The sequence below is a fragment of the Enhydra lutris genome, unplaced genomic scaffold (assembly GCF_002288905.1).
Source record: "Enhydra lutris kenyoni isolate GAN:26980312 unplaced genomic scaffold, ASM228890v2 scaffoldscaffold78, whole genome shotgun sequence".
NCBI lineage: Eukaryota > Metazoa > Chordata > Mammalia > Carnivora > Mustelidae > Enhydra > Enhydra lutris.
In genome coordinates this window covers 4,754,912-4,825,589 of record NW_019154162.1, presented here as the reverse complement: position 1 = coordinate 4,825,589, position 70,678 = coordinate 4,754,912, and the positions used below count along the sequence as shown (strand labels likewise).

Genomic DNA, 70,678 nt, shown 5'->3' with positions numbered 1-70,678 from the left:
TTTCTAAGGACTCTTGGGTAAATACCTAGGAATGGAATTCCCTGGTTATAGGATACGTGCATATTTAACTTTACAAGGAATTCTCATCCTATTTTACATGCCCACCAACAAGGTATGAGAGTTCCAGAGGCTTCACACCTGATATTATCAGTTGTCTTAATTTTAATTAATTTTAATTAGTTTAATTAAATAGCTAATCTAATAAGTATATATTGGTTTTCACTGATACTTATTAATGTTGAGTATCTCTCTACATGTTCACTTGCCATATATACACCTTCTTTTGTGAATTGTCTACAAGTATTTTGTTCATTTTTTTTAAAGATCTGTTTAATTATTTGAGAGACAGAGAAAGCAATCACGGGCAAGCAGGGGCAGGGGGCAGGTTGGATGGAGAGAGTAGAGGGAGAGGGAGAGAATTCTCAAGAAGACTGCCTGCTGAGCACAGAACCCAATAAGGGGCTTGATCTGAAGACTCCAATATCACAACGTGAGCTAAAACCAAGAATCAGACACTCAACCAGCTGAACCACCCAAGTGCCCCTATTTTGCTCATTTTTGGTTGGGTTGCCTATTAATGATTTTTAGGAATTCTTTGCATATTGTGAATATGAATCCTTTATCAGAAACCTACATTATTAATACATTCTCCTCATTTGTGGCTTCCTGCTTGTTTTGTCTTAATGGTATCTTTTGTTGAGCATAAATGTTGCTTTTGATGATGTCTCATTATGGTTTGTGTTTTTTAGGCTAGTTTGGTCAGTATCTTTGTTTTCCCCCAAATTGCAAATATCCTCCTATATCTTCTTCTAAAAAACTTATGGTTCTAGGTTTACATCTAGGTGAATGATCCTCTTGAATTACTTTCTGTGTGGTATTATTAAGTTTATTTTTGGTATAAATATCCAGTTTGTTTAGCCCCCATTTATTTAAAAATCTTCCCTTTCCCCTTTGAATTAATTTGGTTCCTTGATCAAAAATCAATTGAAAGGAAGAGACATCTGCACTCCCATGTTCATTGCGGCATTATTTACCATAGCTGAGACATGGAAACAGTCTAAATATCCATTGACAGATGAATGAATAACAAAAAGGTTATACACACACATAAATATACATATATATACAAATATATAACACACACACAATGGAATATTATTAAAACTTTAAGAGAGAAAGCCTACCATTTGTGAAAATATGGATGAACCTGGAGGACATTATAAGTGAAATAAGCCAGATTCATAAGTACAAAACTTCACAATCTCATTTATACATGCTATACTTACATTTTTTTTAAAAAGTGAAACTTATAGCAACAGCAAGTGGAAAAGTGGTTACCGAGAGCTGAGGCATAAGAGAATGGGGGAGATTTTTTCAAATCAATTGACCACATTGTGCAAGTTCATTTTGCAACTCTGTTCTGTCCCACACATCCATTTGTCCATGTTCATGTCAGTGCTTTTCCATCTTGATTACTGTAGATTTATTGCAGTCTTAAAGTCAGGTAGTACACCTCCTCCATTTTGCTCTTTTTCTACAAAATGTTCTGGCTGTTCTATGTTTTTTTACTTTTCCACAGAAATTTTAGAATCAGCTTTCTTCAAAAAGACTCCTGGAATTTTGTTTGGGATTGTGTTGAATCTACAAGCCAATTTGGAGAAAATCGACATTTTCTCAATACTGTGAACTCCAATCCATAAACACTGTATATCTCCCCATTAACTCGACTCTTATTTCATTTCTCTTAACAATGCTTGTGCAATTTCAGTATGGAAGTCTTGCTCATCTTTAATGTTATTTTTTAAAGTATTTTTAATATCATTTATGTAGGGTTTTGCATACCTCCTTTATAAGACTGGAGATATTCCCTTCTATTTCTGGATGAATTTTTTTTTAAACATGAATATGTGTTGAATTTTATCAAATGTTTTTTCTGCACTTATTGAGATAATGAGATTTTTTTTCTCCTTGGTTTAGTTTTCTTTATTCCCTGCCTTATGGTGGTAAATTTCATTTTGGAATAGTAGATGAACTTTTCATCTCTGGGATAAATCCCACTTTGTATTATATATTATTCTGTGTGTTCTATGTACTACTGAATTCAACTGCTAATATTTTGTTAAGAAATTTTGCATATGTGGCTAGGAGGGTTATTAATCCCTAACTAGTTTATAATTTTCTTGTCACATTTTAGAATCAGGGCTGTGAGCTGGCCTCATAAAATGAGTTGAAAAGTATTCCCTCCTCCTCTGTTTTCTCAAAGAGTTTTGTCAAATTGGTATTAGTTCTTACTTAAATGTGTGATAGATTTCCTGGAGAAGCCATTGGGCCTGGAGTTTTCTTTGTAGAAAGGCTTTTAACTGTAAGTTCAATATCTTTGATAGACATAGGGTGGTTTAGACTTTCTATTCTTGTGTGAGTTTTAGGAATTTGCAACTTTCAAGGAATTTTTCTATTTCATCTAAGTTTTGAGTTTATTGGCATGGGCTCATAATATCCCTCATTATCACTTTAATGTCTGTATGACCTGGAGTGGAAAGGTTTTTTATTTTTGTGTTTGTTTTTATTGCAAGATTTATGTTTTTCCACTGTCATCTGCCCTCCATTGAAAAGTCAGAGTAAATTCTTTTCATTCCTTGTTCCTCTGTATAGAATGTCTTTCTTTCTCCTATTAAGGTTTAATTTTTTTTTTTAGATTTTATTTATTTATTTGTGAGAGACAGAGAGAGAGAGAAAACATGAGTGGTGGTGGGGAGAGGGAGAAGCAGGTTCCCCACTGAACAGGGATCCCAATGTGGGGTTTGATCCCAGGACCCTGGGATCAGGACCTGAGTTGAAGGCAGATGCTTAACCAACTGAGCTGCTGAGGCATCCCATTAAGGTTTAATCTTTATCTTGGGTTTCAGAAGCTTTCCTATGACATGTCAAAGTACAGTTTTATTTGTGTTTACACTGCTTGAGATTCACTGAGATTCTTTCATCACTGGGTTGATGACTTTCATCAATGTTGTTAAATTCTCTACTATCTATGCTAAATATTTCTTCTTCAATTTCTAGCATCTCTCCTTCTGATGCTCCACTTACACATATACTGGACCATTTGATATTTATACAAGTCTTAGATACTCTCTTCTGTTTTTTTTATATTCCTTTCTCTTTGTATTTCAGTTTGAAGATTTTCTCTTAACCTTTTAACCTTAATCCTCAAGTTCACTGATTATTTTATTACTATTCATAAGCTCAGCCAATAAATCTTGCATTTTTGATAAAGTAGCTTTTATTTCTAGAATTTCCATTTGGTTCTTCAATATTGTTCCCATACCTCTGTTGAAATTCCCCCTATGTGTGCACAAACCGTCTATCTTTCCTGGTAGATATTTTATTAGATGTATCATAGCTATATTAAAATGCCTTTCTGATAATTCCAACATCTGGGCCATCTCTGGGTCTGTTTCTATTGATTGCTTCTTCTCTTGACTATGCATTATTCCTCTGTATGCATCACCAGTTTTTTTTTGCTTTGGTTTGGTTTGGATTTTGGTATACTAGACTTTGTAAAACAATCATTGAGATCAACATTAGTGATATTTACTTCCCAGTAAAGGAACTTCCCCTGCTGCCAGGTCACTATTGTGGAGGGTGGAGCTATAGTGGGGCTTCAGTGCAGCTTTAGTTGGTAAAAGGGTGCAGACTGCTATGATTGGATTTCTCAGGATTCTAATCCACTCTGTCAGACCAAGTGGTATTCTGTTTTTATCCCATATATTTGTCTTCTATTTTCTATTCATTGTTCTTTTCTGTTTCTATGTATCTGGCTATTTCCTTCTTACTCCTATTTAAAACGTTTCTCCCCACTTCCCCGCTGCACCAGGGATGGAAGTAGTTATAGGCTTCTTCCACTTTCTGAAACTTTTAAGAAACATTTAAGTTTCTTTATAACCTTAGTTCTCCAGTAGGTTCCTTTAAACTATAATTTTGTTCTGATCAACTTGTTCTCACTGTTAAGATGAATTACTCAAGAAAAATTATGGAGAAAATTGACACATACTTTTTTTAAATTATCTCTGACTCATATAGCACAATAATATAAATTCTAGATGGATTTAAAATTTAAATACTGAAAAGATATAATGAAAGTGCCAAAAGAATTTATTTAAGATGACTTTCATATATTCCAGTGGTGTGGAAAGATGATCTAAACACAATACCAAGATAAGAAAACATAAAGCAAAATGGATGGATTTGACTAAATAAGAAATTAGAACTTATATATAACAAAAAATCTGAATCAAGAGATAAAGGAAAATCTGTGAGAAATTATTTCTAAGATCTATGATATATAGGAGGTTAATACTATTAATATTTAAAGAACCAATAAAAACAAAATTGATAAAAACCTCAATAGAAAAATAAACTAAGGGGTGCCTGGGTGGCTCAGTAGGTTAAAGCCTCTGCCTTCGGCTCAGGTCATGATCTCAGGGTCCTGGGACCGAGCCCCACATCAGGCTCTCTGCTCAGCAGGGAGACAACTTCCCCCTCTCTCTCTGCCTGCCTCTCTGCCTACTTGTGATCTCTCTGCCTACTTGTGATCTCTCTCTGTGTCAAATAAATAAATAAAATCTTTTAAAAAAAAAAAAAGGAAAAATAAACTAAGGAAACAAAGGAGTTATTTGCAAAAGAAGAAAATAAATGGAAAAAAAGCCCCAATTCATTTTAATTAGTAGTTGAATACATACAAATTGAAACAAGTGAAATACCATTTTTCTCCTACTGACTTACTATAATTTTAAAATAATATTTGTCCTTCATTCAATAAATATCTGTTCAACATTTTCTACATGCAGGATCTGTATACATCCCTGGGAGTCGGAATCCAGCAATGAATTGACAGTCTCTGCCCTTAGGACATTAAGAGCAACTGTGGGAAAGACAAGATAGTAAGTGTAAGGGAGGAAGAAGATAAAAGAAAGGGAGCTAGGAAATAATGGGGAAGAGGGGATGTCTCTTTTAGATAATATGAACAGGGAAGGCAATTCTAACCAAATGTTATCTAAGCAGAGACCTAAAGAAAATGAAGGCCATTCGGATGTCTGGGAAAAATTATTTCAGGCAGACAGATCAACAAGTCAAAAGCTACTGAGAGGAGAACATGCTAGGCATACTCAGGGTATCAATAGGGAAACTGTCCTGTCTGGAACAAGAAGGGGAGTCAGGGACCTATTACTAGAAACTAGTATTCTCATACAGTGCTACCAGACCTATTCATTGGTGAAAGTTTTTGAAGGACAACTTGACAATATTTAACAAAAGATTTGAACCACACATACACTTTGATTCCAAAATTCAAAATTTCTGAATTTACCCTACTGCAATAATCAGATGAGCGCACAAAGATATACATACACGAATGTTTATCACAGTATTACTTACAGTATAACCTAAATTTTCAACATTTTGGGTTATTTAAATTATGGCATCTTCACCCAATGAAATTCTGTATAGAGTAATGATACACTCGTCCATTTTTTGACCATGGAATTCTGTATAGAATAATGATATACTTGTCCATTTCTTGACAAGTAAAGGTGTTCATAACATGTTTTAAAATGGAAAAAGTAGATTATAGGATGATATGTGTTCTGTGATTCCTTTTAACTAAAATGTTTGTTCATATGCATTTATATACATAGAAAAAGATCTGGAAATACAAATATCAGAATATTAGTGATAGTGTCTTCTTGGTGTTGGAGTTGTAATAATTTTTTTAACTGGAAGTTTATATTTCTTAATCCTCTTTACCTATTTACCTATCCCCCCACTCCCCACCTATGCCAACCACCAGTTTGTTCTCTGTATTCATGAGTCTGTTTGTTTGGGTTTTTTTAGATTCCACATGTAAGTGAAACCATATGGTATTTGCCTTTCTCTGCCTGACTTGTCTCACTTAGCATAATACCCAATATTCATGTGGCTGCAAATGGCAAGATCTCATTCTTCTTTTTGTGTGAGTAATATCCCATTGTATATTTATAACACTTCTTCATCCACTCACCAGTCAATGGACATTTGGACTGTTTCCATATCTCAGCTATTGTAAATAATGTGGCAATAAACATAAATGCACAAAAAAATAGTGCATATATCTTTTCAAATTAGCGTTTTTATTTTCTTTGGGTAATTACAGTAATGTAGTAGAATCACTATATCATATGGCATTTCTATTTTTAGTTTTTTGAGGAATCTCCATACTGTTTTCCATAGTGGTTGCACCAACTTACATTCCCACCAACAGAGCACAAGCATTCCCTTTTCTACACATCCTCACCAACACTTTTTATTTCTTGTCTTTGTGATAGTAGCCATTCTGACAGATGTGAGGTGATATCTCATTATGGTTTGGTTTACAATTCCCTGATGACTAGTGATGTTGAGCATGTTTTTATGTGTCCGTTGGCCATCTGTATGTCTGTATGGAATTGCAGTAATTTTTATCCTTTTTATTGAATAACATGCTTAATTTTCTTAGTCACCTTGTATTTACATAACTTAGAAATAATGTTTTTAAAATCAAGAGACCCACCAAAATGAGAACTTTTTATTAAGTTTTTTATTTTAATTTAGTATAGTTAACAGTGTAGGATTAGTTTCAGGTGTATGAGACAGTGATTCAACACTTCCATACTACATGCTGTGCTCATCACAAGTGTGCTCCTTAATCCCCATCAACTATTTCATCCATCTCCTCCAGCCACCTCCCCTCTAGTAGCCATCAGTGTGTTCTCTACAGTTAAGAATCTGTTTCTTGGTTTGTCTCTCTCTGATAAGGGGAAATGTTTTTAAAAGACAAATCTCAGAAATAAGCAAAGGAAAAGAAGACAAGGTTGAAGACAAGATTCCCTTTGACTGCCATTAAGAAGTTTTTCTTTGTTGGGCACCTGGGTGGCTCAGTCAGTTAAGCATCTGTCTTTGGCTCAGTTCATGATCCCCAAGTCCTGGGATCAAGTCCCACATTGGGCTCTCTGCTCAGGGGGAGTCTCCTTCTCCTTCTGCCCTTCCCTCCATTCTCGTGCTCTCTCTCTCTCATGTGCTCTCAAATAAATAAATAAAATCTTTTTTTCTCTAAAAGTTTTTCTTTGTCTTTCATTTTCACAAGTTTAATTATGATGTGTCACATAAATTTCTTTGGTATTATCATAATTTGGGCTCACTCAGTTTCTTGAATGTTTAGGTTTATGCATTTTGCCAAATACAGTATGTTTCACCCATTATTTCTCCAAATACTCTTTCCGTTCTTCTCTCCAGCTGGACTCCAGTGTTACATGACACACACATTGGATCTTTTGTTATCATTCCACAGGTCGCTGAGGCTTTGATTTTGATTTTGATTTTGTGTTTTTGTTTTTGTTTTCAGTCGATTTTTCTCCCTATGGTTCAGATTGGCTCAATTCTGTTGTCCTGCTGTGAAGTTCATGGATTTCCTATTCTCTGTTACCCCCACTCTTCTATTGAGCCCATTCAATGGGCTTTTTCAAATTTCCATTATTGTATTTTTCAGGTAAGGTTTTTATTACTTCTATTTGCTAAGATTTTCTATTTTTTAAATTTGTTTCAAGAGAATCTGTTATTACTTGTAGAAGCATTTTTATTATCACAACTTTAAAAACCTTGCCAGAGGGGCACATGTTGGGGGGCTAAGTAGGCTAAGCAACCAACCCTTGATTTCAGCTCAGGTCATAATCTCAGGGCCATGAGATCAAGCCCTGCATCAGACTCCGTGTTGAGCATGGAGTCTGCTTGAGATTTTCTCTCTCCCTCTCCCGCTGCCCCTCTCTTCTCCTCTCTGTCAAATAGATAAATCTTAAGAAATAAAAATAAAATAGAATAGAATAAATTAAATAATAAAACCCTTGACAGATAATTCCAACATCTGATTCATCTCTGTGTTGGCATTAATTAATTTTCTTCTCATATTCAAGTGGTAATCTTCCTGGTTCTTGCTATAATGCCTGATTTTCTATTGTATCCTTGACTATTATGTTTGGAGACATAGTGTTCAGTTAAACATTTAATTTTAGCAGTCAGTTGCCAGTTTAGGTTCAGCACGCAGGTCCTGGCCTACTTTTGTGGTCATGTTTCCAATGAGAATATAATTTTCAGAACTTATAGCACTATTTTTGTCTGCTTGGTTGGCCTAGTGCTGCTGGGATTCCCGCTGGTCCCTGCTGGTTCTTAAGAGACAGATGAGTTTGCCTCAGGCCCAGCCAACTGATACTTCTTGGTAGTGGAGGGATTCTCCATCCCATAGGGATGAAGGGACTTCCCAGGCTGGGCAGTAGTGGGGGTAGAGTACCCCTTGCTGATACTACTGTTTCTGGGGCGAGAGGGGAGTGTTAGGCCCAGGAGGGACAGAGGGCTCTTCCCCTAGCCACTTATTGTCATCGGACCTCCTGGCTGAGCTTTCTTGCTCACCTATTTTTGGCATCACTGCCAGGGGAAGAGTGAACCTGCCAGGACTCTCTACATTGCTAACTTGGGGGCTGGGGAACACCAGGCTAGGGTCCCTTCTTCTGTCAGGAGGGTTCATGAGTAGCCCTGCCACAGTCTCAAACCAGCTTGCCTTTCTCCTCCAACTTCCAGAATCCTCCTTTGCTTTTCTCTTGTCCCATTTCCAAGATCTGTAGCCGTACTCAGCAGGGAGGATCATGGAGAAATGCATCTCTACCACCTTGCCCAGTCCAGAAACAGAGACATTGTTTTTTATTTCTCCATTTTCTCTGGTTGGCCTGAGAGCACCATCCCAATGTGCAACAGACAAAACCTGATTTTGCCATCCAGTTACTCCCTTCCAATCTAATGACTGATAAGCCTTCATTTCTTAGCTTTTGTTTATGAAAAGTTCAAATGTACACAGGAGTAGAGAGAGTAGCACAACTAACCTGCACCTGCCCTTCCCGGCATCTATAGCTAGCAGCCCATGCCCATCATGCCACATACACACCCCTTCACCCCTAAGGCACTTTTTAAAAGATTTTATTCATTTATTTGAGAGAAAGAGAGAGAGTGAGAACAAAGAAGGGGAGAGGGACAGAGGAAGATGGAGAAACAGACTCTCCACTGAGCAGGGAGCCTGATTCGGGACCCAGTCACAGGACCCTGGGATCATGACCTGACTCAAAGTCAGACGATTAAATGACTGAGCCACCCAGGCACCTGCCATTAGGGCATTTTAAAGTAAATTCTTTAAGTACCTCAGTTTGTGTCTCTAACTAAGAGTGATCCTCAAACCCTCTCTTCAGACAGCCTCCTCTCTAGTTGCATGGCTCAAATAAACATTTGGTCTTTCAGAATTCAAAATTCTTCAAAAGACCCCAGAACAAGAGGGCAGGTGAGATTCACATGCTGCAAGCTAGTGGCTGGGCATGTCAGCCACCGACCAATGTGGGGAGGCTGGTCGAGCCTCCTGGGCAAGCATGGGCAGAGGCCTTGCTGCAGGCCCCATTCCTGGCCATTCCAGGAATAGCCTGCCCCCAGAGGCCCATGGGGAGCCACCCTGCTCAGCCCAGGTCTCAGTCAGTTTCCACATCGCCACTGGAGGCATCAGGATCCTCTAGGCCCTATCTCGGCCACAAAAACCCAAGGCTGCTTGGGAAAAGAAAAAGCCCATGCATCCTCCTGAGCACACAGCCCACCGTATTTTATCCTCCTTGGGCTTCCCCCTGTTGGCACAGGCAGCCCTGCATAGCAGAATACACCCAGCAGTTCCGGAAGGAATAGGCCCCTGCAGACATCTCTACATTCAAGCATACCCACTCCCATCTTGAAAATGCTAAAAGATAAAAGATTTAGAAAATCCTTATCTCTCAACAAAGTCTGCCTTTCAAGCCTACTGGCCAGGTGCAAACTCAGAAAGCTTCAATGTGGAATTCTGAAACTAATATTCACTCTTGCAAGCCCAAACCGCCTGAGGCAGAAAGGATACCGCCAGCAGAAGAGGGAAAAGTCAGGACCAAGAGATGCAAATGAGATGCACGTATTAAAATATTTCAAGAACTGCTGTCCCCATAAGGCAGTGATGAAGGCTGTGTGAGGGGAACCAGTGTCTTAGGGACACAAGCAGGAGGGTCCCAGGTAGGAACACAGAAGCCCCAAACCCAGCCAGACCAAGGAGAGTCAGGCCAGCCTGGAAGAACCAGAGAGAACCTGGTTCTCAGGTCCCCAAGGGCTGAGCAGCCCAGAAGTGGGACAGCCAAGACTCTTGCCAGGCAGGGGACGGTGTAACCTTGGCCAAGCCTCTTATATCTGCTCAGCCTCAGCTTCCCCATCTGTGAAACGGGCGAATGATGCTGAGAGAACCAAATAAATGACAGTGCAGAGGAGACCAGCATAGGGCCTGGCCCACTGGAGGATCTGCACAGCTGGTATTTAATACACTAATACACTAATACAGTGCTTACCATAGGTCAGCGGTATCTTTAGGCCTTTATATATGTCGGCTCACTTGTCCTTACAACCTCAAAAAGTAGGTCCTACTCTTATCCTCCTTTTATGGATGAGGAATTCGAGGCTCAGAGAGGCTAAGTAATTTGCCCTGGACCACACAGCTGGGTAGACAGGGCTGGGGTGTGAACACAGTACCCCTTGCTCCTAACAGCCCCCCCTTGACTCTGTTTTTATACTGCTGAGGCCAAGATTCTCCTCCTTTGGGCCCCAGCCCAGGTGAGCCTCTAGCGATCAGCCAGCTGGGGGTAGGGGGGGCGAGGGGAGATGGGTCCCAATCCCCAGTGATCCCAAAGCCAAAGCCAGGAGCCACACACCTCCCAGAAGGCCCTCACTCAGTCCCGTGGGGACCAGGACATGGATGGCAGGTGCCACAGTGCAGGCCCTCTTCCCCAGTACCCCTCACCACAGGCGTAGCCTCTCCAGGCCTGGCAGGCCTCAGCGCTGGAGGAAGAGGCCTCTCTTCACCCTCCATTCATGCCTCCTCTCACGGCTGGCTCTGTGACCTTAGAGAGTGACCTGACCAGAGCCTGGCTGGGCCTGTGTCTAATTCCCACAACAAGCTCCCCATTAAAGGAGAGTGGTAAAAAGAGGGAGAGAGAGAAATGAATGGCAGGAACACAAAGAAAGGTGGTCAGTGCACAGATGGGAGAAAGTGCCATGGCCAGCCAGATTCACAGCAGCTGGCACCTGGGGACAGAGGGACAGCGCTGTCCAAGGCCCGGTTTCCAGGACAGACAGCCCCCTCCCCACAGTGCCACTGGGGCAGGTGGGCCGCCCAAGTGGCCTCTCTGAAACCTGGGCCCTCTCCAGAAAGCTTCCAGTACCCCCTGCTTCTGGGCACAGGCTCAGGGCCCTGACCCCATCAAAGGCCATGTGGCTCTGCCCAGGAAAGCAGCTTCTGTCAGAGAAATCAACTGACTTGTCATGCTAACTTTCATCTATCAGGATGGCAAATCTTTTCTAACCGTCAACATGAATCGCGTTAAAAAAAGCCAAACCAGATAAGGAGAGGGCATCTTCCAACAAGGGCCGCCCAGGCCAATAGGAAGAACACACCGGGTGAGTTTTGGAGAAGGGGGTGCTGGGGCAGGCCTCCTCAATGCTGGTGCCCAGCAGAATGCAGGAGACAGAGAAAGAGGCACGGGCTATCCTTCACATAACATAAGGATGAAGCTGCCTGGAGGATGCTGACTCCCCCCATCTCGGCCTTGCAAGGCGTCAGGGCCTCTGCACAGATCTCCTTCACCCCATGTCCTGTCCCACATGGCTGTGGGGAGCGAGGGTGGAGGGCAGAGGCAGCGAGCACCCAGGGTCCTGGTGGCTCCTATCAGCCTACACCATTTAACCCTCAAAGGGCCACTAACCCCCGGGGAGTATTCCTAGCGGTACATCTTTCTAAAGTGCCCGTACCGCCCTCCCTGGTGGACCCACCACCCCAGCTGGGTTGGGCAGAAAACACAGTTGCATAAATCAGGGATGCGGTCCCAGTGGGAGTTGGACCCTACACTGACACACCTCTCACTTCTCACCCCACCCCTCCCTGTGACACAGGCTTTGCCAGCCTTGACTTTGCTCTGGAATTTCTAAAGGTGTTTCCCTCTAAGAGATGTTCAAAGTGTTAGAATGAGGACAATGCCCTCAGGATAACATTATGCCCGTGCACACCTCACCGAGCTGGCAGAACCCGCCTCTGCCTGGGTCAGGCATTGCCCTCTCAATAACCTCAATATCAGGAATCCACCCAAGTAGGAAGGGGGGCCTCCCTGCTCCCTCTGTGATCCAGAGAGGGAGGGAGACCCAGAACAGAGCCTCCACTGCTGGACAAGGAGTCCCACACTAGGCAACAGGCCAACCACAGCCCTGCATCACCACCCACCGACTGTCAGTCCCTCCTCACACAGGAGGCCTGGCATGAGTGAGCAGCCAGGGTAGACAGTCACCCCAGCCTGGCAGGGCAGGGGCTGTGGAAGGGCCACACCAGGGCCATAGCCAGGTCCCAAATCTCTGCTTTTGGGGGCAGGTGGAAGATCAGGGCTACATTGTTTCCATCTAAATTGCTCAGATTCTCCCTGATCTATGGATACCCCCACCTTCTTCCCAAAATGGTTTCAGGAGGCCTTCAAATCCTGCAGAAGAGAGTTCAAAGTGAGGAAGAGCTGGAAAGAAGGCACCTGCAGGATCCTGCTGGAGCAGCCTGTGCTCCACCTTCCCACCACTGCCCGCTGGCAAACTGGGCCACCCGGCTCAGGACAGCACGGAGAATCAGAGACAGCTTCTCTAGGGCACCCCTCCATGATGCCTGGTCTGCCCAGGCCCTTCTGAAGCTCAAGTGGAGACAAGGGCAGCAGGTCTCCCAATTGCCCTGGTGGCCTCTTCAAGCCTGAGTCCTTCAACTCACAAGACAGCTGCCCTGGAAGACAGGGGCAGTTCCCTGCGTAGGGCTGGGGGAGGGGGAACGGGGTACCTCGCAGAGCCTGAGGTGCTAGCTGGTGGTACTACAGGAGGACGGGCAGCTCGTCATATGATAGGTCTGCTGTGAGAAGGAGGGGGGCCTCCTCCAGGAGGAGACCTTAGGTGGTAGGACTCTCCAGGAGACCGGGGCAGCGGGTACAGCGTGGGGGGAAAGGCAGGAGGCACCAAGGGGCAAGCGTGGACACCCCAGGAAAAATGGGCTTCCACAGAGAAGGGCGCCCAAGTTAACCCAGAGCGGCCACGAGTCGCCTGGCTCAAAGCCCTGACGCACGCACGCCCCCAGATCCGCCTGAATCGGCCACTAGGGTCAGCGCAGGCCGCTAGCGGCCCCACAGCCGGCCCCTCGGGCGTGTCTAATAACAAGCGACACAGTCCGCCGCGATCCAAAGTCCCCTTTAAAAGTTTGTCCCTAGACAAAACCCCTCTCTCCGCCTCGCCGTGGGAATCGGAGCCATCCCCGGAGGAACCTCTGAGGACAAGCGCGGTTGCCCTCCTCCACCCCTTCGGAAACAACAATGGGCAGACCGGACGAAAGAGAACGAGGGAATCAAGTGTGGAAAATCCCCCAGTCTTGCAATGTCAGCAGCCGGTCGCAGGGCCCGCCAGGGGCCGCTGTGCTGCCCCCGCGCGCCCTTCCATAGGATTGCACGCCCGGGAGGGCGGGGGGAGGAGCGTTGAGGGTTGATCTCCTGGTTCTCAGATTCTAAGGGCGCGTGGCGCGTAGGGAGGGAAAGCTTGCGTTTCAGTTCCGAGGCTATTTTAGATGAAAAGAAATTTCATTTCATTACCAAAGCCGAAATCGTAGCGCGCCTTACACTTTCCCGGAGCAGAAGTAAAATGATTTGCTTTTATTTGATCATCGCATCCTACCTACCACTAGCCGTGTTCTTTCCCTTTTCTTCAACATTAAGTCAGAGATCATACATTAAAGAATTTATGAAGAGGATATTCAGAGAACAAAGAGTCACAGAGCAGAAGAGCTGCAATTGCTTTTCCCTGAACTCTGAAAATATTCAGGGCTGGGCGCTGCCTCCAGCAAACAAATAGCCTTCCTATACCCACATGCAATCTTAGGAGGGTGGGAAAGAAACCTTGGCTACCCACAGGTCAAACAGTGAGAGAATGCAGACAGGAAGGGAAGAGGACCTACTGAAGTCCCCGCTGTGCTGGAACCTCACTTGGATCCACATCTCCCTTTCAATGTGTGTGTTTCTGCCAATTTGTCAGGGATGACACGGAGGGCTCAACAACACACACAGAAGGTTGAGAAAACCCCCAGTCGGCAAGGGTTAGCCAGACAGTGTCTGCATTCCATCCTGTTCCCAAATGTCGACTGACTTTTAGGATCAGTGGCTCATCTGACTTGACTTTGAGATATGAGAAAATCATCTACAGCATTGGAGTCTCACAGTGCCAGTGCAGCACTTGAATCAAAGGGGAAAATTGAGTAAAATCCTGGAGGCAACTAGAACTTTCTTCCTCCTAAGAGAATTCTAGGAATAAAAGCTTTCCTGCCTAAATAAGTGGTTTCCTATCAGCTGTCCTGGCAAAGTACAAAGCTGGATTAAACAGCTTCCCTGATGGAAGCACCTGGGCCTCAGTTTCCCCATTGGGACACTGAGGTAGTCACAGATGGGACCCTAGGCCAAGCACAGATGGGTTCAGTGGCCTTTCAATAAAACTTCAGCTCTCTCTTGAACACTCTGCACCCACATCCCTCTCTGGCAGCAGATAGTCACTGGGAGCTGAGGAGTGGCCTCTCACTGCCCCCAATCAGCCTTGGCATCTGGTCTGGGGGAGCTGAGAGGAATACGGGGTGAATAAGGGCTGGACTCTGAAGCCAGACAGCCCAGGATCAGAATTTTGACTATCATAAGAGTGAGAGGAGCTTGGCCCACCCTGTGGCCTCCATGCTGGGCCCAGATACTCAGGCCTCAAGGGATGAGTGTGACCATGGGCAGGCTTTTGCTCAAGCTTTATCCACCCTGCTGTTGTGAGTCAAGCAGAGGTAGCACCTGGAGAAAGATGGTGACTGGTCACTACCAGTCAGCCATGTGACCTTCTGTTTACCCCTCTGAACCTCAGTTTTCTATTCTGTGAAATGGGCGTTATAGTCTACTCCACAGGCTTGCCAATGGGATTGAGTGCCTAGTACTCAGTAGTTCTGGATAAAGAGCATCCTCAGTTATGATTTACTACTTGATAGAGGACTGTCATCTGGGTAAGGCTGCCTAATGGTTTGACCCAGGGTGGTCCTGTCTTCCATGTCTGGGCTGCTGCCTTCAGGCCCATGAAGGGAAACTCCCCAGGCCTCAGACCAAAAAAAAAAAAAAAAAAAAAAAAGCGTCAAGTAACTGCAGTCAGAGGCCGGCACCTCCAGGCATAACACTGGGCCAGCCCCCACTCCTGGAAAAAGTGAATCATTGCTGGGGAAGCTGGGCCAAAATGCCCCCCGGCCTCTCCTGACCAGGGTCAGTTTTAAAGCAGCTTCAGTGTTGGCAGGGGCTTTGGGGCCTGGGGTCACACCTGGACTCCCCACGCCACCCCCAGCAGCTCCATGTCACTCTGTATTGTGTTCAGGGTGCTGCACAGGCCTGTCAAGAGCTGATGTTCCTTCAGCCCCTTTGAAAACTAAATGATCGCCTCTTAGTCGGGTTTTGGGGTGTTAATTGTTGTGTTTCCAGTTCTCTGGGTTTGTTTCCAAGAGGGATTTCTGATGTAGTTTTTTAGTTTATTGAGGTATACTTGACACAAGAAACCCGTATCAACCCTCCCCTCCCATCCCCCCTCCCAGGCATGCTCTCAGGACCAGCACAGAAGGAAGGAAACAGGGGGTGGTGGGAGCATTTGAACCCATCCCAGGTGCTATTCTGGCAGGTCATTTCACCTCTCCATGGAGGTGCCACAGCCTCTGACACAGTCAAGGGCCAGGGCCCTGACTTTGGGATGTGGCGTACCCAAAACCCAGGGGCCAGGTAGGGGGCCTTCTGCTGAGGAGCTGGGCACCTGGCCCAACCTGGAAGGCGTAAGCAAGCACTGCACGACAGGGCCAGGAAGCCCGAGGCACTCACGAGGGCGCCAGCGAAAACAGGCACAGGCCCAGGGCTGCCAGACCCTCTGACTGACATCCCAAAGACCGAATTGGAAAATTTTTTGTGGACTTTCACAATTTGAAATACTGGCTCAACTCTTTATAACTTTTTTCATTAGGTTTATAAAAAACCTGGAGGGAAAAGCACACTAGCTGAAATTCTTTTCAAAGAAGAAGACTGCGTGTAGCTGGGCCGAAGACCTCTTCGAGACACCTCATTATCTCTCCAAGGGGAGCTCCGGGTCATTGTCCCAAAGCCATGGGGCAGGGGCATACCGATCACGGGCGCGCGCCCCGGGCTCTGCGCCCCCAGCCCTCCCTTATCTTCCCGTCGCCCGGGCCCCACTGCCCCCAGGTCCCACCAATCGCAGCCCGGTCCTTTCGCATTTGGAACTCCAGAGCGCCCAGCGTGCAAGGTCAGTGGGTTTCCTCCGGAGAAGCGCGGAAAGGGGTATTCCACCCGCAGCCGGGACTTCCGGGGGGAAGAGGACCCAGGTGCCAGGGGTGCCGGTTGCTGTGCGCCCCGCTCTAGCCCAGAAGGGCCGCCCGCACCCTTGTTCCCTAGTTCCCTAGTCGCTCCCCGCGACTCTCGGACAGGAAACGGTTCCCAGTCGGCGGCTGCCCTCCTCGGAGCGTTCCGGCCACGGCCACAGACCCGGATCCCAGCGCCCAGCACCCGCCTGAAAGCCCCGCGAGCTCCAGGAGGCGGAGCCGACGATCGGCGCGGGCGACGACGGCAAGAGGCGCCGCGGGGGCGGGCCGGGGGCGGGCCGGGGCGGGGCGGCGGAGGACTGCGGAGACGCGGCGGCGCGCGGGGCGGCGCAGAGCGTTCTCGGCGCTGCGCGGAGCAGAGTGGCCGGCACTGGGCCGCAGGGGGCGCGGGCTGGGGCCGGGGCCGGGGCCTGAACGGAGCCGGAACCGAGCCCAGGGTCGGGCCCGGGGAGCCGGAGCCGGGGCCGGGCGAAGAGCAGCCATGGCGCCGCGCAGGGCCGGGGCCCGTGCCGTTGCGGGCGGCCTGGGCGCCGAGTAACCGGGCCGGGCCGGAGCGCGGGCGGCGGTGGCGGCGGCGAAGGCAGCTGCGCCCGCGCCCCCCGCCCTCCCAGGCCCCGCGCCCCGCGCCGCCGGCGATGGTGACACATGCGGCGGCGGCGCGCCGGCGGCAGGACCATGGTTGAGCGCGCCAGCAAGTTCGTGCTGGTGGTGGCGGGCTCAGCGTGCTTCATGCTCATCCTGTACCAGTACGCGGGCCCGGGGTTGAGCCTGGGCGCGCCCGGCGGCCGTGCGCCGCCTGACGACCTGGACCTCTTCCCCACACCCGATCCGCACTACGAGAGGAAGTACTACTTCCCGGTTCGCGAGCTAGAGCGCTCGCTGCGGTTCGACATGAAGGGCGACGATGTGATTGTCTTCCTGCACATCCAGAAGACCGGTGGCACCACCTTCGGCCGCCACCTCGTGCAGAACGTGCGCCTCGAGGTGCCCTGCGACTGCCGGCCCGGCCAGAAGAAGTGCACCTGCTACCGACCCAACCGCCGCGAGACCTGGCTCTTCTCCCGCTTCTCTACGGGTTGGAGCTGCGGGCTACACGCCGACTGGACCGAGCTCACCAACTGCGTGCCGGGCGTGCTGGACCGTCGCGACCCCGCCGCGTTGCGCACGCCCAGGTGAGCGCCCGGAGCGACGGGGTCCCAGCTGGCGGCGGCTGCCCCGGAACTGTGCCCCCGCTGGGCTGCCCTGGGCCCGCTCTACCTTCCTTGCTCTCCCTGCCCTCGTCTCCTTTTCTCTTGGGGCCCCCACTCGCCGCAGCCTCTCTGGACCCCCTCCCGACCTGCTGGGCGCCCGGAGCTTTCAGTTCATCTGCTGCGGCCCGTTTTCACCCTGCCCTTTATTTTCACCCTTTCCACCTCCTCGCCTTTCAACTTCTCTCCTCCACCACCCTCGCCCCCCAGGTTGTGCAGTGCCTGAGCTTCCCTCGGGTCACAGCCCATTATCCTGGGGCTGTCACTTGCCTTGTCCCATGGGCCAGTGTAAAAACTGGCCCGCCCCAGCTGTGGGTCCGGCTGGCCTGGTGTCGTCTGGCGGGAAAGTGGGTTCTTTTGCGTGTGTAGTCCACCTGGAATGTTCCCTTACCTTGGCGGCTTACGCACCCGGAGCGGAAGTGAGCGAAGTGAAGTGCCTCTCCCCCTGCACCTGTGAGCAAACCCCCCCCCCACCCCCGCCATCCTGCCTGGAGAGGGCAGGAGAAGAGCTGACAGGGAAAGGGGTGGGCTCTGCCTGCCGGCGTGTGCAGGTAGAACAAAGGCCTGAGTGTGACTTGGGGCTGGGGGCAGGGAGGAGGCAGTGCTGCCTGCCCTCACCAGTTGGGCCAGAACCGGTTGCAAGCTCTCTCTGAACGAGGAGCAAAAGCAGACCAACTGCTAGATTGGGGGAGCTGAGTTGGTCAGAGGTACCCATTCAATCACTTTCCTTGGCTGCCCCCCATTTCTGTGGAGGTTGGAGTTCCAGGCTGACCTGTGGGGGGGTAGCTCTCCTGGGAAGCACTTTGTAACCACAAACCTTCGTAACCACAACCTTTGTAACCACAACCAGAGGGCAGGCTGGGTTTCTAGAGCTTAAAATTTGGACTCTTTATTCCTGTTCATATTGGTGCTTTGGGGCCTTCTCCCCATGATATCTGGGCTGGGAAGGGCCAGGAATGAGGTCTTCTTGCCTGTCTTTTGTTTATCTTCTCTGTTTGTCTTAGGACTGCACTTACAGACAGGCTGGGGGTGGGGGAGGTTCTGTGTATCGAGTAGGTGTGTTTGTTGGCACTCTTCTGGGTCAAGACGGGGCAGGGTCTCTGGTGTGTTTGGGGGATAAAGATTGAGGATCTGGCCAGTCCACAGTTAAGCGTGGTCCATGGCATTGCTGTCCTGCTCAGTTCTTCAGTCCTCCTGTGGTCTTCCCATACTGCCAGGAAATTAGGGCGCTGGAGCTAGGGTCAGAGGACATCTTACTTTCTCTTGGCTGCCCCACCCCTGCCCCCAGATGGCAGCTGCGAGCCTGTGAGGTGGTGTTACAGGGCTCTTAATTCTCCACTGGTAACAGATCTACCATCCCAAAGCCTTTAAAGTCTTGCTTCCTGTTCAGCATTTGGTCTACTCTGCATGAGTGCATTTTCCTGATGTAGTGCCCACCTCCCACCCCTTTGCCCCCGTGGTCAGCCACTCTATGCTCTACTGAGCCAGGGTCTGGGGTTTGCAGCTGCTGGCCCACCAAGACTGTAGTCCCCCAGAACTGGGCACTAACCAACCCAAATAGGCCCAGGGGGGCACCTCCCTGCCTGCAGGAGTGGGGATGGGAGTAAGTACCATCCTGTCTGCCAGAAGGAATTAGCCTGGGAGAATCCCAGAGGGAACAGTGTGCAGAACTTGTTCAGGGGGCTGCCAAGAGCACGACACTCTTTCTGCGGTCTATCTCCTGAGGCTGTTTCCCTTTGTGTCACCAGAATGAAGGGTCCCTGACCTTCCTTTTCTGGAGTTTGTCCACCAGAGCAAGCGCCCAGCCACCCTTTCAGAGAAGAGTCGGGAGACCAAGTGCAGCAGACAGGGCCCCCCTATGTCGCACGAGGGAGGCCCAGCACCCGCTCCTCAGGGTGGGCGTGTGTAGCAAGAATAGAAAATGCCTGCCTAGTCAGCCGGATGCCTCTTTCTATGGTGGGCTGCCAGCCCCTCCGCCTGGACGTTGCTGAGCTCAGCAGCATGCAGGCCAGGTGGAGGCAGGGTTTCCAGGGTCCTCAAAAGGCCCTCTCCTGTGCCATGAGGCAGGTGACAGAGTTTCATCTGTGCTGTTCTCCCCCATTCCCTTCATTTCTGTTCCAGAGGCTAGGTAGATTGCTTTTTTGATGAGCTTTGCTGACAGGCAGGGTCATCTAGGCTTTGTGTGTTAATAAGCCCATCTGACTAAGGTTCACCTGCTGAGTGTTCCTGTAGTCTGGGACTGGACCAGGGTGCTTTTGAAGATAGGGATACAATTCTCCCACCTGCCCCAGGGACCCCGCACCACTCTGGACAAGTATTGTCAGTGCCGAGATTCCATGGGATGCCTGGTTTCAGGAGCCCCAGATGTCACCCTCACCCTCCTCCCAGAAGACTATGGCTAGTTCTCCCTCATGGCCCTGTGAGTGCTGGAGTGACCACTTGACTGGGTAACTGAGGAGAGGATGGGCCTGGCTCTGAGAGCCACTCTGACAGGTCCCTGGGGATCTGGGCTTAGGGTGAAGACCTTTCCTTCCTCCCTGGTCCTCAGGGCCAGGCATGTCGCAGGGCATGAACGAATGCTCCCCTGCCGTGAGGAGTGCTTCTAGAAACTGCATCAAGCCTCTCCCAACTCCTGGTGCTAGTGTCTGTGGTACTGGGGGGCCTAGGAGAGGCAGGCCTTGTGACTCAATGGAGTGGGGCTTTCCATGGCTTCAGAACCTCCCCATCACACAGCATCAGCCTTGGGGGTTCTAGCTGGGCAGGTGTTGTGGTGATGAACTTCAAGGTGGGGAGATGTACCTTCCTGGAATACAGTTTGCAACTTCTGGCAGTGTTTAGTACTTCCTAAGTTGAAAGAGAGAAAAAGGTATATGAGCAACGCATCAGTAGGTCCCTGTTATATGGCCTGTGTCCACTGAGGGGGCTGCCACACCTGCTCACATCAGCCAGTGTACTTGAAAGGCCTCCAGGAAGGACTGACTTTGCAGTAGTGAGGCTGCCCAGAGGCAGCTGGCAAGTGGCTGGCCAGCTGTTGTCAAGGACCACTTCGGTTAGTGTCTCTGCACCCCATGCTCTGTCTCATTTGGTAGAGTCAGAATGGTTCTCCTGATGGCCAGAATGTCTCTCCTTCTCCTCATCTGCCTAAAGGGGACAGAAGAGGAGACATGGTTGAGGTCTAGCCTGGGTGGCCCTGGAAATTCCTGAAATTGTGTAGGCTTCATCTGGAGCCACCAGGAGCATTTGGGTCCCCAGTATTGCTTCCAGGCCACTTCCATGGGGTGTTGGGCTTAGCCAGACCCTCTCTACAGCAGGGCCCCCCAGGAGCCCCTGGTGGGTTCCCAGGATCTGTGATACTGCTGTGTGGGAGCCCTAGAATCGATGGCTTGTGCCCTCTCAGTGCCCAGCCTCATTTCTGGTCATATACCCTCCACGAGGCTGAGTTCTTCTGTGTTCCAGAAATCTGCCAGTGCTCTCAGCTCAGCCTTTGCTACCTTCTGCCCCAGCATGCTGTCCTCTCCTCCCACTCCTCTGCTGGCTTCTCTCCACCCTTCAGCCTCTGCTTCCCCTTCCTCCAGGAAGACTTCCCTGGCAGCATCCTGTTGCCTTAGATGCCCTTGGCCATCCTGGCATGCCCACAGCATCTGGCACTGGCCGGATGCTGAGTGGGTACTGCCCACGTGTTGGCACCAACTAGAATGTTCTCTTCCTGGCCCCACACCCTCTCCAGGAGCTGTGCCCCTCCATGAGTCCTCTAGTCAATGAGATTTAGAGTCAGCCTTGAGTGCAATGCTGGTCCCAGGGGGCCTCAGGGGCCCCTCAGTGGGCTCAGCCAGGTTGGGCAGACTTAAGATTCGGGCATTTTTGTAACAGTTCTTTCTGTGGCACTCAACAATTTCCAACTTGCCTTCACAGTTACTCTCTCATACGTGATCAAGGGACAAGGCCTGCATTTGCCTACACTGGGGCAGATGTTACCTAGAGCACATGATCGGAACCCATGAATGGGGCCCAGCCACTTAAGGGACCTGGTTGGGTGTCACCATGGCCCGAACCATCCAGGGAAGCTTTGCATGGAGATGAGGGGAATGTGAGGTCAAGGTGTTCAGAATTAGATTTTCATTCATAGTCAAAACAAAACACATCTTTTTTTTAGGCAAATGCATGAGAAGGCAAACTTTCAAAGAGCTTACTGATGATTATGTTAAATGGTGCTCTGGCTTGTGAGGTTATCTGTGTAACTTGTGTTTTCTTTAAAGCACTGAGGACTTGCAAGACCAGGGCTTCCTGTCCTTCTAGGCCCCTCACTTATAAAACCTGGAGCCATGCAGAGTGGGCTGGACCACTGTGCTGTAGTGGGCTAGCTCTGATCTGCAGACTGTCTGCTCCCAGGTCAGAGAGCCTTTCCCAGGGGGCCCAGCTCCTACCCCTGGGGTCTGTGAGGCCCCTCGTCTTTTTCTTTCTTTCTCAGTTGGCAGTGTGAGAGATTCAGCTGCTGTACTTGGGGAGTGGCAGGCGGTCAGCGGAGGCCTGGCTTTGTCATCCTTAAGGGACTCTGAGTCTTTTTCTTTCACATCTCATTCTTTTGTTGTTGTTGTTGTTGTAATAATTATGTGATAATTGGGAGGAAAACATAAAAGAGAAAAGAAAACTGTATTCCTCACACATACTTTTCTTATTATAATTGAAACCATAATGTAAATTCCCCATAAATGTTGTTTTTTCTTATTAAAAACTTAATATTTTAGTAGCTGCAGACTACCCCCCTCTGGGTGCTTTGTTAGTTCTGCTGTGTTGTTGAACGTGCAGATTTCCCATTTCTGGCTCCTGTAAGTAATGCTGGAGTGAGTGTCCTTGTGTGTAAATGTTTTCCGTAGCTCTGATTTCCTTTGTAAGCTCATAGGAGAGGGATTTCTCAGTTGAAAGGTCTGAAGGTTCAAATACTGTCAGTGTTGAGTGTGAAGTTGCTTTTGGGAAAGTCTGCACCTTACCATGTTGCAACATGTGGTATTTGGGTGCCCGTTTGGTATTGAACAGTGTTGTGGGTTTGAAAAGAGTTTACTTTCTTAAATCAGCAAAATGTGTCTCTCTGTGGTTTTTATCCAGAAGTCCTGCTTGGTACATGGACCCTTAGAGGTGGTCTAAACCTCAGGGGATTTGGAAGGAGCCATGCCCAGTCACCCCACATACCTGCTCATCTGCTTTTTGGCCCTGTGCAGAGCCAGGTGCAGCTCTGCCATTTGGGGCTGAAGGAGAGGGGTGCTGGGCTATGGGGACCCAAATTTGGGGAAGCCAGGGTGCAGAAAGGAGGCTGGCTCTTGTCCCCCAAACACTCAGTGGGTACTTGGGATGGGTCATCTCATTTGGCCTCAACAATGCAGGCATATGACGATTGTCCCAATTTCCCACCTAAGGAAGTCTAGGCCCCGAAAATGTGGGTAACTTGCAGAGTCCCTCAGCCTGGAGAGTCAGAAGCTGACATTGAGATGTCTGTCCCGAAGCCTGTTTGCCCCACCAGCCCTCTGCTGCACCAGCCCCCCATCCCCAGCCAGGAAGACTGTCTGTGGGTGAGAACAATAGCCAACTGTTCAGGCAGACCAGCCAGGTTCAGCACATGCAGCTTCCAAGACCCTGGGCAGACACGGGCAATTTCACACGCAGACCTGTGTCGTCGCTTTACTGGAAAACATCTGGTGGCCTTCGCCCGAGTAGCAGTGAGACAAGAATCAGGTACCATCCCCTTGGCTCTGGCAGGGTAGCACGGCGGTGCTGCTGGCAGCCGTCTGTGGGAGTGCACAGGGGCCTCCCTCACAGCCTGGCCAGTGTCCTCCGCTGCCCTCCCATGTGATCCGCTTGTCCCCAGGGGTCCTGAGGGCCTGTAGCCACCAGCCCGCCACCTGGCCCTGGTGGAGGGGTTGTGTGATTCCCGCCAGCACACAATTCAGCTGTGGAGGGTTTGAGAAATGGCGGGGCGCTCAGGCTCTCTCCTGAGAAGATGGTTTCTAAGTACTTCTCAGCAATTATTTATAACCACGTGGACCCTTCTTATTGGCAACCCTGCTCTCCTTTTCCTTGAGGCCTATACGTCGGCCTTACTTGCCAGCACTCACAGATGAGGAGATGTGTTTGCATGCAGGTTTCTGTCTCTCCAGACTCTTCTTCTTACCTCTTCCAGAACTCCACTGGCTCTTTTTCTTCCTGTTAAGTTTTTGCTCTCTGTTCGGGTTACCAGCGCCCCTGGGGTGAGATGCTATCCCAGCTACAAAGATTCAGACAGAGGCCCAGGTGCTGGTGTCCAGGCCGCCCCTGAATGTAGGCCCATCACTTTCGGGCTGTGGGACCTGTAGTCCAATTTCTGTTTCCCCTGCGAGGCTCCTGAGTGGCTGTGTCCCAAGTCCCTAGCTTGCAGGGCTGGTTATTCTGGAAGTGTGGTGTATACATAGCCACACACCGGATAGTTAGCATGTTGATCCCAGGCTGCCCGCCATGGACACCTGTTAGAGGACATCAGGATCGGCTGGGAGGATGGTGGGCATAGGCTGTCCAGCCACTGAAGACCACACATGTGCTGCCCCAGCCTGGGCCTGGGGCCTGTTTTCCTTGATGGGGGAGCAGAAACCAGCTGGGGCAGCCCTTCTCTCCCACAGCCACCCGCAGCCCCTGACCAGGCTCTGGCCAGCTCTGGGTGCTAGGAGCTCTGCTTGGGCAGCACAGCCCCTCAGGCCAGCCAGCAGCCCTTCCCTGCAGTGCTGTCTGCTTCCACCTCTCTGGAGGCTTCCTCCAGAGCGCATGGACCACTCTCAGGCCCCACCCCCACCGCAGCTGCTGGTCCTTCATTCACTTAGCCAACCATCCTGGGGCCTCTTTTCACCAGGGCTGCCTGTGGGGACTGACATCCCAAGTTCCACAGAAGCTCATAGTCCTCTCTGTGTAGACGGGGCTCTGAGGCCCCAGTGAGGACGGAGACAGGTGGGACTCACTTTGGGTTCCTTCCACAGGGTCCAGGCAGCAACTCGGGGCCTCCGCAAAGAACCAGAGGAGGAGAGGGGAGCCCCCTAGGCAGCCTATTTCCCCATCTCAAAAATGGGGATATGGGCTCTCTCTCTGCCTGCCTCTCTACTTGTGATCTCTCTCTGTCAAATAAATAAATAAAATCTTTAAAAAAAAAAAAAAAAAATGGGGATATGGAGTTTGTCATTTGGTTCTCCAGAGGAACCAGTGACTTATTGTCCTTCACCTCCGTGACTGCCTAGTCCTTCCAGCCCCAGATTATGTTTGGGTCTTAAAGGAGCCCCTCTCTACCCCTCTAGAATTCTGCGATCCAAGTCATGGCCAGGAGTGGGGCCCAGGCCCTCGAGTGAAGGCGGCTGTCAGTGGCTTGCCACAGCCCAGCATGAGGCTTCCTGTGGTGGCGGGGCGGGGGCTTCAGTGAGAGGCAGCCCCCAACAGCTGTGCATCTGGCCCAGCTCCGAGGGCCGCACGTGAGCAGCACAGCTGCCTCCATGTGTTTACACGAGGAACGTTTAAAAGGCCCAAATGGGGGGTAGAGGAGGGGTCACAGCAAATCAGTAATTGTCTAGAAAGACGGTAACTAGAGAGATTAAAACCCTGCAGTTAATTATTTATAAAGCTGTGGAGTTGAAGGGGGTCAGTGGCCAGGCAGGAGCAGGGGACCCTGGGTCTTTGGAGACTGCTGCGATGCACCAGGGTGGACACCTGAACGTCTGAGCCCTTGAGTCGCACCAGCCTGGGACCCAGGTATGTCTGAAACTCTCTGAGCCTTGTTGTCCTTGCCTGACTGGGCGTAGCAGGAGGCGTCGGACAAACCAGACCCCAGCAGGTAGCCAGCTCCATAAGCTTCTCACTGCCCACCGCAGCTTGGAAGGACAAAGGCCATCCATGGGCAGCCTGGCAGCAAAGAAGCCAGCAGGAGGAAACAGCTCAAAGCCAGTGGGAGAGCAGGAAGAGCAGGTGGGCAGGGTGGACAGCAGAGCAAGGGTGGGGGCCCCGGGCTTGGAGCCAGACCAGCTAGGTCAAATCCTGGTTCTACCACTCTTGAGCTCTGTGACCTCAGTTTTCCCATCTGTAAAATGGGCATAGTGACAGTGCCTGTCTCAGGGGAGTAGTTGGCATGTGCCTGGTGCTGGAGACTGTTTTACAAGAGGCTACAGTGCATCCCCTCTCTCAGAGGATAGGGAAGGGACCTTCAGGTCCAGGTAGGCATTTGGAACCTGTGGTGGTCAGCTTGAGGGCCAGCAGGAGGCTTCCTTACAGCACTCGAAGTCTAGGTAGCTAGTAGGGTCCCATCACGTGGGACATCCACCAAGCATCACTGGCTTTCCAACATGACAACCTGAGATGCGAGACATGCTGTGCTTCAGCCATGGGGGTTTCCTGTTCACCCAGGGCTGTGGCACTGGGGACCCACCCTGTTCCTTCCCATCAAGGGCTTTGCTGTGCTTCCTCCCTGGATATCAAGCAAGCCCTCGGGCTGTGCTCTCCTTCCAACGGGCACTGATGGGTGTGCTGTGGCAGGCTCATGTCTTCACTTGGTGGTGGCCGTGACCTGGGGTGCCAGTCCCTCTGTCCTCACTGCAGGCTGAGGGTTTAAAACAGGGGCTCCAAGGCAGCCTACTGTGGCTCCCCTCTGCCCCTTTGTCCCCCTCACCACTGTCTGTGTTTTGTGGTTGTCAGCACCCTTTTGTATATTTTTCCTGCAGACATGTATCCCTTAAACAGCACCTAGCACTGTTTACGCACCTTTCAGAACCTGCATCAGACTGTACTTGACCTTGTGCAACTTGCTTTCTTCACTCAGCCTTGTTGTTGAGATTTATCCATGTTGGTCCATGCCATGCATATTTAATTCATCGACTGCTGGATTTAACATCAAGTTTGTCTAGACGCATCTCTTTTTTTCCCGTACTTTGTTCCAAGAGCAGACAGGAGGAATGTTTCACAAACGAGGTGGCAGTAGCCAGGCCTGGCCACCCCTCCTCGCATGTCCCTGGGAGTGGACTGGAGGGCAGGTGGTCCATGACGCCATGCCTGAGGTCTGTCCCCCACACTGTGCCTGATGTGCCCCCACCATGTGGCCTGACAAAAGACATTGTCATCTTTGCCAGGCCAGCAGCTGTGAGATGGACCGCCATGGTCTTAGCGCCTGTCCCTGTGGCTGTTGAGACAAGCATCCTATTACAAGGTTGCTGCCACTTACCTGTTTGTGTCTCTGGGCTGTTTTCTGTCCTGAGGGGTCTCCTAGTATGAAGTTCTGTGGGTTCTGTGCTCCCCACTGTCCTTCCATACTGCAAGTCACTGTGAGCATTTGGTTTACTGATGCCTGTGCTGGTGTGGGCCAGGCAGGCCAGCCAGGCCTCTGCCCTCCAGCCCATGGCACCGAGTACACGTGCAGGGGATGGAGGGGTGTGTACCTGCTGACCTTGGAACCCCTGTGGGACCCCCTATCATTGGAGCTCAGCCAGAGGCCTGGAAGACTGAGAAGATGGACAGATGGCTGACTAACCAGCCATCCTTCCTACAGTAGGGATACTCTGAGGGCCTTCCTTGGAAGCCCTCAGCAGCACCCAGGGCAGCCCCTGCGTAAGCCGAACCCAGAAAGCCAAACAAGTACGGGGTCCTCCTGCCTCTCGTCTCACACCCATAGATCCTGGTTGTTGGGGTCCCTGTGAGATTGGATTGGGGAAAGATTCCTACAGTCGAAACCAGAGCCTGGAACGACTGCTCTGAAGTCGCAAGAGCCTCCCCATCCAGTGAAAACCAAGGCAGGGCTTCCCCAGAGCGAGGCCTAGCTCAGGAGCCAGACACCACTGCCTTGGCCTCCACTCTGGTGCCTGTCCCTGTCTGCTAAGGGCAGTCCCTGCACGGTCGTCCTCTGTGGACGAGGTTCCTGCACCCTCCTCTAGTCATCCCCAGGCCTTAGAATGTACCGCAACCACCCTAAGCCCCACATGGCCCCAGCCCCATACGTGAAGCATTTGCTTCTAGACCACATCCCCAGCTGGCCTGGGAGGAGTGGCCCATGCATCATTGTCCATCTGAGAATTAGCTCCTGCCGCCCACAGGGCTCATGAACGAACATGGGCAGCGGGTGAGCATCTCCCTCTGAGTTATGAGCTTGAGAGCCTCACGTGTAAATATTTACTTTTCTGGAGCATTGGTGTCCTTGGGAAAAGAGGACCAGCAGACATCAAGTTTGGCGTCTGCATCGCAGCAGCAAGAGGCAGGATAGGGGTGTCATCTTGGAAGAGTCAGGCTGGGTGGCATTCTCTCTGAAATCCTCGTTCCCATTCCCTATGGGGGAAACTTTGCAGCCACAGACAGAGGTCCTCCGGCCAGACTGCAGGTAATGGAGGGGGGCTTGTGTGAAGTGGAGTTGCTGTGCCACGTGCACCCTGCTTACGATGTATGTGTGCTGTGCTGGCTGGGGAGCAGGATAAGCAGGTTAAGCAGGTGTCCTCACCTGAAGGGTGCAGGCCAGGAGCAAAGAGTGACTGTACTGATCTGCCACACTCGCTCATTGACAGGCTGTGCTTGCTTATGCCTCATTCTCAGGGGCCCCACTTCACAGTTGAGGAAACCATGGCTCAGAGAGCCTGAATAATTTGTCAACTTGGCAGAGATGGGATTTGCACACAGACCTCTGGCTCCAGGGCTTCCTGTTACCCCCTCCCCAGGGTCCCCACATGCAAAGGGGGAGCCAGGCATCTCCTGGGCACAGGGTTCAAGCCAGCACACTGCCTGCCATGGTGAAGGGTAACAGGGCTGTGTCAATGATGGGCTTTCCCTGGAGCCCAAGATGGTACCATGGGGATCAAAGGCAGGTGGAACAGAGGAAGGGCAGAGCAGATGGCCTCCCAGGGGAATTTGGAGGTTTCTAATGTCCCCTATAAAGAGAGGCCTTGCCCAGGCAGACACAAAGCCAGGGAGTAGTAGGTGAGCCACTGCTGAGCGTGCACCTCCTGCCCAGCTCCCTGCAGCCCTCCAGGGCCCCTCGTCCCAAGGAGGAGTGACCACAGCTCCAGGCACAGGCCCCTTTTGCCTCTCCTCTGTTCCCTCATGGCCAGAAGGCAGGCAGGCAAGCAGGTCTGGGCAGCTTGCTCTACTCACACAAGTCCAGACAGAAGGCTGCTTGTCAGCCCACCATCTGAACCCTGGAAGTTCAGGGCCTCCCAAGTCCTCCTTTAACCCATTTGATGCAAACTGTCAGGAAGCCCAGTCATGTAAGGGGAAGTTGTGCCCAGCAGAAAACACCATTTTTATCAAGTAAAGGTAGTCACGTTTTAGCCAAGTGGATAAAAGGAGGGTGGTGAGATTGATGTAGAGTTGTTCAGAGCAGGAGCAGACCCCTGTGCTTGAGCAGTTGAGTGGAAGGGGAACCCAGCGGGCATCAGGCAGGGCTTCACCCAGAGGCACAGAATGCACACCAGGCCAGCAGACTCCCAGAATATGAGAGCTTTGCTTAGAGGCCCTGGTGCCCTGATACGTTCTTCTGGCTTATGGGCCCTATTTGACCTCATAGAGCCTTCAATTTGCCTGTCAGATGCATAGAAGACTCGAGAAGCAGAAGCCAGCAGCCAGTGCCTTGGGCTCCCTCACATGCCGCCATGTCTGTCTGGAGGACAGGCGCTGTCCGTGAGGCCCAGTCTGAACCGCAGAGTGGTTCTGCATTTGGCAGGGACTCCCCACAGACAAAGAACCCTACCTGGCTGGGGAGATGGGCCTTGCTTGGCGGGACAAGGTTGAGCAGGATCCTGTCAACCCTTTCACCACCCCCATTCTGTGCATGCTCCCCGGCCTGGGCCCTGCCATCTCTGATACTGTGTCCATCTGCCTGCCAGGCCAGAGGAGCCTGTGGTGATGCTAGACATGGAAGTCTGGTCCTATGGCTGCAGACAGGGTTGATTTCACGGCCCTTTCAGTATGCCACAAATGGGGTGGCCAGGTTAGGAATGGCACTGCAGCCCAGCCGGTCTCCTGCAGAACAGTGCCCTGTCCATTCGTCATGTGAGCTATTCCTGGTCATTTCCAGAGGAAACCCTCCCTGGGAAGATCAGTGGGTTACCAGAGAGGCTAGGGGTGGTGGCCTGCAGACATGTATGGCCTCCCCCAGGCTGCCTCAGCTCTGAGCCCTGGCCAGGCCACACAGCCAGCTGGCGTAGGAGCCTGACCCTTGTGGGCCAGCAGCTGTTGCCTGCTGAGGTAACAGGAAATCCCAGCCTTAGCCAGCCTGGGCTTTGTGTTTGGAGCCTTGTGAGTTGTTTTAATTTCTTCAACAGGTTTTTCCTGAGCCCTCATCTGTGCAGTCTTGAAAGGGGTACCAACATCAAATTGTGGTCCCCATCTTTCCCCACCAGGGCTGCCCAGCTGTGTCTGACAGCCCAGATGCAGGAGGTCCCAGGGGTCATGGCAGTAGACACACCCCATTGGCTTGCACTGTCTGCTCCCTCCAGTTAACAGGGGCAACATGAGGGCCTTGATTCCCTTGGGTGACGTTCCTGCTGTCCATCTGCCAGGCCAGATATGGGTTTTCTCCAAGTTACGGTCCTTTGACATCTTGCTCTGGCTTAATTTGGATGCACCCTGAACCCCCACTCACCCGCCGGGGACTTGGCACTGGTCTGCAGGAACCAGTGGGTGGAGGGGCAGGCACTGTCCAGGTCACTGGTAGGTGGCTCCACTATTCTCCCATTACAGAGGCGGAAGCAGAGGCTCAGAGAGTCCAGGGAACTTGTCGAAGGTCACGTGGCTTAGGTAGCGGACTCGGGACTTGAACTCGGGTGTCCTAGAGGCCCATCTGGGACCTAGCCACACCCGTGGCTGCAGCTGCTTGGCAGTCGTCATTGTAGAGCCAGTCCTCAGGGAGAGATGGTCCAGGATGGGCTCAGGTCCTCTCCATAAGGTGCAGCCACTTACTGAGGGTAGACAGTCACAGGAACACACCCAGCCTCCGAGGGTGGGGGGGGTGGTCAGAGGTCATCCATAGCCTGGTTCATCTCGCAAGCGGCAAAGAGGAAGCTCAAGGCTATGGAAAATTTTGTGGTAGACATGGAAGCCATGTTTTAAATATTTATCATCAGGGTTTTTTCTGGAGTACACACTCAAGCTGGGGACCTGATCAGGGAGTCATGAGCCTGGGACTGGGCATTCTGCCATTGCTGTGCCCCCATGAGTCCATCTGAGGCAGCAGCACTAGCTGACAGCACAGGACCTGGGTGCAAGCATGCGGTGAGGGGTCAGGAGGGCCGGCAGCCTTCCGTGTTCCCAGCACCCAACAGGTTGCCAGGTGCCACCAGGTGTTCCTCAGGGACACGTTTGGCTTTGTGGCCCTGGCAAGAATGTTTTCTGATTGGGGCTTAACTTTAGCCACAGAGAGGACCCAGTGGGCACCAAGGAGAGCCTAGCCCTCGGCCCTCCCCTGCCCTCAGGCCAGCTGAGCCCCAAGTTCTATAGGTACCAGAGGGTCCCAGGAGGGCCAGGCTCTAGCAGGCAGGCCATCAGGCCTCATACCTGCCCATGTGTCCCTGAGGTCAGGAGAAGCTTATTCATCTCTCTCCTCTGCTCAGATTATACACACAAGTGGCAGCCGCTGGTCTGATGAGCACAGCGTCTCCCCTGGGCTCCCAGCCCCCTCCCACCTCATGCCTGCCATGCACGTCACCCAGGAGAAGAGGTGACAGGCAAGCGCTACCACAGCAGGGGCCTTGGCCTTTCTTGGGCCAGCCACATGGCCTGGCCCCTTCTCCAGTTTGAAGACCTTTTTTTGTGGCCGGTACTGCATGGGCCATCCTCCACCTCACAGAGCAGTAGTCTCAGGCTGGGGCTACATTCGTGTGGGCCTGGGGGACAATGGCCACCTCCCCAGGAGGGAGGGAGGCTGACCACAGGCCGTGAAAGGCACCACACTCACACAGCCACACACAGCTGCACACCCACACTCACACACTCCTGGCAGTAGCTCGAGCTATGGAGCCAGCAGTGACTCAGAAACATTCTGGAACAAGAATTCCCTTTTTCCTTACAAGTGGTGGGCACTTTGGGATGTTTCCTCCCATTTGAAATTCCTTCCCGCTAGCCCCCTTTAAGAGCCTAGCAATTTTTCCACTGCGCAGCTGGGCCATCCCTTGTCACGCCCCCTCAGAGCAGGCCAGGACTATAAGGAAGTGTCTTTTCAAGGAAGGTTTGCTGCCATTGCAGAGGGGTGGAGGGGCAGACTGGACCAAGGCAGGCTGCCCCTCAGGTCCCTTGCCCCAGCAGAGAGGTGGGAGGGCTGGGCTGTGCAGGAGGTTCTGTCGAGGGTCAAAGACCACACTCCTCAGACAGCTGGACCTTGGGGATCCCTTCCTTCTTACTGCCCTCCCAGGAGAAGGGGTTCCGGCTAATGACCGTGACAGCCATCCTTGTTTCTTAAGCAGGTGTGATGGGCAGTGTACCGTGTGTGCTCTCTGTGGCTGCCATCACCCCTCCCTCACCACACCTGAGACAACCTGAGTGGTTGTGTCCATGGGCAAGGACCCCAGGCTGGGATGGAGTAAGAGACTGCTGCATTGGTGGGCTGAAGCTGGTGCTGCCTTGGCTGCCTGGGGCTCGTCCCTGGGGTGGCCTCCTGGAGTGACCGTGGGGGCCCCTGGCACTGAGGGGGACTGGGAGCACATATGTGACTGCTAGGTAGGAAGCCAGGCTCCAGTCATGGAGCCTACCCTGTGCATCTGCTCCTCCTCCTCCTCCTCCCCCTCCCCTCTCAGGTGTTTTTCAGGCTCGCTTGAAGAGATAAATACAAACAGGTAATTGGACAGATAGTTGTGTCTGGAGGCCCAGCTGCCTCTCCCTTCCCCCATTGGAAGAAGAGGACAGGGGTGACTAGGGACAGGCCTGGGGCAGGGACTGTAGACCTCCAGCCACAGTTGCTGCTCAGCTGCTGGACCAGAAGCCCCAGAAACCCCCCACACCATCAGTCCTCAGGGAGGCACATGCCCACTACCCCCACATACAGCTCCCCAGGTAGACACCCCCGCTCCCCCCCAAACCAGTAGACCCATATGCACCACCGCACATCAGGTAGACCAGAGGTGCAGGGTCAGGAGAGCCGGCATCTCCAGGACACTATACCTCCTGGGCATGGCATGCGGTCATGGGCAAGGCCCTGCAGTGAGGCCAGTGTGGAGAGGATGAGTGGGCCTACCATCTGCGCCAGTGTGTCCCATCCCTACCAGGTTCCAGCAGGGTGGTGGTCTTTGTCCTGGGCAACAGTCTCCACTTTATCAACCCCAGTGTCAGCCCAGGGAGCTAAGGAACTTAGGGGACTGCCAAGGTGGGTTGGGGACCAGGGTCCCAGCTTCCCAACCCAGGAGACTTACTGTGCAATCTTGCGTACACCAGCCCCACCCTTGGTGCATGCCTTGTGTGTCTGTGACTCTGTGCAGAAATTTGGGGTTGAAATCTGTTGGGGGGTCCCTGGAAAAGTCCCGCATTTTGCATAAGGTGCAGAAGGAGAGAGCCGAATGAGGTTGGTAGAGCAGGACTTAGCTCACCCAGACCAGGGCCTGACATCTCCCGCTGTCCCAGCCTGGGCCTTAAAAGAGAAACCTGATGCTCATTGGATGGATAGAAGGGACCAGTGGTCCCAGCCCCAAGATGCAGGGCAGCCTTCTGCTTGCTGAGGGCTGGTGTTTTTGCTGTTGTAGACCTTGTATCTCTGCCTGGCAGATGGACAGTGTTTGCAGGATTGGGAGCCGGTGAGGGGCCATGAGCTGCTTTCCACCACAGCCCCCACCCTGCTGGCCTCTGTCCCACCAACAGCTGGAGTCCCTCAAAACAGGCTGGGCCACTGTGAGTCATTTATGTGTCCTTACCCTTTGCTGAGGACCTGGCACAGATTAGGTCTTGATCTTCAGAGACAGAACACTTCTTAAGCCCGACTGTGCTCCTCACCAGTGTGAGACCTCAGGCAAGAGTGACCTGTCTGTGCATCTGTTTTCCTCATCTGTCAAATGGGGCAGGGATGGACAGTGCAACCTGCTGGAGGGTAGGGTCCTGGGTAAGAGGGCTATTTATTCTGTTTACCTTAAGATGACAAGTCTGGGATAAGATTGAATTCACAGTTTTTGTGGTTGGTAGTGACTTCTTGCAGTTTGTTGAGGGCTGGGGCAGAGGGCTGGTTCCTGCTGGTGGTCCTGCAGCCAAGGGCCAAGCCAGAGCCTCCCGGAGCCTGCTCACTCCTGTCATTCATTCATAGGACAGGGGAGCAGAGCACCACCTCAGGGTTTTTAGGGGTGTGAGGCCCCCTCAACCAGTGGAGTTCGGGTCACCAGCATCACATGTGATAAGAGGTGTGGTATGGGGGCAGGAGGGGGGGCTATGTGCTCCCTTGCCCCCAAAGTGAGGGATGGGTACTTGCTGAACCCCTGCTGTGTCCAGTTAAAGAACAGAAACAGGATTCTCAGATCACCCCTGGGTCCTGGGCTGGGTCTGCATGCATTTCTGCCACATCCAAGGCCGCACCTGGTGCTCTGGGTCTTCTCTTTGGTCCTGCAATTCCCCAGGAGAGCCGAGGAAGTACCCCCCCCCCCCTTCCCAGACATACTCCCGCTGGGGCAGGTTTCACTGGGTGGACTCTCTTTGTCGCCCAGTCACTGAGGGTCCCTTGGGGAGACTGTACCCAGAGAAATGACTTCTCTCCTGAGGAGCCTGCCGTGGTTTTTTTCTTGAGGACTTGCCTGGCCCAGGGCTGGCTGCAGAACCCCCATCACAAGAGAGCCTTTTTTTTTAAATTGTGTTCATATATGCATAACATAAGATTTACCATTCTAACCATTTTTTTTAAAAGTACACAGTTCAGTGGTTTTAAGTCCATTCACATTGTTGTACAACTGTCACCACCATCCATCTCCAGAACTTTTCCATCTTCCCAGCTGAAACTGCCCATGAGACACTAACTTCCTAGTGTCCCCTCCTTCAGCCCCTGGCAACCACCATCTACTCTCTGTGTCTGTGAATTTGATGACTCTATAGACCTCACATAAGCAGATTCTGCAGTATTCGCCTTTTTGTGGCTAGCTTACTTCACTTAGCATCACGTCGTTAGGATTTATGCATGCTGAAGCCCGTGTCAGCTCTTCCTTCCTCCAGCTGAGCACCGTGTGACTGTATGCTATGTCACATTGTACTTATTCACGCATTTGCAGACGGACTCAGTCTATCGCTATTGTGGATCCTGCTGCTGTGAACACAGGTGCGCATTTCTGTTCAGGTCTCCACTTGCACTTCTTTTGGGTGTATAGCTGAAAGTGGAGTTGCTGGGTTATATGGTAATTTGATGTTTCCTTTCTTGAGGACCCACTGTACTATTTATATTCCCACCAGGAATGCTTCAGAGGTCTACTTCCTCCACCAGAGCGAGTAGGACAGTCCAGAGCACAGTGTGGATAATGCTGGGGTGGGAGTTACTACCTCAGAGAGCCCTGACTTGGAGTCTTGGAGAAGGAGTCAGACAAAGCCAGGGTCAGACTCTGGGCCCCGAAGTTGGGGAAGGCAGAGGCAGAGGACAGCTCTTAGGGTCTGGGCAGGTGCAGAGAGGACTGGGTAGGTCCCCACCCTTGGGAGGTGTGGAGCCTGAACCCACTGGCCACACGGCAGAGCTGAGGAACGGGGGCTGTCCCAGTTGGCTTGTCCCTGCAGTGGTCTCTGTGTGGACCCCGCACTGGACCCAGCCCTACCCCACTGCCACCACCACCTGAGAGGTCCAACATGGCCAGTTCAGCTTCTGCCTGGCTCAGCATGGCCACGGACCCCTCCTCATGGAGCCCTCGCCTCCAGGTAGCCTCCCACCTCAGAGGGTTGATTATTAATTCTCAGTGCCCGTGGGCAGCCCTGAAACAGCCATGTCTATACTGAGGTGTATGAGACTCCTTCTTTCACCCATGGCCTAAGGCTGCACACATGTGGGCTCTGGGTGCCAGGCACCCCCGAGGTCCTCTCTGCCTTTCTGTCCCTGTAGACCCTATGCAGGCCAGCCCACAGGAGGCTAGGGGTGCATGCCAAGTTCTCACGGCCTCAGAAACCCTGGATTTTTGAGGGAGCCCTGCACAAGGTCATTTATGGCTCTGGAGGCTCCCGGGTCTTGGACTTGGTGCTTCCCTCCTGGGTGCGGGGGCTTCTGAGGACTGGCAGGATAGTTATGGCCCAGCTGGCACCACTTTCCAGCCTGCAGCCTTTATGTTGCTCTGTTTCCTGATTCCCACCGAGGTTGGTGTCAGCGCAGGGACAGTACCTCTTTGCCTTTGGGGGTGCCGCTCAGCAAATGAGGCCCTGGATGACAGAGGGGAGACTTCTCAGCTGGCAGGAAGGGTGGAGGCTACCATCCTGTGGCTAGCCTTCTAGACACTATTCGGGCTTTGTGTTTATGCCCCCACTTTGAGAAGTTTTAGAAGTATGTAGGGGTATGTGTTCCCACTGCTGAGTCCCGCCTGGGCCTGGTGAGGCCATCCCTCTTGTGGACTTCACTACAGAGCCCCAGGAGGGCATACAGTGGGGCCTTCATGCTGCTGTGCAGCGTGGACTGACTCATACCCCATCTCACTAGGCCTTCCTCTCCTGGGTTGCCTGGGTACCGTGCCTGCCCAGGCCCACACACCCAAAAGCAGTGCCCTCAGCAAGCAGAGGATCCATCCCTAGGTCCCTTGGGGCCCATGGTTTGCTGCTGCTGCTGCTCCTTTAGCAGAGAGAGGCCCCCTCCTCTAGTGGGGGTCGGAGCTGTGGCTTCTGGGAAGTACGGAAGCTGCCCTGCTGATCTCCCCAGCTCTGTGCAAGGGGATTGACTGATAGGTGGGTGATGGCCACCAAAGCAGCCACCACTGCCTGCTTTTGGTCTTGGTTTTATGGAGCAAATGCATACTGTCTTGTCAGTTTCAGTCCAAGACTCAAAGCCCCGGCTTTTCTCTGAGTCTTGCTCTGTCCAGGCCCCACGTGGCCCTAGAAACGTGGAGAGATAGGCCAGGCCATATTGTTCGATATGCCCATGGCTGAGAGGTGGGCCAGGGCAGGAGTGTCTGAAGGGAGAGAAAAGGGGAGAAGGAGGTTCACTGAAACAAGGCTGGGACAAACAGTGCTGTTTCACAAGAAGCCGGGTGTGCAGGGGGACACTGGAAGGAGAGGAGAGCAGCTCCGCCAGGACCTGTGAAGACTGACACCACTGGCCTTGCACAGGTGGAGGGACTTGGAGCCACACAAAGGACCCCACACCTGGGCCTGAGCCAGCACCCAGCATGGCCTTGGGAGTTCATCTGCAGCAGGAGTGGGAACGGAGTTGGGAGGGTCAGGCATGGGGCCAGGCGGGTGGGTGTGGGGAACTCAGGGCCAGACAGGAGGAAGATATCCTGAGGAGGGATGTCAGTCTGGACTCAGAGCCCTAAGGAGCTCCCCTCCCCTGGAGGCCTGGCAGGCAGAGGGAAACCATTGGCTACAGCTGTGTGGTCCCCCCTTGATGTATTAGCCCTTGCTCCCAAGGGGGTGATATGGGGCTGAGTGGGCACCCATGGTACAGGCTGGGACCTTGGTCATGAAAGGGGTGTGTGTCTTCAGGTAACTCCTGGGACCCCTAGAGCCCCTCAGAAGTGGTAAGAGGGCCTGCATTCAGCTGCACGAGTCTCAGCAGCTGGAGGTGTGGCTCTCCCTGGACCCACCCTGAGCTCCCAGCCATGGGCTTTGCCCACTTGGAAGCTTAGGGAGACACACTTGTCCAGGTGGGAACCTTGATGGGAGTATGTGGCTGGGGGGAGGAGATAGTGGGCCCTCCCTCCAGTGCATGGCGACTTTGCGCTGCAGCCTCTTGGTCTTGTCTGTGGGTGCCCTGGGTTATGTGACTTTCCATGGTCAGGGCCCTACAGTGTCCTGCTCACTAGGTCCAGGCTGTGGCCCTCCATCGCCAGCTCCCACACGCTGGCACACTCCATCTTTGAGCCTGGGTGGGAGGTCCCCATAGTTTGTGTGCTGCCAGCAACAGGGAGGCAGTGTGGGTATCGTGTGGGTGCTGGGGACCTGTCATTACCAGGGAGGAGGAGCACCAGTGACCAGGGATTTTTTTGTGAACAGGCAGAAGCCCAGCCACAGCCCCACTGGGAGATGGCCTGTTTCAGAATCTCCTTTGCACACATTGCACACACCCTCCTGTGTGAGTCAAGCCATCTTTTCCAGCTGGAGCCCGTCAGCTGACAGCACCCCACCTGCCCTCTGAGCCTGCCCTCCACCATGTGCCCACTGAGTCACGGGTCCTCTTCCTTGAACCGCATGCCCTTGCCTTCAGCCCTTGGAGGGCCCTGAATCTTCTTCAGAAGCTGCTCCTTTTGCTTCAGTGTCTCCACCCACATGTTGGGCCCGTTCCCTGCAAGGTGGCACAGGCTCAGTGCCCACAGCCGGAACTCTGGCCCTGCTGTGCTGCCACGGTCCTTTCCTGCAGGCATCTCCCTAACCCTGGACCCTCCGTCATCCTTCCCTGTCACCCCCATTACCATGCCCCAGCTCATGGGCACTTTCTGCCTGCTTCTCATGGGAAGCAAGGTCTCTGAGCTCCTGGGCACAGAACACACTTCTCCTCCAGTTCAAGACTTGAGGCCTGGCTTGTTTCTGTGTTCAGGCTGGTATGGGCTCTTTCTTTGTCTGCACAAGGTATGGGTGTCCCTGCCGCATGGGCTGCCAGGTTTCCTCAAATGCCAGGCCAGGACCTTGCCCTAGCCCGTGTCCTACTGGGCTTGGACTCCAAGAAAGGATTGGCAGGTGGGGTGCCTGAGTGGCTCAGTGGGCTAAGTGTCTGACTCTTGATTTTGACTCGGATCATGATCTCAGGGTTATGAGATTGAGCCCCACATCAGGCTCCATGCTTTAGCAGGGAGTCTGCTTAAGATTCTCTTCCTCTCCTTCTGCCCTGCCCCACAGCCAGCTCTCATGAGTACACGGTCCTCCTCTCCTTCTGTCTCTCTTTCTCTCTCTCAAATAATTTTTAAAAGGGGGTGGGGGAATAGTCAGGGCCTCCGGAAATAATCCCTCTCAGGTCCCTTGTCTCACCCCTTTTACCCAAGCTGGTTCCTGTGCTAGTGCGGGGGTAGGAGGGCTGGCACCTGGGGCTTATATGGCTCTGCCCCTGCTCTCCTCTCCTCTCCCCAGCTTCCTCCCCACCTGGCTCCCTCTACCCCAGACAAGGTCTGGCTCCCCCACCCCCACCCAGGAGTGCAGGGGTTATCTTCTGGACCCTCTCCCCAAAAGCTGCCCTGGGATCAAGGAGCTTGGCAGGGGTTCACCAGGTGGGCAGCAGGAGGAATGTGCATTTGGAGGACCCTGATCAGTGAGAGAGTTGGACAGAGGAAAGGGAGGACCAAGAACCATGTTCAAGGAGATGAGGCTATGGGCCACTGGCTAACAGAGATAGAAGTGTGAGCAGGGCCCAGGCCATTTGTGCTCAGGGCCCTGGGGCAGAGCTGTTAGCACGTGTCCTTCCAGGGATGATCTTCCTGCAGATCTGTCCAGAGGCCTTTCTTGGGGTCCTGCTTGCCACCTGAGCATACCCACACCTCCCACAGATGGAGAAGCCTCCAGCTGATGTAAGGCGGCAAAGCCTGGTGCCGTGAAACAGGGAAACTGAGGCTTAGAGAGGCCCTGGCCCCACATCCTGCCTACATGTGGACCCTCCTGATCTGCTTTGCTCCAGGCAAGGCATCGGCCCCTGGAGACCCCCAAGTCATGCAGCCAGGGGTTCCCCCTTGGGGCCAAGGCCAGCCTGCTAAGCTCACTCAGAAGCAGGTGCTCTGGCTGACGCACCTGCTTAGCTCCCCTGGTACCTGGGGCCCTTCCTGTCAGACACCTGGCCCCCAGGAGGCTGGGAGCGGGGAGGATGCCAGCTGATAAGGCCACTGCCTCTTGTCACTCCTCCCCAAACCTCTGGTTTGGTGTGGCCTCCCCAAACCTCCGGACCCTGCAGATCTCTGAGAACAAGCCAGACCTTTTCCTGTTAGGCACTCTGGGTCTCGGGACGAGGGCACTGGATAGCAGAAGTAGGTCTGTCCCACAGCTGGGATTCTGAGGGTGGAGCCCCCAGCCCGGTGCCCACATGTGGATGTTTAACAAAGATGAGATGGACAACAGGCTCCATCTTGCCATTTTATCGTGTGAGGTGAGACACCCCGTATAGAATGGGGCGTTACCCCATTCTCTTCTTAGAGGGAATGCATCTGACTCTTCCCTGAGGACTGTGTTGCTTCTAGCTTACTTTGTAAGCTCTATCAGCTTAAGAGAATTCTCATTCTATTGCTGCTTTACTGAGAGTTTTATCAGGAATAGGTGTTTCATTTTATCAAACGTCTTATACATCCACCACAGTCTGTGATCTATTGGTATGATAAGTCTCATTTATGAATTTTCTCACGGTAACCTATCCTTGAATACCTTGGGTAATGTGACTTGGCCATAGTGAGGTATCTTCCATTTGTTTTGCTGTATAGGATTTGGTAAGATTTTTGTGTGGGTTTTTTTTACGCGTGCAATGTGAATAAAAAGGGCTGTAATTTTCCTTTCTTCTCTTGTGTTTGTCTGATTTTGGTGCCGGGGTAATGTTGGCCTCGTAGAACAGGTTGGCGAGGCGGGCGCCCTTCTTTCCCAGTGTCTAGAAGTGTTTGCATAAGATTGGATAATCTGTTGTTTAAAAATTTGGTAGAAGTAGCCTGGCATTTTCTTTGTAGGACTTCCCCCCACCACCACCTTTTTATTTTGAAAAATGAACCTACGAAGTAGTGAAGCTTTCAACCTTAACACCGGACACACTGATTGTCACTGCTTTGGCATTTGGGCAGGCTCACCTGTGCACATGAGCTCTTGCTCCACGTACCGGCATGTATCTGTGTATATACTTACTTACACGTACATGTGTAGGTGTACTTACATGTGTGTCTGCTCTTTTTTTTCTTTTTGGCAGAACAGTTTCAAAGTAAGCCACAGACATTTCTCAGTACTTGACTACTCGTAGGAGGATTTTTAACTACTGTTTTGATTTTTTTTAAGGTGAAATAGGGTTACTTATGCTTTTTTATATTTGATGGATGGTTTTTCTCTCAGTCTCTTGCATGTTCTCCCGGTGCCCCCACTCACGGCTGGCGAGAACAGGTGAGTCCATTGTGGCTGTTCATGCTCTGGAGTCCTTTCTCTCCTTCCCTCATGGCTGGGTCCAGGGGCCCTGGATTGGGTTACCTATTGGCCACACAGCCACTAAGTGGCAGAGCCTTTGGCAGGTTGAAAGACCACAGACTCGGTACCCTGTGCCTTGTCCAGCTCATCTCAGAGACCCTGCGTCTGGGATTGCTCAGTGGTGTGGATGCCCCTGGTAGCTAGGAGACTTTGGCAGAGGAAGCACTCCTGAGCCTCAGTTTGCCCATCCACAGAGGGGGTCTATTGTGGTACCTACCTAGAACTTATAGGAGCAAAGCTAGTGAGTGCCTGCTAGGCCCCACTCCTCACATAAGCATCACCCTCTTTTCTTCCACCCCCATAGAAGCATTTGATGGAGGGCTCCTTGGTTCTAGACAGGTTGGTGTCCCCAGTCCCCAGGATTAAGGGTCACTGCTGAGATGACCACTCTCCCAGCACATGAGCCGGAGGTAGTCACCCTCCCTGGGAGAGCAGAGCTGGGTCACAGGGACCACAGGGGGGAAGAAAGTGGGACACTGCAGTTAATTTGGGTATTGGATGACTCTGTCTAGAGTTATCATTTAGGCTCAGAATGTCTGTGTCTGGGTAAAGATAGCGTTCCGAGAACACACAAAGCCATCATTCCCCAGCACACTGTGCTTGTGCAGGTGATGGGTGGACATGGAAGAGGGAGTATCTGCCCCCTCCTGTCCATTCAGAGGCTCTGTGGGACCAGATGCCAGTTGTGGGATCAGCAAATTGAGCCTAGAGGGAATCCCAGTGGTCCTCAGCCCAGTTCTGGCCCTCCTGACCCCCTGAAAAGCAGACAGCTGGTAGCCTCATGGCCTTGGAGACATTCTCGTAGCTGCTGGGGAGGCCCCCAGCTTCCCCCGCCTCTGACTCTGCATCTCCTGTGAGAAAAAGCAGATGGTATCAGGTATATAAAGGCTTTTAATCTTGCTGTCTTGTTTGTTTCATAATACATGCCTGGTTATGTAAAATAGCAAAAACATGAGAAAAATGAAAAGGAGAAGAAAAAGTAGCCCAGGCCATCAGGCCCTGGGACCAGCCGCCTTTGCTTTTGGCCCATGTTACATTTCTGTCCCAGTTTTCATCTGTGCCCAGTTTAGTGTTTCCCAGAATGGCATCGAGTTGTAGCACGAGCTCTGATGTGGTGCTTTTGTTCATCATGCACATGTATGCTCCCATGTCACTGCAGAGTCCCCAGAAGAGCTGCGTGTCCCGGTGCTGCCATGGAGCTGCTGGGCATGGGTATCAAGCTGTGTGCCCCTGAGCTCTTTGTAGCCTGGCAGGAACCGTGTCCGCCAAGCTGTATCGTGCTGCATGGACCGTCCATGCTCGGTCTTAGCTGCGGGATATATCTTGGCACAGAGTCCCAGAAGCTGCTATTGCCTGGTGAATGGCAGGAGCAGGTCCAGCCCACACGTGGGCTGCACAGCCTGGCAGGGCCTCACACAGCCTCCTACCTCCCTCATGGGCCCCCACCTTGTCCTCCTTGGGTCCAGGCAGCTGTGGCAGGTCTGCAGGTCCAGACTGTGTGGATGTGGGAGAAAGAGCTCAGCAAAGGTCTGGAAGCCACAAGAGCAAGCTTATGAGCCCACAGCTGGGATTCAAGCTGATGACAAGCAGAGGCCACAGCTCTAGAGGCCAGGTCATGGGCTGAGTCAGCAACCACACGGCCCCACCCAGGGAAGGAGTAGGGCACAGTCACCTTACATTTAACCCGAGGTGAGTGTGTGTGTCCAGGCAAAAGTCTCACCTGCTGGGTATCAGAATCCAGCAAGGGCCAGGTGGGCAGGCATGAGATAGGAATGGGCAGCCCCTGAGCACCATGAGCAGCCCAGTGGGGTCTGGACGCCTGGTTGGGGTCACCTGCTGGTCAGCCCCCACTCTGCTGGAGCAATGCCCAGGAGCAGCAGGCAGGAGCTTGGTAGAGTCTGAGAGTGAAAGGAGATGTGAGGAGATGGTCCTCACTCCTGGAGCAGAGCAGCACTTGTGCTCAGGTGAGAATCCAGGGCTAGGGTTGACCCAGCCATGGTTGGTCGGGGGACAGCAGGCATTCTCCCAGAATGCCATCAGCCAGTCCTTTGCTAATGGAAGAAGCCTTCTCCAGAAAGGACCATGCTTGGGTTAGCGGAGAGCAGTCCTAAGCCTCACCTCACTGGGAGGATGCGGCCCCCAGTGAGACCCTGGGTGGGGCTTCCAGAACCGCAAACAGCTACAGTCTTTCGGTCACCTGCCAGGAGGAGCCCTTGTGGGCCTGGCATCCCAGCCATCACTGCCCAGCCTCTGGGCACCTCAGTGTCAGTGCTGTCAGGAAAACAGCTCCCCAGCAGGAGGCCTGCTGAAGCTCTCGTGCACCCTCGCCATGTACTGTGGCATGTAGCCCTGCCCATAGCTGGGAAGTGCATCTCCAGGGAAAGCGGCCCTACCCAGACTTCCTTCGCAGGGCACCCCAGCCTGAGGTCCTAGATGTGTCCACTGAGGTGCTCTTACAGGGAAGATGGAGAGTGACTGACACATAGGCTGGAGCCGGGAGGGCCACTCACAGTACCCCAGCCCTGGCTTAGGACCTTCTCCCATCTGTGCCAGCACAGGTGTGGTGGGCATGGCCTCCACAGCACCCCATAGAGCATGCAAACCTGATGGCTAAGTCCCCTCCTGCCCCACGGGTCTCCCAGGGGCTTTGTGAGGGGCCAGTTGGGATCACAAAGGTCAGGGGCCTTGGGGAAAAAAGCTTAGGCTTCCTCAAGCGTAGAGCCCCACTCCCTGGTCAGTTGCCCCAAGGAGGAAGGTGAGGGCATCAGGCTCCAGAAATGCGGTGCTTTTGGGGTCCAGCATGGGCCATGGTACCTGCCCAGCCAGCACCTCAGAGTTTCTGTGCCACGCCAGGGGGCTGAGGTCATCTGCTCTGCTCTCCTAAAACTTGGCTAACCTTGTTTGTAAATGGAATATTTTCATCTGCTACAGATATTGTCGGTGGAGGAAGAAGGGCCTATTAGAGGTGTTTCCTAAGCCTAAACTAATTGACTTATTTTTCTTCATGTTTTGTCAACAATTTGGAATTTTTAAACAGAAGTTTTCTTTTTCCCACTGTTTAATAACGATGTCCTTTCATGGCTAAAATCACGAGCTCCCCTCTGCATTTGTGCTCTGCCCTCCCCCATCCCACCTCCTTTTCCTCTGGAGACTTGTCAGGAATGCTCCTTCTCCAGGTGCTTCAGATATCAGCTCCAATGTCACACCTCAGAGGTCCTGTCAGACGCTGAGCTGGGATTAAGGCACCCACCCTTTCTGCTCCCGGCACTGGCCACTCTTTCACCCCTTCCAGGTACTAAGGAGGGCGGAGCTCTACACGTCCTGTATGCAGCAAGTGCCCCCTTGAAGGAGAAAAGAATAAGACCAAGGAGACCGTGGAGCCCAGGACAGGGTGCTGAGCCCTGAGGCAGAGAGGTGAGGTCACCAAGCTCCGACCTCCTGTACCTGCCTGGGCTCCATGCATCTGCCCAGGACTAGAGGCTCCTCTCCATCAGGGTTGTAATTCTCTTTTACAGACAGCCTTTCACCAGGCCTTTACAGGAGCCTGGGAGGTCCAGGAGGTGAGCCTGAGTAAGGCCCAGAGGGGTCCTCACTCTCCCCAGGCCTCATGGTAGGGAACAGCTGGCAGAGTCTGATCCTGGAGCGGCCCTGTCCATGAGGATGCTTCAGATGCAGAGAGCTCCATCTCTCCCCAGTCTCCCCTTTACATTCCCAGCTCCCGGAAGCCTACCTGGGAGCACACGATGAAGGGGTGGGGGCTCTCAGCTCCTAGTACCACTCCTGTGGGGTGCAGGGCCTCGGTCAGCCTGTGCCAGCAGCAGGAAAGAACTGGCAGCTGGGATGCCTGTGTGGTAGAGGAGTTAATACATGAACCTGCAGGCAGAGGAGGCCTGGTCAGGGTCCTTCTGCTGTCAGGAGCTTGCTGGAAGGCCCCGTCCTCAGTTTCCATTGGTCTCTAGTCAGATAGCCTCCCTCACCCTGGCCTGCTGGAACCCCCATACAAGAACTCTACTTATAGGTCCTTTCATTCTGGCAACTCCTCCTAACAATAAGGGCCCAGCACCAGGCTGAGGTGTGCAAACCAGCTCCTGGTGCAGGTATGCCCAGCATGGGGAGCCTTACCACCACTCCCCTACACACCCTGCCTGTCTTCAAGACCTTGGATCCCAGAGGCCCTAGAAGTTGGTGGGGGCAAGATCAGAGAGGCCTCTCTGGACACATTTAGGGACTCTACAGGGGCCCTCTTCCTCCTTCGGACGGGGGCTCTTCGGAGCATGGGCTTCTCCCTGGGAGCTAGACTGTGTGATAGCAATGGGAAAGGGTGAGGACTCATGGCAGCCCTGCTCTCATGCCCACTGCTCCCTGCTTCTGCCCTGTGAGAATCACACCCGCCACCCATGCATCCTGCAGCCCCATAGGAATGGGTCTTCACCCATCTGGCTTCCCAGCAGGGGACACTGTACGGTTAGGTCTCCACCCCAGCTCTGGGCCTACAGCAGTATCAGCGACCATCTGCCCTCAGGCTGGGGGAGCTGGAGGCCTTGCATGACTAAAGGAGAGCCCATCCAGGAAGCCCTCTCAGGATGCCACAGCAATGTACTGCCCAGGCTGGGCCAAAGTCCAGGGCTTTGGCTTGTTCCCCGTGACCAACGTCCCAGGGAAACGGTATCAGGAGGATGGTCACAGTGTCCATGTGAAGTGTAGCCGCTCTGGAGACGGTGCATCCTAGTGGCTGGTCTGGATAGGTTTTTTTCCTTTATGGAGACCACTATTGACTCTTAATGAGCTCACTGAATGGATTGGAAATTGTGTTCATAGTTCTCTTTAAAAAATATCACAGCTCCTGGCTGTAGTTTGGTGAGTGGTCAGCAGGTGGCTAGTGGCCAGCCTTGCCACAGAGTGACATTTACATGCCTTCTGGGGGCTGGGGGGTGGGGGACAGTTGTCATCAGACACTTACGGTCTGGGTCCAGGTGGGCCTGGCCTCGAGCTCCAGCACCACCACCAGCCAGCTCAGTGGCTAGGTTTGCTATTTAACCTCTGTGGGCCCAGTTTTCTGATCTGTAAAGTGAGAATACTTCCTTCCGTGGGATGCCTCTGAGTGTCCAGGATGACCAGGGTAAAGTACTGAGGTTCAACAAATTATTTCAGTCATTACTAAGCTCCTGATCCCCTGGGGCCCACCCCAGACAGGGCTGGCCCCACCCCAGGAGCTTACCCTCTGATCACACCAAGGTCGTTCCACTTTGGCCCTGAATAGGTAGGTTAGGTTCAGAGACCAGAATAGGGTAGCCATTTATTCCCCTCCCTTTGAAAAGGAGCCCAGTGTAGGTAGGCCCAAGTGGTGGTGCAGCCACAGGAAGCACCAAGAGGCCAGGTTTTGTCAGTCCTGCCATCCAAAGAGTAGGGCTTCTGCCTCATGATCCCAAGTAACTGCTGGTGTTCTGCAGTCACATCCACACTCCAGCCAGCAGGAGAAAAGGGGGGAGGACGGCGTCTCTACACCCATGCTGATGGCCAGACTTAGTCACACAGCCACACCTGGCTACAGAACAGTTCCTGGGCTTCTTGCTCCTCAGGACTTCCCTGCTGTTTCCTAAGCCTGAGGAGTCATCTGGGGGCCCACGTAAGTGTTGATCCCTGTAGCCAGACTCCTTCACTAGGTGAGCCAAGGAGGCCCTCCTCACTTTGCTGGAGGTGGGCACTACCAGCCAGTCCAGTGTACGCCCCCTGCTGGACCGGCACGCCAGGACACGTGCGTGGAAGCCCTGCTGCTCAGTCCCTGCCCAAGCACAATTCAGCCTCAGGGGCCAAGTGGTCTTGGGCCAGTCTTCTGTGTCTGCGTAAGCCACGCCCTCCCCATCCTCTCCAACTCACAGGCCGATGCAGGGGCTCAATGAGACTTCACTCACCCCAGAGCTCATATTCTGGTGTTTCGCCAAGGACAATGTCAGCTGTTGGCTGTACCTGTACTAGGTGGAGGGGCAGGAACTGGCCTGCACTCACATAGCCCCTGATCACAGACCCGGGTATTTAGGGAAGCAGGATGAGTTGACCACAGCTGTTCTGTGGACATGTTACCCTAGAAGGGATGGCCTTCCACAGGCCTTTTGTACAGTGCATTTGGAGAGGGAGCTCCAGCCTGCCACCACCAGCTCAGCATCTGGTGATCTAGGTCTCCTGAAGGTACCAGGTGGGGGCTGCTCCCACAGTACTGGGTATGGTGCAGGAGGTCAGTCATGGCCAGAGCCCGGTGCTGGTTCCCTCTTGTACTGCCTAGAAATTGGTCCATCTCCTCCTGCCCATCCTCTCACTGCCCATGCCAGCACTGAAAGGGCCTCACCTCTCCCTCGCACTTGGCTCCCTCTCCCTTCGGCCAGCACTGCTCACCAGCCAGCTCTGTTAATGATGCACATGGGGATCCTGGGTCAGAGAGGAAGGGTGACCCAGCTGACAGCCAGCCAGGTGCTCCCCCTGGTGAGCTGCACCTGCAGCCCTCTTCCTGTTACAGCCCCACCTAGGGCAATTGAGGGGAATCAGAGCCAAAAATCAGACTTGCATTTTTGTAAGGTGGTAAATCCTCCATCTGGATTCTGTGCTAGGTCATTTTACTGCATGAGCTACATTCCCCAGAGCTGGCCTAGTGCACATGCAGCCCTTTCCAAGGCCCCCAAGAACAGTAGGACCGGGCTCCTGGCTGCTGTCAGGCATGGGTCCTGGGGCCGCTAGCACCTGGCCTAGAGTTGGCAGCAAGCTGTCCTAATGGGACTCCACTCAGTAAGCTAACCACAGCAGGTCAGGCCATGGCTCCTGGCTCCGGCCACTCCTGAAGTTTGTCATTTCCTTCCTGTAATGTGGACCCAGGCCTCGGTGACAGCCCTGGCTGCCCTGGCCTGCTGTGCCCACAGGCCCTGGGGTGAGACAGTAATCAGAGCAAGACTTTGGGGAGGCAGGGCTCCTGGCACACCAGCCCCAGCCAGCCCATGAGTGAGGGCTGGAGTACTGTGGTCAGTTCCCACCCACCCAGCAAGTTATCCTGAGCCCTCCCTCTGAATTCCCAGATACTTCTCAGAGTAGATCCTGGCCTCATGGTGTGGCCTCTGTCCCCACGAAGGGGGATTCGTGGACCTGGGAGGCCAAAGTACACAACCAGGGTAGAAGGGGGCATGAGTACCCTACACAGAGCTTCCCTGACCAGTCTGGGACCACCCCCAAGATCACCCTTAGGAGGGAGAAAGGGGCTGGTCCTCCAAGGGCACTTCTTGTGACCCATGGCATCAATTTTCTTCCAGTGACTGTGTATCCAGGAGTAATACAGTGGTATGTCCTTTTTTTTTTTTTTTTTTTTTTTTAAGACTTTATAATTTCGGCTGTAAATGACAGTGTCCTCACCCACAATTAGGGAGCTGCAGCTCTGTTGGCACTGGTTAGAAAAATCTGCCTTTATTTCAGGGTGTGAGTTAACAGACTGGTGGGTTGGACCCTCTTTCACAGAACCCCTGCCATGGGAGCCCACAGCCCAGGAAGTAGGTGAGCGGCAGTGAGCCTGCCACTCTGAGATGCCAGCCAGCTGGCATGTTGTCATAGAGGATGAACATCACAAACCTGGCCCTTTCGTGTCGCCTCTGTGTACCCCAGCGCCCCATACCAAGCATTAGAGATGTTTCTGTAATCCCCGTTCCTTTATTTCAGTTATTTCAACAGTGTGCACTCATTGTAGACAATGCAGAAATGTATAAAAATGTTAAAAGTAACCCATTTAGGCGAATGGGTGTTCCCCAGACTTTCAGATTTGCTGTGAGTTTGAAAATGTTTATAATAAAATGCTAGAAAGAATCCGTAACCTCACCATTCTGAGGCAGCCCCTTAATTGTACACCTGCCTGCTGAGTAGCAGTCATGGAGTGCAGCTGGGGGGTTGGTGTGGGCTCTTCCACACATCTTCGCCTCCAAGAGGCTCTGCTTCGACACAGTCTGCAGTGGGCAGCTACGATCTCTTCCCTCCCTGGCTTCCATGTGTTATGGGTAGCTAACGTGCAGCCAGCATTCTGCAATGGCTTTGCCGCATCCCAGCCCTTCTTGTTAGGGCACAGAGCTAAAGCCCCACCGGCCTCTCACCCAGCCACAGGGACCTGTGCGTTCACCCAGCTCTGCCTGAGCCAGTTTCAAAGTCTGGTTTCTGGTCAGAGCCCTGGGCTGCCGGGGGAAGGTCGGGAGTGGGTGGGTTCAGGCATGGGGTTCAGATCAAACCCATACTCTCGGGGCAGAGAAAGGAAGATAAAGCCTCCTCTGGCCACTGGTGTCATCCGTGGGAGGGGCAAGGAGGCAGGGCTTTATTGCCAGCAATTTCCAGTGAAACAGGGCAGGTGTGGGCTCTGGCCTTCGACCATTCACCTCACCCCTGTGAGCCCAGCTGTCACATAACTGATAAAGTGAGCTATACAGAGATGGTTGTGGACTGACTGGCCTGATGCCCACAGGCAGGTGGCAGGAGGGGGAATGGCTTCTGAGGACAGTGAAAAGGTGCCATCACCCTGATCCAAAACCCCAGAGCAGAGCAGGACCTGAGGCAGGAGCTGCCTCTCGGCTGTCACCCACTTGCCCCCCACCTCCTGCTCCAGGATGGTACTCAAAGCTCATTTGCTGGATCTTGCAGAATTTTCTGTGTGCTATGTTGTCAACAAAGCAGGGCTTCCAGACCAGGGGTAGAGCTGTCCTATAAAAACTCAGACTTAAAACTTTAGAGTCGGCCATTGCCTGACAGCAGTGTCTGGACCCAGGAACGAGAAACTCTCCTTGCCCACTAGGATCTTACACGATTGTGAGATGCACTAAACTGTGCACACGAAAATGGCAGAGCAGCTAAGCGCACAGAAAGCACTAACCCTAAGTCATCAAACACAAAAATGCATGGTACAGGCAGTAAATCCTGTGGGCTGTCAGGAGTGATTGCAGCCCATGCGGACTAGAATTACTTCACAGCATAAAATTTCTTTGAAGTCCCGCGTTTTATCTTTTGAAATCCATGTGCATGCTGCACTTCATGCCGTTACCCATTTGAGCTGGTTTTCCTGACAGATGAACAAGGCCCTTCTTGGTCTGGCCCTGCCTGCACCTTGAGCCTCCACTGTCCCCCTCCTCAAGTCACTCACCATCTCCGAGAAGCCCCCCGACCCTGCCCCATTTGGGAGTAGTGCCCCTCCAAGTGCCCTCCACCCTCCCATTTGTCACCTCCCACTGTCCTTGTGGGTCCCACCCCACCCAGCCCAGAGCACTTGGACACCGAATAACAGAGCCATACCCTGCTTCTAAGGCTGGAATTTGTCCTCTGTGAAAGGGGAGATGGGCCTGCCCCCCTGGGCTGTGCCTGGCAGACTGTGAACCTCAGTAACCATGGCAGCCGTTGCTGGTGTGAGGGACCTGGGGGCATTGCCAGTTTGTGTCCTTTGCTGTGCAGGGCACTGACTGGATGAGTGGCAGTGAGCACCCCCTGTGCTTCAGGCCTCAGAGGAGAAGATGTGGGCAGGGCTTCCTTGTCACCCCTCTAGTTCCAGTACGCGCTCTGTTTGGGGGTGATAGTGCTGTCAGCCCTGCTCCCTCGCCATAGGCAGGAGGGCCTGGGCAACTTCCCGGGCCTGTCCCAGGGCAGAGCAGGCAGTTGTGCTCTACAGAGACCTGTCCTGGAGGTCAGGGTACCATGGCCACCCACTTAGGCCAGCACATGGTTTAGGGCTGTGCCAGAAACTTGCCACCCCAAAAGAGCATAACTTGCCAGCCAAGTCACCAAACAAGGTCCCTGCATTGGGATTGACAGCACTGAAGGGGAGCCCCAAGAGTGGAGCTGACCCTGTTTGTACCCTAAGGCCCTCCTAGTCGGGAAGCCAGCCACCAACTGGATGCTCCAGCTTGGGAGAAGTTGTGGTTCCTTCCTAGTGATGCCACAGAGCAGCCAGCCCACTGATGCATGGTTAGCTCGCAAGCCAGAGGCAGCCCCTACTGGCCTGGAAAACTGGCCGCCCTCACCATCCCCAAAGTTGACGCCCACAGGGTACTCTAGGACCTCCCCCTATCCCCTACTCTCTGTGGCAGTGTTAACAGGTGGGCGGGGTGGGGGGGTGGGAATGCAGGCAGAGGGAGCATGGGAGCAAAGATAGAGGGGACTGGTACATTTGGGGAACTGAGGCTCCTTCTTTGGCAGAAATGCTATTTCACCTGCAAAGCCAGCAAGGGAGAATCTTGGGTTTGTTTTGTTGAACTTTTTTAAACTGCTATCTTATCACAGTGTTTTATAAACATACAAAGGAATTTGCATAGCGTTTGCAAGAAACAAAACATAAAACAAGCCCCCACACCCCAGTTGCCTGCCTTAAGAAGGACATAATCACTGCCCTGGAAGCTGCCATGAACTTAGCACCCCCCACCCCAGTACCCCTCCCAGCCCAGCACACACTGAGGCCGACTTCTGCCTTGAATTTTTGTGTGTATCACCTCATCACCTTTTTAAAAAAATAATGTCAACTTCTATATGTGCATCATTAAATAGTACTTTCTTTGGCTGTGTTTATATTTGGAAACTATAAACAGTATCATACTCTTAAATTTTTTCAATTTGCCTTTTCTTTGCAACATCTTATTCATCAGATTGACCAGAGTTGTTGTAAACAGTTCGCCCATTTGTATTGCTGGGCAGTATTCCACTGGAATATACCGCTGCTTCTGTACCCGGGCCACTGTGGCAGAGGTTAGGGGCTGTCGCCAACAGTGCAGCTAGGGACAGTCTTTCCCAGACCTTCCAGCATGCTGCGACAGGGTTTCCCTGGGTCATGTTCCTGTGAGAGGCATATTGGGTCACACATCTGTGTGCCTTCAGCTTTCCAGTGAAGACACTCCATAACAGCTGTCCCCAGTTCACATTGCATGAGCCGGTGTGGAAGGTAGCATTGCCCTGCTTCTGTTTTGCCTGTCTGGTGGGTATCACGTTGGGGCTCAGTGTGCCCTTTTCTCAATGACTAATGAAGGGAAGCATTTTTCCATACACTTTTTGGCCAGTTTCCTCATTGCTACATTTTTAATATTTTAGTTAAAATAGTCTACATACAGGCTTCAGGACAAATAGTTCCAAGAGGCTTATAGTAAAAACCAACAGATCTGCTTTTCCTTTCCATCCTCCCCAGATTATCACTTGACGCTCTCTTTAGTATTCTTCACATACTTACTTCTGTATTTCTAAATAATTTATGGTGCTATTTCTTGATTTACTGATTTAAACATTATCTGTTTGCTTTATGTTTTGGTAGATGAAGATTAAATGTTCCTAAGCTTTTGCACATCCTTCTCCGTAGCCCACCCATACTCCAAGTAGAGTGAAAAGCTCGAGTTTTTATTAAATCAATAGTCACTGTTGACATTATGATGTCTCTAAAAGCATTGTTTACTTCCTTTGCCTAATTGAATGCTTTGTTTTCTTTTTTATATTACTTCTTGTTTTTTCCTAGAATTATTGTTAGCCCAATTTCTTTTACTTGCTTTGTGTTTCATCTTCATAATTTTTTCCAAGTGAATTTTTTTCCACAAATGTTCCATTACAGCAGGTAATCTGTCCATGCCCCTTTTTCCTAGAACCCCTGCTCCTCTCCTCCTGGGAGACCCAGTGGGGTGTACAATTTGACCTTCTCAATCTCTCTCCTGGGTTGGAGTGCCTGTCTCCCATGCTAAATTTTTTGTTGTTACTGTTTACTATATAAGATACCTAGTCCAATATCTTTCTAAAATAAGATTATAGAAAATTAATGTCTCCAGTCTCCCCTCATGTTTGCTTGATGGTTTGGTGGGGTCTGACATGTCACTGGTCATTTTCCCTCAGCATTTTGAAGCCGTTATTTGTATTATTTGAAGCCACTGATTTGTCACATATGGTATTGCCACAAAGTGGGTCCCTTTCTGACAACCAGTCCTCTTCATGTATTCTGTTTTTCTGTCCAGGTGCTGTATGGGTCATCTTTCTTTTAATCTTGGGTCTGGTCCCCACATTCACTTGCTGGGCACTTAGGGAGCCATTTCAGTCTAAGTGAATTATATACTCCAATTCTCATTATTTCCTCATCTCCTCCCCTCCGCCTCCATACTTCCCTTTTTCTGGAAACCTTGTCGTTTGGCACTTGGACCACCTGAATGGACAGATCCTGCTGGAGAGTGATAGGCAGAAAGCCCCTGTTTGAGAGGGACCCCAGATGTCAGTGCAGGAAGAACTTTGCTCTGGGGCAGGGTCTCGATTAGCCTGGTGGCAGCTGTCTGGACACGAGAAGGCAGGTGCTGGAGATACCAGTGAGGGTGCACACTGTTGTTTGGCCCCTGACAAACACTCATATGCCTGAGTCATGAGCCCCTTGGCACCTTCATAGAATGTACATCAGGTCACATCTTGGGCAGGAAGCTGCCTGATCTGGGGTGTGGTCGGTCATCTATTGGTGGCGGGTGGGGGGGGGTCTTCTGCCGCACACTGCACTCTGTCTCTCTTCATTTCTGGACAGGGCCCCCATTCCCTCTTTCACCCAACAATACACCAGAACATGAACAGCCAGTGTGTCCCAGCAGAGAGCAGAATGAGGGAGATGGGAGCAGGACTCCTGGGCAGAGGACGGCCGGGGTACAGGCCTGTAGCCAGAGTGCCTGCTGTGTCATGGCAGCAGCGAGAGTGAGGACCAGGGTGGACAAGGTGGAGGTGGGTGAGGAGGCTCGCTGAGGAGGCCAGCAGACTCTGGGTATGCGCCCCTGCAGGGGCTCCCACACTGTCCAGATAAGAGCTGGGGAGTGGCCGGGGCTGCTGGCCCCTTGAGCAGATACAGAATCTGCCTGAGCTGTTTTTCTCCACCACAGGCCATGTCTGGGGGGATAGAATGGAGGAAGGGGACACACTGCTCAGGGCATGGCAATGTCATGATGTCACAATCGTGTGGCACAGAGAAGGTGTCACATACTCCATCCTGATGCCCTTCTGAGTTATCCTAGCACAGGTGAGCCTCTGTTCCTGCCCACCTGGGCCAGCACCCAGGGGTGCAGCAAGGAGAGAAGCGACTCCGCTTCACACAGGCATGTGGTGCCCAGGGTGCCATGGGGTCAGCGTGAGCCTGAGGCTCAGGGGAAGTCAGCTTCTCCAGCTTCCCCAGACAGCGCAAACAGGAAGCCCCAAAGACTGGAAGACTCATATGCATCTTCTGGAACCTCCAGATACACCAGCACCTACTGTACCCTTGGAGACCCCTCAGTGACCCCACCCATGGGGCCCTAAGCCCTCCACCACCCCGGCATCTCTGCCAGAATCAGCCCAGCTATCTCACCAGCCACAGGGCAGCTTGTACCACAGGCTTTGAAGAAGAAGCCTGAACTCGTCTTGCCTCATGACTTACTGTGTGACCCTGGGCAGGTCACACACCCTCTCAGGCTAGGAGCAGAGGAACTTGAAAAGCAGGTAGGCCTGCCTCCGTGGCCAGGATTCCCATCAGCTATGGCTGTCCAGATGGTAGCTGTAGGTCACTGCATCGCCTTAGCCGTCTGGCCAAAGTCAGTACAACAGGAGAGACTCACAGGCAAGGGCTTCAGAGACGACCACACCTGGTTCCCCAGGACCTGGAGGCACCAGCGGTGAGAGGACTGATGGCCCTGTTCCCATCACAGGGACCAGTGAGGGTGTAGGAGAAGCTAAGGCTCCACCAAGCCTGTCTCCATGGTAGGATGGAGGCCAGTGCTGACACAGGACCTCAGCCTGAAGACTGGGGGGCACACACTGGGAGGGGTGCCTGTGCTCTGTGCGCACAATGTGTTCTTGCCCTCGGAGGTCACCTTGGGGCCATGTTGAACTCCATCTGGCCTTGGGTGGCATCAAGTAGACAAGCCTCTCTGCAATGGACACCTCAAACTCTTGTCTGTGTTCAGGAGGAACTACCAGGCTAGCCCATTTCCATGTGAGTGGTCAGGGCCCCACAGGAGTGGAGGAAGTCCAGGTAACCCTCAGCCTGCATTTGGGGCTGCCTCTGTTCATAGGCATGTTTCCAGGTGCGTACCTGTGTGTCTAGGCCTCTTCAGAAGCACTTGACATGGTCAGGATTTATCAGTGTCTTCTACTGCATTTCTAGAAAGTTGACCCTTTAATGAACTGACCTTTCTTGTCCTGGCCACATTTGGGGGCTTTCTCACTGAGCGAGGGTCTGCAGAGAAGAGCCATGCGGGGGGAGGCCACCCACCTCCCCACCCCCATGCTGAAGCCCCTGGGGACCTAAACTCTCAGGCTTGGTGTCCTCCACAAGGGGCTGAGGTGCTGTGTGAGGTGACCGCCCTGAGGCGCCTTCTGTCCTGGCTCCTCCGACTGTTGCAGTCTTGACCCTGGGGAGTCATGTTGGCCCTGCTTAGCACACACACAGGAGCTGGCTTCCTTCCTGCCCACTCCTTCCCCTGAGGGAGGCTCTGGTCAAGGGAGCTGAGAGGTCAGTGTAAAGTTACCGCTGTGACAGAAGCCTGAAGGGGTGTCGTGTCTGCAGCACGAGGATCCCCTGGGAGGTGGCCCTGCCTGAGTTCTGAAGGGTGAGCCAGAGTCAGCTGATGAAGCAGAGAGGGAAGAGAACACAGCTTGTGCCAGGGCCCTGGAGTCTCTCCCCAGGAGCCAGCAAGAGGGTCAAAAGGAGGTCCGCCAGTCACTGAGGGCCTGGGAGGGTGCAGGTGACCCATTGCACATCTTCCAAGGGCAGCAAGAGGCAGTGAGTGCGTTCCACAGGAGCTGGGGTCAGGTGTGGGACACAGGGCTCCCCGTACTGCAGAAGCTGGAACGTGAGCTGCCTGCAGAGGCCCGAAGCGAGCGGAACAGTCAGGTCCGTGAGGGGGCTGGGGCACAGTATGTGGGGAAGGCACTTCAGAGTGAACCAGGGCCCGAGGCAGAGACCACAGAGTGGAACCCAGGCATCAGGGAGGAATTGGCAGTCAGGATCTCTACTCCCTACTGAGAAAGTGGCCCCGACCCCACTGTCCAGGTGCTCTCCACTGCCTTGCCCACTTGCCCCACTGCCGGGGTGACACAGCCCCAGCCCCTGGAAGCCACAGGGAATGTCAGGTGGCCACCTGCTGCCCTGTCTCCTCAGCAGTCTGCATGGAAGGACCAGTCTTGCCCGCTGCCACCCCTCACCCCCGCCCCAAACCTTTGACTGGTTTCCCCTCTGCCCAGGCTCTGCTTGGGGGATCCCAAGGCCCCTAAGGAAAGTGCTCCAGCGCTGCCTCCCTGCAGTTTCCTAGATGTTACTCTCAGCCTGGGGTGGCCTGTAGTGGTACCCTACCACCGTTTGCCAGTCGCCATGCCAGTCCCCCAGGGTCCCCGGGGAGATGTGCAATCAGATCAGCACATTGCCAGCAGCCCTCAAGGAGCTTTGCATCCCTGGGGCTCTCCAGGGGCGTGAAGGGTAGTAGATTAGTTGGGTGCTCTTGTTGGGCCTCAGTGAGGAGGGGGTGCTGTGGATGTGCTTTCACACTGCTGACCAGGGGTGGAGGGGGGCAGTTTCTTCCTGGAGCTTCCCCAGCCCTGGAGGAGAGGCTTCCAAAAATAACCTCTCTGGCGTTGACCCACACCCACCAGGCCTGTCACAGGAACATCTGGCAGGCGCCCCACTGCCCACTGTGTCCTGGTGCCATCAGGCCAGTCATCCTGCTGGGCAGGGACATGAGTCATCTGGGTGCCTGTCATATAGAGAGTCATTTCTGCCATGGAACGGATGCCCCTTGCATACAGCAGGGAGAGTGGCATCTGGAGGGATCCCTGACTTCCTGGAGTGGAAGCAGTTCCTGGAAGACAAGATAGTAATTGATGGGTCGCCCGGTGGGGGAGCGGGGGTGGTTCCGGATTGGGTGGTCTATTGGCACCCCTCCCCTGCTGGAGCAGGAGGTGGCATGGGCCTCCTGGAGGCCCCAACCAGGCCTGCACGTGCAGCCTGGGACTGTGAGTGACTTCTGCTGAGTGGCCCCTTGAGCAGCACCTAGCCGGCCACTGTGAGAGCTCTTTAAACCACTGGTTCCAGATGGCATTGGCTCTGGGGCCCCGTACTCTGCAACCCCACAGGGCAAAGACAGGGTGTCCTTCTTGAGGAGTGAGCAGACAGGAGGGCACCCTTGGGGTTCAGGAGAAGACCCTGGGCCAGGGTTCAGGAGGCACTGAAGCCTGAGGGACAACACCATGACCGTCATGGCTGGCCAGTACGAGCATGGCCATGTGCCCTTTGGAGGTTCAGTCACATCTCAGATCCTGGGTTTCTCATTCAGAAGTGGCTGTTAGGAGGACATAATGGTTGGTATGAGAGGTGCCTAGGATCCCCCCAGGATACACCCAAAGCAGTCAGCTTTGGGACTCCAGCCTCCTCTGTCCTTCATCCCAATGGTCCCCAGGTACTCCACACAGTCCCCCTCTGTGTCCTTACCTTACCGCCTGTCCCCTTCTCATTCCAGGAAGTTCTACTACATCACCCTGCTGAGAGACCCCGTGTCCCGCTACCTGAGCGAGTGGCGGCACGTGCAGCGGGGGGCCACATGGAAGACGTCGCTGCACATGTGTGATGGGCGCACACCCACGCCTGAGGAGCTGCCACCCTGCTACGAGGGCACAGACTGGTCGGGCTGCACACTGCAGGAGTTCATGGACTGCCCGTACAACCTGGCCAACAACCGCCAGGTGCGCATGCTGGCCGACTTGAGCCTGGTGGGCTGCTACAACCTGTCCTTCATCCCTGAGGGTAAGCGGGCCCAGCTGCTGCTGGAGAGCGCCAAGAAGAACCTGCGGGGCATGGCCTTCTTCGGCCTGACGGAGTTCCAGCGCAAGACGCAGTACCTGTTCGAGCGGACGTTCAACCTCAAGTTCATCCGGCCCTTCATGCAGTACAACAGCACACGGGCAGGTGGCGTGGAGGTGGACGAGGACACCATCCGGCGCATCGAGGAGCTGAACGATCTGGACATGCAGCTCTACGACTACGCCAAGGACCTCTTCCAGCAGCGCTATCAGTACAAGCGGCAGCTGGAGCGCAGGGAGCAGCGCCTCAAGAGCCGGGAGGAGCGTCTGCTGCACCGCGCCAAGGAGGCGCTGCCGCGGGAGGACGCCGAGGAGCCCGGCCGCGTGCCCACTGAGGACTACATGAGCCACATCATCGAGAAGTGGTAGTGGTGGCCAGCCGTGGGGGGTGTTCCCTTGGGGGCGGGGGGCGGGATGGGGAGCAGAAACCAGAGAACCCACGCAGAACTCTGCTGGGAAGAGGGTCCCAGGTGCGCTCACCGGAAGGCAGATGCGTGCTGAGCAAGGATGACGAGTGGGACATGACTCGGTGGGGCTAGTTTTCACTGCTCCTCCCAGACCACCGTGTGAGGAGTCAACCAGTGCAACCCTCCAGAAGGGAGCTGTGCTTGAGGGGCGCCCCAGGCAAGGGCCGCTGGCAGGTGGCATCCGTGTTTTCCCGGCCTCCACTCACTCACAGTGGCCGAAGTTCTGAAGACAAGAAAAAGCAGAGTGGAGACAACACTCACCCTGCCAGGAGCATGTCCTACACCCACTGTGCACCCCTGCTTGCTCTCTCCCCACTGCAGGCCAGCAGCGGCCTGACACCAGCTCCAGATACCCTCCCAAGCTCGGGCCACCCAGGCAGTCCCTTGGTCCCTGGGGCCCCTGGGCCAGAGTGAAGCCCGTCCCTGGGCACACAGGCAGCCCCTTGAGGTGTCCTCAGGAATGGAGCTCCTAGCTCACCCATCTTCAATGGTCAGAGCCCACCTCGCCTAAAGCCGAGAAGACTGTAGTCTTTCCCTCCTTGGGAAGCCCACTCTCTCTCTGGCCCAAGGTCAAAACACACAGTCTAGCTTTATGCTTTGGGTCAGGAGATCAAAGCACACCTCTGGAGCCCTTCCCCCCCATTTCCCACAGTCCTCAGGCTGAGGAGGGCTGCAGGGAGATGGGCCCACATGCACTGCCCACCATTTTGAGGGCAGAGTGCATCCCAGGAGTGGGAAGTCTGTGTCCAAGGATGCTGCCACCTGTGTCCAAGCACCCCCCCTTGCCTTTGGGGATGGCCACCTAGCCAGACCAGCCAGACAGGAGGAGAATTTCCCCTGCCCCATATACCTTTCCGACCCTCTGAGATACGGTAGACTGTCCCTGGGCCCCAGGATCATACCCACTCTTCCCACAACCCCATGTGCAAAAGTACAATCAAGCCTCCACTGGCTAGAACACAGCAGACTGTACCTGCTGCTCATGAACCATATCTTGGGGCTGTGGTGGTTCTGTATGGCCAGGAGAGTGGCCTCAGACTTTCAGATTCTCAACTAGAGTTGGAAGAAATGCTCTTGGTGGCTTCCTAGTACCCAGATACACAGCCCTTCCCACCCCAGGCTCTCCCTGCATTGCCCTTTGCCCACCCCCTGCCCACCAGCAGGTCAGGCCCTGTTCCTGGCAGCCCTACAGTTTGGAGAAGCCATGTTCCATATCCGTTGTAGACCCTTCCTCCGTGCCCTACCCCTCTTGTGCTCCAGGAAGTCAGGCCACTGTCTCCTATGGGGGTGTTTTTCCCACATGAGGCCCAAAACCTGGATTCTGGGGAGCAGAGTGTGAGTCCCACACCCAAGGTGGTTGAGTGCCCTGTCTCTCCAGGAGAGGACCCACACGTGCCTGCAGGCACAAGGGTGGTGAGGGCCAGGGCTGGCATGTTGGAGGGCGGCAGCCTCACAGGCGGATTCTACCAGGGACCTTCCTCCCTGCCCCAGGTTGTCTTCAGCCATCACAGCTGTCCCACCAGAGAGGTGTGGAAGCAAGGAACCTTCTGTAGCACAAGAAATGCTAATGCGTTGTCAAATGAGGTAGCCACCAGGAGGAAGCAGCCTCTGATCTTTGCCTGCCTGCGGTGGGATGGTGACCATACCTCCTGCTTCCTACAACGACCACTTCATCTTGTAGTCCCAGGGCAGTGGTCCGCAGCCTGGAATAGGCAGCATGCTCGCCCAGCCTGGGACCACTGCCAGAGTGGGTGCATCATGCTGAGCAGGTGAGCATCCAGGAGATACAGTGGTTCTCTTGGGGTAGTGAAGGTCAGCATGGGGGATCCATTCCGACACTCATCCTTTGGGCATGCTCCAGGGAGGAGGGTGGGACACGTTCATGAGAACTCGGGGTTCTCGCACAAGCACATCACGTGCTGGGGGCTTGCTGTGGCCTCCGTCAGGAGGTGGTCATTTTCAGGGCATACATGGAAAGCTCAGCCGTGTTCTGCCCCAGTCCCTGGTTACCTGGCCCTCCTCGAGGTGGGTTTCCTGTGTGTGTAGGCTTGGGTGTAGGATCTGTTCTGTACATACTGGAATGTTTTAACTTATGATCCGTTGTCCCAATTCACACGGAAACACGGGTCTCTCCTTGGTTTCTTTGCTGCATCTGGAAACCGGTCCCATCCGGGGCCAGCACTCAGGCCAAGGTGCCCAGAGACAGCAGCAGCTGCCAGTGCCCCTAGGCCCCTCGGGCCTCCAGTCCAGCACCTCCGCTCAGGCCACCTGCGTGGAGGTGAAGGTTCCTCGTGCCTGCAGCATCTCATCCGATGCTGTCACCTGCTGGGGCTACACAGAAGGGGCGCCCCACGCAGGGGCTCTGCCTAGGGCCACGAGGACAGAGGCAACACGCAGTGAGCAAACAGCCCACTCCCCACACAGACCTGCAACATACCCTCCCGGAGGAGGAACTAGGGACGGCAGAACTGTCTGAGCAATGAGTCTGTGACCTTGTTGGGAACTGGAAGTGTTTAACTTGAACCCAGGAGCGTTTAAAGCTTTATTTATTTATAGCTTCTTATTAAAAAAAAAAAAAAATGTTGAGAAGAAATCTTTTGGTTATTCATACAAGACAAGTTGGTGATGGAAAAGCAAGTCATAATCATCTAATTGTTTTTGTCTAGGTCAAGAATGAATGTTAGCAGATGAAATAAACCCTTGACAAGGAGTGTGGGTGTGCTGTGGTCTGTGGTGATGGCCATCCGCCCAGCGCCGTGTGGCCAGACCTTCAGGGTTTGATTTTCAGAGGGAGCATCTGAGCAGAGGGATGGAGGCAGTGGCGGGGACCTCCCTCAGGAGCAGGCAGCCCCCGAAGGAGGCATTCACGCATTTTCCCACTTACACAATGCTTTGTGAAAGGCAGATGTCCTCACCCCAAAGCGCAATTTGGAAGTAGTCCACGGCTGCACCTGAAAAGAGGACCCCAGCTCAAAGTCAGGCTGAGGAACCAGACACCATGTGATTCTCAGTGACCTCTTTGTCAACTTCTAATTCGGAAAGATCACAAACGACAAAGCGAAAGAACACCAACCCTGAGCCTAGATTTGCCTCAATTAACGTTCTGTCGTTTTTCACTGTCCTGCACTCACACTTGCTCTGTGTACACTTGTGCACACATGAGTCCACACAGACACACGTGTCCACACTCTCACATATACTCAGACGCATAGTTTTCTGAAATATTTGAAAATAAGTTGCAATCCTCAGAATACTTCTAACCATAGCAGACTATAGCTCCTAAGAAATGACATTCTGCTATAAAATTCAACCCATTATCATCTCCCCAAATTTAACATAAATTCACTAAAATCAGCTAATGTAATTTCTACAGTTCCCAATTGTCCCAACAATATCTTCAGGCCGGACTGCTGAGCCAAAGGCTGTGCCGTCCCGCTGTTCCCATCTTCTTTCCCCCAGCCCAGTCCCACCCCGCACCACCCACTTCTTCCTTTCTTAGCGCTGACATTTTAACATAGACCAGTTGTCTCCTAATAAACATCTGCATAAGTCGGGTTGTTTTCTCATGATCAGATACTGTCAAACATTGGGGCACAAATGCCACATGGGGGAGATTGTTCTGGCCACTAACTGATGGATTTTACTTCTCTGATGAGACAGGGAGGGAGAACCCGTGCTTAACTTCTGGGACTTGATGCGACTACAGGGCTGATAAAAGCAGCTCCGCTGCCTTTTCTTCGGGGAACTGGATCTGTTCTGCTCAGAGCAGGGAGCTAGCTGTCACTGGATGGTGCTAGGTCCAGGGGCCGGAGTGCACCAACTTTGCATTTCCACGAGGGTCTTGGAAGACCCAGCAGGCTGAGTCAGTTCCCAGTGACTTCACCTACAAGACTCCAGGAAAGCCATGTTGGAGGTTGTCGTTCAAGGCCTTCCCCCCGCCTCCCAGATTCTGTATCTGGACACTCTTCCTCCATCCTGTCCAAGTAGAGGGAGGGACAAGGGGGAAGGGCAGGGTAGCTGAGGCTTCCTTGGCCCCAGAGAGGAGCCCCTGAGCAGCTGAGGGGTGGAACGGAAACCCAGGAGAAGGGGATCACCGCTGATTCCCACAGCAGTCCCAGGACACAAAGGTGGCTGCTGCCTCGTTGCTAGAAGTGTCCCATGTAGGGGAGAGGGTGAGGGACAGACACAGCTGATCCTTAAAACCCCAACCTTCAGATCCAAACAGCGTTCTTGACCATCTGAATCTGTGAGGGAGCATCTCTTTAGTAACAGAGTCCTACAAGGGAGGCCTTCCATGTGGAACCCCAGTGTGAAAAGACTTGTGCTGCATGCCATACCCCCGTGCCCCCCACACCCCGTGGCCCCCACACCCTTGCCCCCAGCTTTGGCCTTTTCTGAACACTTCATCTGGAGCCTGCGGCTTGATTTGCCCATCACGGAACACAGGATGGAAGTGACCTCCATTTCCTAGCGGTGCCACTGCACTCCAGGACCAGGGTCCTGATGAGAAACAAAGACAGAGTCAGTCCCGAAAATACCTTCCCATGAATACAAGTTTTCATCTTCCTACTTCTGTTTACATTAGAGGCCCCTTGGGGTGCCTGGGTGGCTCAGTCGGTTAAGCATCCAACTTCTGATTTCGGCTCAGGTCATGATCTCAGGGTCATGGGATCAAGGCCCTAGTGGGGCTCGCTTGGAGCCTGCTTAAGATCCTTTCTGTCCTGCTCTCCCTCTGCCCCTCTCCCTTCACCCCCCTAGCACTGCTTCCTCTCTCACTCTCTGAAAAAAAGAAAGAAAGAAAGAATACATAAAAATAAAGTTGGGAGACCCCTTTTAAGCCTTCCTGACCCTGAAGCTGGGGAGGCTCCTAGGTCCTGCCCAACCCCTTACCCCCTCCCTGTACACAGCAGTAGCCTCCCCTGTGTGACACAGCAAGTAGACAGCATCCACCCACTGTGGACCCCGCCCCTCCCTCACTGAGGGCTCCTCTGATCTCTGGATTTGGACCAGCACCCCTCCTCATCATGGCCAGTGGCCACCCAGCCCCATCCAGCCCACATCTGCTTTCCCTGCTGTCCCCTCTTCACTCCCAACACTCCTACAGGGACCAACAACTGCCACTTCCTGGGGCAGGCCTGCTACTAACTTGCTTTCCCTGGATCCTCACCCCGAAAACCTTCTACCAGGCACTTGTCCTCACACGGTGCTTTGTGTGGCTCCAATTCTCTTCCTGGAGAAAAGTAGTCCCTACTCACCCCACCTGGGCATGGTCCCCTTTACAATGGCACAGGAAGGAGTCCGTCCTCCACCCCCCATGCTCCTCCCAGAATACACAGGCTCCCTGGGGGCCAAAGGCCAACACAACACCAAGGGAATGGCAGCCCTCAGTCCCCTCCTGGGAGTACACACCTGGTCTCAGGGACCTCCAAGCCTAGGAGGCCTCCAGAGGAAGCCATGTGCATCGATGTCATGGGGACCCTTTGCCCTACATCCCCTTCTGGCTGACCAGCCCACCCCCCACCACAAGCTCTTGCCCTAGGGCACTGGGGTGGGTACCCAGCCCTCTTGACAAGACCTAGCTACAAGTGTTTCACTGCCATGGCCCAGGAGACCCCCTGCTACAAGGAGCTGGTCTTGGCTCTTCTCCCTGCTGTGGCAGCAGAGAAACCTACAGCCTGTTGTCAGATCAGGGTTTGGATTCCAGCTGGACCACTGACCTGCCGTCAGCCCCTCTCCGTGAAATGGGAAGGTTGCTTCCAGAGGAAGAGCCAGACTCAGGCAGGGCACATCTCAGACTGGGCCCTCATCTCCAGCTCCAGCTCTGACCCAGAACACGCCACTGGGGAGGGTGCAGACTCCTAACTCTTCCCACCAGCAGCTTGATCACACTCTCCATGCCACCCTCCATAGAGCAAAGCCACAAGGGCCCCAGCCTATAGACACACCTAAGACCTGTTTTCTCCTTTCCCTTTTTTTTCCCCTCAAAGGACCGTGACAATTTTCCAGGTCCCTGCCTACCCACCCCATCCATCCCCACCTGGTCAGCTCCATCTTGTTTACCACTCCTAGAAGTTGGGTGGGTCCCCCAGACTGCCATCTCTCCCTGCCTTTCCAGGTTTCACACCTGCTGGACCTCTCCCTTCCCTCCATTTCCAGCACAGCCCACCCAGTCCTGGGGACTCCTCGGCTGTGGCTCTAGGCTCCAGGCAGGACCCAGTCTCCTGGGCAGGCCCAGGAGAGGAATGTACATGGCACGGCCCAGACATGCCCCAAAACATGCTCTTTGTAAAGAAACTGTTCACATCCTGACTTCTTCAAGTCTCCATTCCCTCTAACATGGGTTTAATTTTTTTTTTTTTAATTTGTTCAAGTTGATGGTCTCTACTGGTTAGAAATGGTGTGTTAAGGTTCCCCCTGTCCTCTTCTACTTTCCTTCCTCTCTGGGTGACATCGGGGCCCAGGGGACACTCCTATGCCCCAGGGATGGGGGCAGGGTACTCACACAGGTCCTCCCTCTTCCCCTGACTCCCCAGCCACCTTGTCAAAAGGGCCATCAGCCTCTGTCCTCACCAGCATCACTGCAGGGTGTCCAGGACAGTGAGGACTCAGGCTCTAAGCTCATGTATGTAGTGGGGGAGGCACAAAGATCCCCCCTGAGAGCCAGTCTGTCCCCTCTGATAATCTGCTGATGAGCCTCCACCTCAGCTCTCCTGGGGCTGCCGCCCCTCTCTCCACCCCCTCCCCATGCTGCAGGGATCCCCACCCTCACAGACAGACACAGGTTTTTAACCTCCCACCAGCCACAGGAGGCCTGCTTTCCATCCACGTTTGCCACACTGCCATTTCTATTCTGCTGCAGCAGCCCCGTCCTATAACTGCACAGTGCTAAGGTCCCAAACATTCCGGGGATGGTCCCTCTTTCTGCCCCACTCTTGGCCCATCCATGTTGTTTCCAGTGCCTGGCCCTGGCCAAGGCCATGGACACAGAGCCCAGAGCCCCAGGGTGCCTTCCCCTTCCTCTCCTCCAGAGTCGTCCCCACCCCCAGGGCCCCCAGCAGCTTCCCACCCTCCCTTCTGATGGGCTTGTCCTCACCAGCCCCATCCTCCTGCCCCGCTCTATAGCTCCTCAGAACCCTGGAGACTTCTCTGTGAAAGGAAGCCTAGGGAAAGAAGCCACTTTTCTTTCTCAAACATAAAGCCAAGCATTCAAGATGCAGCCTCTCCAAGACTCGAGGGAGACAGCCTGGAGCCCTGTGGCTGGGGCTTGGCTGTGCTGTTTTGTTCTCCATGGTGCCCGCCCTTCCCCAGGAGCCACGAGGCCCGGATTCAGGGTCCCGGAAGCTCCGGACAGCATTGTTTGTGAGGAGCCCAACATTCTAGCTTAGCAGTTCCACACTGCCATCTCCAGGGAGTGGCAAGCCGAGTGACAAGGCTGCACACACAAGAGCTGCTCTGAGTGGCTCTGGCAAGAAGGGCTTCCAGGGGAACAATGCTTCCAGAGTAACAGAGACCTGCCTGCCTCACATTGTTCTTGCCGAGCACATTGAGAGGTGTCACTAGGGAAGTGACCTGGAGTCCCTGCCTGTTTGCAGCTGGCACTTCATGAAGGAAGTGATTTGTCCACTTCAAAGGATTTTAAACTCGGGGCATCACAGGGGAGCCTGCCAGCTGTCCCTTGATACCTGTCCTCCCCTCTTTCCATAGCAATAGAACCTTCACAGATCAATGGGACCACAGCCAGCCAGGGGCTATGCTCCCCAACCCCTCCCAATGAGATGTGGCTACACCACTAAACTCTGGCCAACAGTGTGCAAGAGATGACACTTGTAGCTTCAGGACACAGTCCTGAAAGAGGAACAGTGGACCTTTCTTCCTTCCTGACTCATACCTAATGGCTAGAATAAGGGTGTGATGGCTGGAGGTGAAGCAGCTATTTTGGACCATGAGGTAGAAGCCTCATGCTGAGGACGATTGAGCAACAGGATAGGTCCCTGATGATTGTGGAACCACCCTCCCAGCTTTGCCTACTTCAAGACATGTAAGAGAGAAATAAACATGTACCTTGCTTAAGGTGCTGCTTAGAGCTTCTGTCATTCTTAATAAACCTAATCCTAACAACAATGGGCTGCCTGGCATGGCCACTAAAGTTGGTATTTCTGCAAAGGCAACACAGCTGAAGGCTGCAGCCCAAGTGACAACACCTCCATTCCAGCAACTGCTGGGGATGTACTGCTTTAAGACTGCCCACCTGCAACTCTTGGCTTATACACATGCTGGGGGGATGGGGGAGGGCTCTTTCCTGGATATCCTTTTGTACATTCTGAATTTTGAAAACATGAATAAACTACCTGATCAAAACACAGATGGACGAAAATTAAAACTAAAGCAAAATGGAAGATAAGAGGTAAATTCACGACAGTGATTTTCTCAGAGTTCACAGAACAAGGAGAGGGTGGAAGAATATGGAACTTCAACTTCATCTAGAACATTTTACATATTTTAGGGTGAAAACAAGTCAGAGGAACAGCAACTGTCATTTCTGGGTACATGAGCGTTTGTCATGTTATGCTTTGTACTTTTCTGTACAGTTTTATGTTTTTCAATATGAAATGATGATGGTAAAAAGCCTGCATGTGAGGCAAAAGCAGACACTCGGACTACCACTCAGTCTCTAGGACCCTGAAACAGGAGGGGACACCTGCCAACAATCTGGGCCAGAGTCTCCCAGGCTGAGATGTAGAGCTCAGGAATGTGGGACTTTGCAAACACCTGTTTCATATCATTTTGCTGATTAATCAGAGAGTAGTCCTGACCACCCCATCCCACCCCCAGCGTAAGCAGGGGATAGCGGCAGAGGGAGAGGGAGAAGCAGACTCCCCAGTGAGCAAGGAGCCTGATGCAGGACTTGATCCCAGGACCCCCAGATCATGACCTGAGCTGAAGGCAGATGCTTAACTAACTGAGCCACCCAGACCTCCCTACCAAGTCTTGATTTTCCCTTCATTCTTGAAAGATATTTTCGCAGGGTATAGGATTCCAAACAGACAGCTCTTTTCTCTTTGCACTTGAAAAATACTATAACACTTCCTCTGGGCCTCTATAGCTCCTGACGAGAAACTCACTGTCATTCAAACGGTTTCTTTCCTTATACATAATTTTTCTTTCTGGCTACTTTTAAGACTTTTTTTCCCCTCTGTCTTTAGTTTTAAAAAATTTTAATGATGATGCCTCTTGGCATCAATTTCCTTGTGCTATCCTCTTGGACATTCACTCAGCTTCTGGAATCTGCAGATTTAGGTCCCTTGACAAATTTGCAAGGTTTTATAGCCATTATCTCTTCAAGTCTTCAGTGTGCCCCGTCTTCTTTCTTCTCTCCTTCCAGGACTCAAATGACATTAAAGTAAGATCCTCTGTTATAGTCCCTTACATCCTGAGGCTCTGAGCCTCTGTTCTTTTTTTTCCCCACCAGTGTGCTTTTTCTCTCTGTTGTTCGGATTGCATCATTTCTATTGTCTGTCTTCCTGTTCACTGATTCTTTCCTCTGTCTCTTCTATTCTGATACTGAGCCCACCCATTGAGCTCTGTATTTCAGTTATTGTATCTTCAATTCTGAATTTTCCACTTGGTTCTTCTTTATATCTTGTGTTCTTTGTCAAGACTTTGTTTTTTAATGTCTTTCAAGAGTGTTCATAACTGTTCACTGGAGCGTTTTTGTCATAGTTGCTTAAAAAATCTTGTCAAGTAATTCTAGTATCTCTGTCATCTTGGTGTTGCCATCTACTAATCATCTTTCTTCATGCAGCTTAAGACATGCCTGGTTCTTGGTTTGATGAGTGATTTTTCCAGTGAAAACTGGACATTTTTATATTATAAAATTCTGGACCTTATTTTAACTTTCTGTTTTAGCTGATTTTCATGAACACTGTGCTAGCAGGGAAATAAGGGGTGCTACCTTGTTACTGCCAGGTGTAGGTAGAAATTCAGTTTCCCCATTTGAACTCTCTTAACACCTGATTTGGGGGATCCTCATTACTGACACTCATGCGGGGCTTTCACCAGCCAATGGTAATAAAAATCCGTACGTGGCCTTAACTGACCCCACTCTAGTAGGGATGCTGGGGCCTTGTTATAGTCTAGCATCCTCATTTGGCCTTTGCCATTAGAGGCAGACTTGGGGGCACAGATTTTCCTGTTGTGTTTGACTGGAGTAGAGTGGCTAATGCCCGAGTTTTCTGTTTTTCTGGGCTGCTCCTTTACTGCTGGTCTTTTGGCTAAGAGACTTGTTGTCCATGCCCATTGGACTTTCTGGGTTGCTGGCTGTTTCTGACCCAATTCTGGGACACATGAGGCAAAAAGAAAACCTAGGGACTCACTACCTTTTCATTCCTTCAGTCTCAAGATCCCTAGTTGGTCCATCTTCTTTTCTCCGCTTTCAGGTTCTGGATATTATAGATAGAAGGAAGTGATTTGTCCACTTCAAAGGATTTTAAACAGACAGACAATAGGATATGCCTGGGTGCCTCTTGATTTTGGCTCGGGCCTGATCTCAGGGTCATGAGATCAAGCTTGGCATCAGGCTCCCCACTCAGCAGAGAGTCTGCTTGGGATTCTCTCTGTTCCTCTGCCCCAGGACCCTCCTAAACCTACTCATGCATTCTTTCTTTCTTTCTCTCTCTCTCTCCCTCAAATAATCTTTTTTTAAAAGTTTTTATTTATTTGACAGAGAGAGAGAGGAGCACAAGTAGGCAGAGTGGCAGTCAGAGGGAGAGGGAAAAGCAGGATCCTGCTGAGCAGGAAGCCTATGTAGGGCTCAATCCCAGGATCTTGGGATCATGACCTGAGCAGAAGGCAGCAGCTTAACTGACTGAGCCACAGAGGTGCCCCTAAATAAATCTTTTTTTTTTAAAGATAGATGATGTAGATAGATAGATGATATAAATCATAGATAGATAGATATTCTATAAATAATATCTCTATCTCTATAAAATATTTAGGGTTTTTAATTCTACTCAGAAGGAGGAATGGGGAAAAGTATGTCTGCTCCATATTTCTGGAAACAGTAGTTTCCTATCCAGAAGTTTTATTTCAGCTAAGCTGCCTTTGGATGTGGTTCTTAATCTAGGAGTGGCATCAACATTTCCTTCAGTCAACTTAAGGGAGGCTCCGTGCAGATAGACCTCAGGGACAGTCATGGAGAAAGTCAGGGTGAGAACAAAACAGTGACCTTATCAAGCCCTTGCTGCTCCCCTCTGCCAACAAATGCCAACTCAGCAGGACACCCACAGCAAGCATCAGCTGGAGTAGCCTGGCCTCTGGCCCTGTCCTCCGGACATGCTGTTTCTGACTCCCCCGCCAGAGGGAGGACTGACAGTCCTCACAAGGCCAGCACCATCTGTCTGAGGACCTGACAAGAAGCCAAACCACCACTGTCATTTCCCCTGGTTCTTGTTTCAGCTCCTTTAAGGGACCTGCTCCTTGGAAGGCCACACTGTGAGCTATATGCAGCCAGCTTCTCCTTAGGGAGCTTGGCCTCCCTTCAGTGCTGGGCCATGGTGGGGCTGTAGGGCCTCATCAGACAGGATGGGGTGGGGGGAAGGCACTGAGTCAGGTCGTGGGGTTCTGAGGGCTCATGCCACAGTCTCACCTCTGCTCTCATCCAGATGGGATGCAGATCAGGAAGGAAGGGGCTCTGGGGGTGTGCCCCACTGCCCTCAGGCCATCCTACACATCCTCCTTTCATACTCACAGCTTCCTGGCCTAGTAACCAATGTAGAAATTGGATCTCCAGCTCCTCCACTTAGCAGCTTTGGGGCAAACTCTTATTTCAGTAAGCATGTGTTTCTGCTGTAAAAGGAGGGTCAGATTCGATTTCAGAAGTAAGGAGCCAGCAGCTGCTACTTGCCTGTGACATGGTGTCTATAGCTGGAGACGGAAAGGATAGATGTCCTGGGGTCCCAGGGGCAGGGACTTCCAAGTGCCCTCCTTCTTTTCCCCATTCACTTACTGGAGTTTCCTGGGATCACCTCCTGGATCCATTGCTGGTAGTTGAATCACTGATCCAGGTCTGTTTCTGGGGAACACAAACCTTTATACCCTGATTCCAAGGCAGCCACCAGAAACCCTCTTTCCTTGTTACTTCTCCCTTGATGGGGCCCCAGCGGGGTGAAGGAGAGGAAAGCCAGCCCATCTCACTCACTTAGCCTGGGGGTCAGGCCTGCAGGGCAGCCAGAAGTCTGGTGCTGCCAACACTTACCTCCAGGTGATCATTTAGAAAGAGTCTGTGCAGCCATTCTGCTCATAGCTGCATTTCAAAAGATGCCTCTCTATCTCAGGTTATTCAGGCCGTATCT

The 70,678-nt window shown here is 52.5% G+C and overlaps 1 protein-coding gene across 1 annotated transcript; it reads left to right on the top strand.

Annotated features, from left to right (window-relative positions):
- The first annotated feature begins 17,147 nt into the window (after positions 1-17,147).
- Positions 17,148-61,039, top strand: LOC111160877 (heparan sulfate 6-O-sulfotransferase 1). The gene is made up of 2 exons (XM_022524267.1): positions 17,148-17,727; positions 57,522-61,039. Exons 1-2 carry the CDS (start codon positions 17,201-17,203, stop codon positions 58,228-58,230), a joined length of 1,236 nt encoding a protein of 411 aa, XP_022379975.1. The 5' UTR covers positions 17,148-17,200; the 3' UTR covers positions 58,231-61,039.
- Positions 61,040-70,678: the final 9,639 nt, after the last annotated feature.

What these genes read in the sequence shown, in the direction of transcription:
- LOC111160877 (XM_022524267.1), top strand. Translation starts at nt 17,201, where the DNA reads ATGCGGCGGCGGCGCGCCGGCGGCAGGACCATGGTTGAGCGCGCCAGC. An exon ending in GCCGCGTTGCGCACGCCCAG is followed by an intron (nt 17,728 to 57,521) that starts GTGAGCGCCCGG and finishes TTCTCATTCCAG; the next exon opens with GAAGTTCTACTACATCACCC.